This window comes from Mobula birostris, chromosome 2 (genome assembly GCF_030028105.1).
Source record: "Mobula birostris isolate sMobBir1 chromosome 2, sMobBir1.hap1, whole genome shotgun sequence".
Lineage (NCBI taxonomy): Eukaryota > Metazoa > Chordata > Chondrichthyes > Myliobatiformes > Myliobatidae > Mobula > Mobula birostris.
The window spans coordinates 106,656,898-106,728,986 of record NC_092371.1 but is presented as its reverse complement, the minus strand read 5'-3'; the positions used below and the strand labels follow the sequence as shown (position 1 = coordinate 106,728,986).

At 43.9% G+C, this 72,089-nt stretch overlaps 1 protein-coding gene across 1 annotated transcript; it reads left to right on the top strand.

The window, feature by feature from the left end:
- The first annotated feature begins 24,564 nt into the window (after window positions 1–24,564).
- LOC140210804 (uncharacterized) lies at window positions 24,565–48,579 on the top strand. Its single transcript, XM_072280076.1, is given in 4 exon segments — window positions 24,565–26,738; window positions 46,610–46,705; window positions 46,765–46,915; window positions 46,918–48,579. Coding segments are annotated over 4 exon segments (3,414 nt in total). The 5' UTR covers window positions 24,565–25,007; the 3' UTR covers window positions 48,354–48,579.
- The last annotated feature ends 23,510 nt before the right edge of the window (window positions 48,580–72,089 follow it).

Below are 72,089 nucleotides of genomic sequence, written 5' to 3'. Positions count from 1 at the left end.
TTGTCCGATGATTTCACCGCTTTCCAAATGTGCTGTTATCACATCTTTGTTAACTGACTCTAGCAGTTTCCCCACCACCGATGTTAGGCTAACCGGTCTATAATTCCTTGCTTTCTTTCTCCCTCCTTTTTTAAAAAGTGGGGTCACATTAGCCACCCTCCAATCCTCAGGAACTAGTCCACAATCTAAAGAGTTTTGAAAAATTATCATTAATGCATCCACTATTTCTTGGGCTACTTCCTTAAGCACTCTGGGATGCAGACCATCTGGCCCTGGGGATTTATCTGCTTTTAATCCCTTCAATTTACCTAACACCACTTCCCTACTAACATGTATTTCCCTCAGTTCCTCCATCTCACTGGACCCTCTGTCCCCTACTATTTCTGGAAGATTATTTATGTCCTCCTTAGTGAAGACAGAACCAAAGTAATTATTCAATTGGTCTGCCATATCCTTGCTCCCCATAATCAATTCACCTGTTTCTGTCTGTAGGGGACCTACATTTGTCTTAACCAATCTTTTTCTTTTCACATATCTATAAAAGCTTTTACAGTCAGTTTTTATGTTCCTTGCCAGTTTTCTCTCATAATCTTTTTTCCCCTTCCTAATTAAGCCCTTTGTCCTCCTCTGCTGAACTCTGAATTTCTCCCAGTCCTCAGGTGAGCCACTTTTTCTGGCTAATTTGTATGCTTCTTCTTTGGAATTGATACTATCCCTAATTTCTCTTGGCAGCCGTGGGTGCACTACCTTCCTTGATTTATTCTTTTGCCAAACTGGGATGAACAATTGTTGTAGTTCATCCATGTGATCTTTAAATGCTTGCCATTGCATATCCACTGTCAACCCTTTAAGTGTCATTTGCCAGTCTATCTTAGCTAATTCACGTCTCATACCTTCAAAGCTACCCTTCTTTAAGTTCAGAACCTTTGTTTCTGAATTAACTATGTCACTCTCCATCTTAATGAAGAAATCCACCATATTATGGTCACTCTTACCCAAGGGGCCTCTCATGACAAGATTGCTAATTAACCCTTCCTCAGTGCTCAATACCCAGTCTAGAATAGCCTGCTCTTTAGTTGGTTCTTCGACACGTTGGTTCAAAAAACCATACCGCATACATTCCAAGAAATCCTCTTCCTCAGCACCTTTACCAATTTGGTTCACCCAATCTACATGTAGATTGAAGTCACCCATTATAACTGCTGTTCCTTTATTGCACACATTTCTAATTTCCTGTTTAATACCATCCCCAACCTCACTACTACTGTTAGGTGGCCTGTACACAACTCCCACCAGTGTTTTCTGCCCCTTAGTGTTATGCAGCTCTACCCATATCGATTCCACATCCTCCCGGCTAATGTCCTTCCTTTCTATTGCGTTAATCTCCTCTCTAACCAGCAACACCATCCCACCTCCTTTTCTTTCATGTCTATCCCTCCTGAATATTGAATATCCCCGAATGTTGAGCTCCCATCCTTGGTCACTCTGGAGCCATGTCTCTGTGATCCCAACTATATCATATTCATTAATAACAACCTGCACTTTTAATTCATCCACCTTGTTACAAATGCTCCTTGCATTGACACACAAAGCCTTCAGGCGCGCTTTTACAACTCTCTTAGCCCTTATACAATTATGTTGAAAAGTGGCCCTTTTTGGTGCTTGCCCTGGATTTGTCGGCCTGCCACTTTTACTTTTCACCTTACTACTTTTTGCTTCTACCCTCATTTTACACCCCTCTGTCTCTCTGCATTGGTTCCCATCCCTCTTCCTCAGCAGGCCTTTGTCCTGAAAGCAGGGTCAAAGGTCGAGCAACCAATCCAACATTCCCCAGTACTTTATTCAAAAGTCCAGGTACAACACTTTTCCCATTATTTTCAGTAACACCTACCTCACCAATTTTTATCTCATTAACAACTTTTAGAACACTGTCTAATACGTGACTGAGAATTCTCAATTTCCACTGGTACCAAGGTTAACCCCTTATTCACCGAACCAAAACCATCTGACACAAAAGAACTGCATTCCTTTCCAACCAAGTCAGATACCTCAGACCTTAACTGAGTTTCAACACAATGTTCAGTACCCTGTGAATCCACGGGTACTTCAACAACCTGAACACAGGCAATCAGGACAGCTGCCTCTTTTGGGCTTTCATCACTTGTCCCAGTTTCAAATTCAAGGACACCCCGAACCTCCCAGCTACTCTCTGGGTAACTCTTATCTGGAGTAAACTCAACCTCGTGGGTTAAAACAACTACGTCTGCTTTCTTAGCAGACCCGCGCAGGGTGGTAGCATCCTCTTCATCTAGGTATGCCCTCACTTCATAGGGGACACAATTTTTAAATTCATCAAACAAAAAAAGCTCTTCCAAGCTGTTAAAATCATCAGGGTCTGACACTAAACATCTCAGCTGCCATATCTTCCTCTCAAACTGTCTCTGTTGTTCTGTCTCTTCTCTCTGTTTGTCTGCCTCTCTAGCCTCGAGCTGTTTCAGTTGCAACTCATGCTCCATTTTTTAATTTTTCCAACTGAAGCTGCTCAGCCTCAGTAAGTACTTTACCTTCAGCAAACATTTTCAACACATCCTCAATAAATTGCTTTGTCAAAATATAATATTAAACAATGTTTCTTTGAATTTCTACCTTAGTCATACCCTTCTTTACCTCAATTCTCAATTTTTTAGCAATGTTCCACACATCATCCTTTTTAGCTATCTTCAAAGTCACCAGGTCTGGCGATCTCAGAAATTCCCTAACATCCATTTCTGTTGTTTCTCCACATACCCAAATCAAAAGGGATTTTCCCCAATCAAATCAAACAGACCCCCCCCCCAACCAATTTGTTCATATCGCGGACGAACCCCCAATTTTGTCAGGTACCCCATGACGGGGTAAAGAACCAGCAGAAATAGAAAACACTTTGGAGTCCAGTATTGCTACTAACTAATGGTATTTATTAGTAACTACACAATACAGTAATATAAATGCAGATAAATCAAACAGGTTAGCAATGATTATATATAAGTGTTGAAATATATGAAAATCAAGCTTCTTCAAGTCTAGGGGTAAATAGATACAGTCTTATGATGACGAGTAAAGTTCAGTTCAGTTCGTGGTATTGATTTGAGTAGTGATGGAGAGAGAGAGAGGGAGAGATTTGAGTCTTCAGGTGAGCTGACGCCGTTGATCTTCCTGTTGTCCTCTGAAATCCTTTAGAAGTCACCGACTCTGACCACAACAAAGGGGACCGTTCTTCTATGGTGGAATCATCAATCCAGATGAGGGTTGGTCACACAAACAACTCCCCACCGGTCACTCCCTTTTCACACTGCGAGAGCCACCGATCGATTCGCCTGTCTCGTGGTCCGGATCGGGGTCTCTTTAAATTTACTTTGTTTATGTTATGATTTGGACCGTTGACTTCCTGTTTCCCTTTGGTTCCCTGTTTTCCCATGTCCCTCGGCCTTGGTGATTAGAGGCAACTTACTCTCGGCTGAACCGGTAGTTTATAGTCTCCAGCTTTCAGCTGTTCGGCGTGAGAGCGTTTGCAAAGTCACCAAGGTACGGCGTGCCGATGTCATCTGGCCGGAGCAAGCCTAGTCTCCGCCCGAAGCGAGTGCCGGTAATTTGCCTTTCCTCACTGGAGCTGCCTTGTCAAGTTACCTCGCCAAAGCGAGCCTGCAAAGTTTCCTCACCGTGGTGGGTCCGTCAGTTAACCCACTGGAGGGAATCAAGAACCGTTGTCTACTGTTCCCAGGCCAAGTCGAGAGCTCACCACTATCCGGAGGGTCCAAGTCAAGTCCTGGCTCCGGGGGCATCCAAGTCCCGAGTCAAGTCCCAGCCCTGGCGGCATCCAAGTTCCGAGTCAAGTCCTGGCCCTGGCGGCATCCAAGTTCCGAGTCAAGTCCTGGCCCTGGCGGCATCCAAGTTCTGAGTCAAGTCCTGGCCCTGGCGGTCTGTGATTCCTGTTCTACCCTCCCTGTCTGAATCCCTTCTCTGCCCCTCTCGCCTCTAGCCCTCATCTGCAGCCCTCGCCTGCACCTTGGTCTAGTTCTATCGCCAGAGCTGGATAGGTACCACCTGGTGTTCTTTCGTGTTGGTCTTGTCCTCGCCTCCGTGGGGTAAGTCTGGCCGTCTTGCTGTTGCCCTGTGGGGGGTTATGTCTTGTCGTGTCTTGTCCTTGCCTCCGTGGGGTAAGTCAGGCCCTCTTGCAATTGCCCCGTGGGGGGACATGAGTCCCGGCCATATGTCCTGTACCCAAGGAAGGGTCCTGGCTCTCTGTTCTGCGTGTGAGTCCCGGCCCTATGTCCTGTACCCAAGGAGGGGTCCCAACTCTGTGTTCTGTGTATGTGTCCATTGTTCCATGTACCTGCTCTCCCAAGACCGAGGCTCTATTTTTCCATGTTCCTCCTCTCCCTAGCCCATGTCATGTCCATGCCTGGTTCTGGGGTCTGAGCCCGGGGAAAGACCCAGGTCCTGGGTCCTTGTCCAGTCTCTGGTTTGGAGTCCATATCGTAGCCGCTAGTTCTGGGATCCAATTCCGAGTCCTAGCCCAGACCCTAGTCCCAGCCTAGTCGTAGTCCTGAGTCCTTGTCCAGTTCGCTATTCCTGCTTCTGCTTTGCTCTCCTGGTATCAAACAATAAACTCAATTTAATTAACCTCACAAGATGTGTCTTGCATTTGGGTCCACCCTTGCTCCCAATGCCCCACCATTGTGACAGCCTGATCGATCCTCCAAAACCCACTTTTTCTGTGGGCACAACAAAGCTCATTCTGTGTCTGTCCGTTTATCATCTGATTTTCTATTTATCTCACCGTGCCAAATACTAGCAAACATTTCCTCCCCCCTCTCTCTATAAGAATACAGAAGCTGAAATCAGTGTCCTTGTAAAAATGTAAATATGCTGCGGAAAACCCAGAACATCATCTAAAGCTGTCTTCATCTCTCTCTCTCTCTTAAAAACAAGATGTCAGTGTTAAATAACTATCTCTGTCTCTTTACAAAAGCACAGTTCATAGGGGTAATTCAGGACCCCATCACAGCCGTTTAACACTCTGCGAGGTAGCTGACATGGGGGCATCCTTATCACGTGCCCCAGCCACTGCAGCTGACACTGGGTGATCATGGCCTCAATACTTCTGCAGTTGGTCTTTACAAGTATCTCAGTGTGAGGCACCCACTCACGCCAGGTAATTCCCAGGATGCGCTGAAGGCAGCTTATACGGAAGCTCTCCAAGGACTTGATGTGATGGCTGTAGATTACCCAAGCTTCACAGTTTTAAAGGAGAGTGGTGACACAGACCGCTTGGTATACGGTGACATTGATTTGCTTGGAACCTAATGTTTAGTATGGGTCACCCTGCTCTATGACAGGCACCATTAAGCTGGAGTCATGGACATTGGCTCTTGAAGACCTGAGTTTCAGAGGACAATTGTCCTTGGACGGTTGGTAAATGAGTGGTGATGTTACAGAGATGTATAAAATCTTAGGGGTCCGAGGTAGGGTCAAAGAGTGCAGTCTTTTTGCCAGGGTGAGGGAGTCAAGAACTGGAGGAAATCAGGTTAAGATAGGTGAGAAGAGATTTCATATGAAATTGAGGGGCAACTTTTCATCCAGAGGATGTGCAGAATATGATACGAGCTGCCAGTGGTAGTGGCTCAGGCAAGTACATTAACGACATTAAAAAAGTACTTGGATAGGTACTTGGAAAGAAAAAAATTTGAGGGATGTGGGCCAAATATACAGAAATAGGACAAGCTTTGATGGGAACCTTGGTTGTCGTGGACCAGTTGGGCAAAGAGCTTGATTCCCTGATGTGTGAATCAGACCCTAAACCATGTTGACTTGATATGGATGACATTAAACTTTCCTAAATGACTTGTTACTTCTTCATAGATCATAGATTCGAGCCCCTTGCCAACAACAGATGTGAATTTAACAGGACTATAGTTACCTACATTTTGTCTCCAACTCTTCAACAATGGAGTCACGTTTGGGGTTTTCCATCCCTGGGACCTTCATGGAAAATAGTGAGTTTTGCCAAGCTTCTTCACTTTCTCTCAGCTACTTCCTTTAAAAACTTCAAGTTCAGGTGCATGTACAGCTCCACAGGTTGATAGGATGGTAAATAAAGTGTATTGTATGCTTGCCTTTATTACTTAAACAACTGAGTTCAAGAGTGAAGAAGTTATATTGCAGCTTTATAAATTTCTAGTGAGGCTGCACCTGAAATATTAATATAATTCTGGTCACGCTATTGCAGCAAGCGTATGGAATCTTTGGAGAGGATGCAGAAAGTTTTACTGGGATTTTGTCTGGATCGGAGGACATGTGCTTTAAGGAGATGTGAGAGAAACCTGGGTATTTTCTCTGGAGAGATAGAGACTGAGAGGTGTCCGGATAAGATGAGAGACATGGGCAAAGTAGACAGCCAATATCTTTTCACTGTCATGGTCTGGTCCATTAAGTCCGCATTCCGGTTCACGGTCCGGTCCATCGACCCTTGCTCCAGGTTTTCCTGTCTACCCCGTTTCTGTTCCTGTTGAGCACTAATTGAGGCAGCTGATTCTCGTTGGGGCTGGCTGCATAAATACCTCCAGAGACCAGGGTGTGGTGGCTGGATTGTTTTCGTCCTTACTCCTTTTATCCCTTCCCCTGCCGTATGTTTCCTCACCTGAAGCCTTGCCTTGCCTTGCCGGAAACTCTCGCCTCACCTAAAGTTCTTGTCTCACCTTGCATTGCCTGAAGCCTTGCCTTGTCTTGCCGGTAACTCTCGCCTCGTCTCGCCTGAAGTCTTGTTTTGGAGCCACCCTGTACCTAGCTCCCTTCCTGTCCCTTGCCTCCGCCGGGTAAGTCAAGCCGTCTTGCCGTTACCCTGCGGTTGGTTCTGTCCCTTGCCTCTGTCGGGTAAGCCGGGCCATCTTGCCGTTACCCTATGGTTGGTTCTGTCCCTTGCCTCTGTCGGGTAAGCCAGGGGTCTTGCTGTTACCCTGTGGTGGGTTCTGTCCCTTCCTGTCCCATGCCTCCATCGGGTGGAGATCCGCGCCCTGACCAGGTGATCCACGCCCTGCTCAGGAGTACCGTGCCCTGCCCAGGAGGAGCTTCAAGACCCCAAGCCTCTAGCCAAGCCTCGCCTCTAGTCTCTAGCCGAGCCTCGCCTCTAGTCTCTAGCCGAGCCTCGCCTCTAGTCTCTAGCCTCGCCTCGCCTCTAGTCTCTAGCCTCGCCTCGCCTCTAGTCTCTAGCCGAGCCTCGCCTCAAGTCTCTAGCCGAGCCTCGCCCCAGGCCAAGCTTCAAGACCCCAAGCCTCAAGTCTCTGGTCTCAAGCCTCGCCTCAAGTCTGAAGATTCCAGCCTCGTCCTGCCTGCCAGCCAAGTCACGTCCTTGCCTAGTTCTGGGGTCCGAGCCAGAGGCAAGACCCAGGTTCTGGGTCCTTGTCCAGTCTCTGGCTCGGAGTCCAAGCCCGGGCTCCTAGCTCTCTTCTCCAGTCCTGTTCCAGGTTCCCGTATTTCGTGTCCATGTCCTAGTCCTCACCCTGTATCCTAGTCCTGTCCCTAGTACTTCAGTGTCTGTGTCTTGCACTTGGGTCCAGTTGGGTCCATTCCCAGCCAATGCCTTATGCCATTCTCAGGTCAGAATATTTAATATCACAGGGTACACATTTAAGATGAGAGTGGGTAAGTTCAAATGAGATGTGCAGGACAATTTTTTTTTACACAGGGAGTGGTAGGTGCCTCGAATGTGCTGCCAGGATCGGTGCTGGAGGTAAATATGATACAGGCATTGAAGATGAGCAGAGAAAGGAGGGCTAAGGACATTGTGTTGGCAGAAGAGATTGATTTAGTTTAGCATTTAATTGCAATTTGTGGGTGGAGGACCTGTTCCTGTGGTATTCCATGTTCAATGGACACAAATGATGTAGAGACAGATTGAAGGATCGAGACTTCATATTCATTGTGAAATAGGTTCATTCCAGAGTCTTGTAACAGCAGGTTAGAAGCTGTCCTTGAGCCTGGTGGTGTGTGCTCTGAATCCATTTATCTTCTGCCCAACTGAAGAGGGGAGAAGAGCAAATAACAGAATGGAAAGGAAGTCCTTGTCTGATATAACTTCACAAATTACCACACCTCCCACTCGTCTGTATTGAACCTCATTTACCTCAGCCTACTTACCTCACTGATCAAGATTGTCTTGTCATAGTTGAGACTTTATTTTCTTGTATTAGTTTTAAAATTTGATGGAAAAGGCTAGGATGACCTCAAGGTTAGGATTCTAATTGGAGCAGGGATAAACTGGGAGGGAATTAGACAGGATCTAGCAGAGGTTGACTATGTGAGCCTGTTTGAAAGGAAAGGCATGATTGGCAAATGGGAGGAGTTTATGAGTGGGACAGCAATTGTCCAGGGCAGCATATTCCTGTTAGGGTGGAAAGTAACCTGGCAAGTTTCTAGAGCCTTGACTAGTGAGAGATATTGAGGTTCTGGTCAAGAAAAAAATAATGTGTATTAAATTTATGAAAGTTTGATCAAACAAATTGCTTGCTGAGCATAAAATGATTAAGGATATTCCCCTAGTTTCCCTCTTAAGAGAACATACGTGATGGACCTGACAGGTGTCAAGGAAAACCCAAAGAGGTTCTATAGCCTTAACACGAGTTAAACAGTGGCAGGGTCAGAGTGGGTCCTCTTAGAGATCAGTAGGACTGCTAGAACCATAGAACCATAGAAACTACAGCACAGAAACAGGCCTTTTGGCCCTTCTTGGCTGTGCCGAACCATTTTCTGCCTAGTCCCACTGACCTGCACACGGACCATATCCCTCCATAAACCTCCCATCCATGTATCTTCCCAATTCATTCTTAAATGTTAAAAAAGAAGCCGCATTTACCATCTCGTCTGGCAGCCCATTCCATACTCCCACCACTCTCTGTGTGAAGAAGCCCCCACTAATGTTCCCTTTAAATTTTTCCCCCCTCACCCTTAACCCATGTCCTCTGGTTTTTTTTCTCCCCTTGCCTCAGTGGAAAAAGCCTGCTTGCATTCACTCTATCAATACCCATCATAATTTTATATACCTCTATCAAATCTCCCCTCATTCTTCTATGCTCCAGGGAATAAAGTCCTAACCTATTCAACCTTTCTCTGTAACTGAGTTTCTCAAGTCCCGGCAACATCCTTGTAAACCTTCTCTGCACTCTTTCAACCTTATTTGTATCCTTCCTGTAATTTGGTGACCAAAACTGAACACAATACTCCAGATTCGGCCTCACCAATGCCTTATACAACCTCATCATAACATTCCAGCTCTTATACTCAATACTTTGATTAATAAAGGCCAATGTACCAAAAGCTCTCTTTATGACCCTATCTACCTGTGACGCCACTTTTAGGGAATTTTGTATCTGTATTCCCAGATCCCTCTGTTCCACTGCACTCCTCAGTGCCTTACCATTAACCCTGTATGTTCTACCTTGGTTTGTCCTTCCAACATGCAATACCTCACGCTTGTCTGTATTAATGCTGATGACTTCAGCTGCAGAAGATGGGTGAAATGTTTAACCAACATATGTCTTTGGTGTTTACTGTGGAGAAAATATTGTAAGAAAACAATTGGAGATGTTTTGGAGGCCCTTCACATAATCATGGAGGAGGTATATGCAGCCTTCAGCACATTAAGGTGGATGAATCCCCAGAGCCTAATTGAGGTATTTCCCTGTTCTTTGTGGGAGCCTAGAGAGGAAATAATTGAGGATCTTGCAGAGATATTTGCTTCATATTTAGTCACTGGTGAAATTCCTGAAGACTGGAATGTGGATATTGTTATTTTGTTGTTTAAAAAGTGTAGCAAGGACAAGCCGGGAAAGTACAGCCTGACATCAGTATTGGGGAAGTTACCTGAGGGAATTTTGAGGAATAGGACTGAGCACTGTTTGGGTAGATAGTCTGATTAGGAGGAGTCAGTATGGCTTAGTACATGGGAAATTGTGGCTGAATCAAAACAGAGTGAGAGTAGGTCAGTGGATGTTGTCTATTTGTAGGTTGGTCTGGAAGGCTAGGTCCCATGGAATCCATGAAGAACCAGCTAAGTGGATTCCAAATTTGCTCAGAGGTAGGAAACAGAGTTTGGTGGTTGATGATTGATTCTGGGAGGGGAAGCTGTTAACTCGCGGTGTGCCACAGGGGTCAGTGTTGGGACGTGTGATAGTCAAGCTAGGCCAGGATTGTATTAGGAATGGTAGGGCACCAGGGTCTGTAATGAAACAGAGGGACTTAAGAGTTCAAGAGAATGTATTCCAGAATGTATTCCAGGGTAGGGCCTGTATTATGAATGATAGGGCACAAGGGTGTGTAATGGAACTGAGATACAAAACATAATTCATTGAAAATTGCATCACAAATAGACAGAATGGTGAAAAAGTATTTAGCATAGTGGCTTTCAACAGTCAGGGCACTGAGTATCGGAGTTGGGACATTATATAGCAGTTGTATAAGTCATTGATGAGGCTACTCTTGGAACATAGTGCTGAGTTTTGGTCAGCCTGTTTTTGGAAAGATATGGTTGATCTGGTGCAGAAATGATTCACGAGGATGTTGACAGGAATAGAGGACATGAGTAATAGGGAGATGTTGGTCAAGTGCAATCTTTTTGCTTGGAACATACTGCAGGAGAATGAGGGGTGACCATAGAGAGATATTTAAAATTTTAATAGTTCGCAGATGGACTGGAGATTCTGTGGCCCAAAAAAAGAGAGGCAAGGATGGTGTGTTGGCTCCCGGGTGCTAGGGTTCAGTGTGTCTCAGAACAGCTGCAGAAGGTTCCCAAGGGGGAGGGAGAGCAGCCAGGGCTCGAGCAGCACACTGGCAGGAATGAAATAAGTAAATAGGGGGAATTGGTCCCATGCAATGAGTGTGTGAGTTAGGGAAGAATCTGAAGAGCAGGACCAGCAAGGTAGCAACCTCTGGATTACCCTCAGTAACACGTGCTAGTTATTCATGAATAGAATGATAGCACAGATGAATGAGTGGCCGAGGGAGTGATGCAAGAGGCAGAGTTTCAGTTTTCTGGATCATTAGGATCTCTTCTGGGGAAGGTGTTGTAATGATTCTTCTCATTTTAAAAATCTTTTTATTAATACATAATCTTCTACAGCTATAAAATGATACAAGACTTCAACAAATTGATATATATATATATACAGCTAATAAAGCTGAAGAAAAAAACTTATCAAAAAAGAATATGATAATGAAAAAAAATTTTATTTAAGAGAAGAAAGAATAAAGAAAACTCCAAACAACTAAAAGAAGAAAAATTCCACTAACTACAAGAGAAAGAAAAAAGAAAAAAGAAAAAAAAAAAGAGAAAAAAAGAAAAAAAAACATTAGGAACCGACTCCCGGAGCAATACATCTTACAATCATCTACATATATAAAGAAGAAAAATCACCAACCGCCAATTCACATTTATATAAAAAAAGACTGGAAGGAAACCATATAAATTAATTCAAATTAAATAATAATGTTTGGCAAAAGAGCACATCTTTTCTGAAAATCGAATTGAGGATCAAAAGTTCTACTTCTATTTTTTTCCGAACTAAGACATGATATTACTTGAGAAAACCTTTGAATTAATGTAGAGACAGAGGTATCTTTCCATTTCAATAAAATAACCCTTCTTGCCAACAATGTGACAAGTGCAATTACATGTTGCTCTAAAGATGAAATACCCTGGATATGCGTTGACTTTGGCTGACATGGGTTTTCCACGTTCTGCAATTATTTAAAGTGGACTCCCGATTAGTGCTTATTGGGGGGGGGGGGCAGTATTCCTAGTTTTGAGAATGTTTCATCTCACAGTGTCACTCGGTTAAGGCACTGATGTTCATTTGGAAGTCCTATGTTTTCATCTCCACATTGGACTCTGTCATTCCTTCATGCCTGCATTATTATTGTTAGCGCTCACCGTGACAAAAGGACGCCATGATATAATTGACTCAGTGGAGGAGGACACCAGTCAGCTGAAGGTGAGGCTGCCATCTGTTCTAGTCCATGTACCAAGTAATCTCAAGCTTCTCCAGTCTATGTCCAAGGTTGAGAAGGGGAATCTGTTATTCCTCCACACCTAGGTACAATTATTACCAATGCTCACCGTGGGAGGTATGAATGACACAAAAAGGATGGGCTACACCTGAAACCAAGGAAAGAAGTTGGGGTCCATTACTGAGGATGAGGTTTTGGGGTACTTGAAAGGACATGATAAAATAGGCCAAAAGGGAAATCTTGCCTGACAAAACAGTTGGAATTCTTTGAGGAAATAATAGGCAGGATAGACAAAGGAGAGTCAGTGGATGTTGTGCACTTGGATGTTCAGAAGGCCTTTCATACAGTGCCACACATGAGGTTGCTAAATAAGCCAAGGTTATAATAGATAAGATACTAGCATGGGTAGAGCATTGCCTGATTGGCAGGAGGCAAAGTGAGGGCAGAAAGTGATCCTGTTCGGATTGACTTTTGGTGACTAGTGGTGTTCCACAGGGGTCTGTATAGGGATGGTTCTTGGAAAGCTGAAAGTTCTGAGGTACCTGGAAAAGATGGTATACACCCCGTGGTTCTGTAAAAGACTGAAGAGATTGTGGAGGAATTAGGAATGATCTTTCAAGAATCAATTGATTCTGGCATTGTTCTGGAGGAATGGAAAATTGCCAATGTCATGCCACTCTTTAAGAAAGGAAAGAGGCAGAAGAACTTATAGGCCAGTTAGCGTGACCTCAGTGGTTGGGATGATCTTGGGGTCGATTGTTAAGGATGTACTTTCGGGATACTTAGAGGCACATGATAAAATAGACTGTGGTCAACATGGTTTCCTCAAGGGAACATCTTGCCTGGCAAATCTATTGGTAATAACAAGCATGATAAACAAAGGAGGATCGATGGATGTTGTGCACTGGGATTTTCAGGAGGTCTGTGACAAGGTGCCATACATTAAGCTGCTTAGCAACTTGAGAGTCCATGGTTATTACAAGAAAGATACTAGCATGGATAGAGCATTGGCTGATTGGCAGGAGGCAAAGAGTGGGAAGAAAGGGAGCCTTTTCTGGTTGGCTGCTGGTGTTCCACAAGGGTCTGCTTCTTTTTACATTCTCTGTCAGTAATCTGGATGACAGAAATGATGGCTTTCTGGCAGAGTTTGAGGACAATACAAACATAGATAGAGGAAGTAGAAAGGCCATAGGAGGATTATATAGATTAGGACAGAATTTCTCATCCCTTTTGACCTGAAGGAACCCTTGAAATAATCTCAGGGAACCCCGGCATAAAAATTATTATATCTACAGTTTACGGTATGTTGACATGATCGGTAAGTTGTTATAATAATCCAAAAATAATTGTCAATGCTCTTTTGAGTAGAGAATGAATTTTAGCCAACCTTTCTTGAAATTAATCTTTGTTTCCCTTTCATGAATTTTTAAAACTCCTAAGGCAAAAATAATAAATTCCTGCTAAAGAACTGGCTTAACTCAAAATGGGATATAATTTTTCTAAAGGTAGATTTAATTTAAATAAAGGTTGTAAATTGATTTTAATTAAAAGCTTTACTATTTGTTTTGAGATTCCAACAGCCGTTTAAAATAATCAGCACTTTTACGTGACCTATGGCTGTGATTAGTACTTAAGTGTCTTCTCAATTTTACTGGAGCCATTGCTGCATTGGTAAATTGTTCACATAGTTTAGGTACAACAGACTAGGACAACTTGGATCACCAGTCCATGTAAAGCCCATTGATAAGTAGTTTTCATTGTAAAGGCAGGCTGTATAAGAAGAATGGCATAGTAAATAACTAAATGGGAAAACCACAAAAAGAACAAAAGCTTCACTGTACAATTCACTTCTAACCTACACAATCCACCTTTTGCGATGTTTACAACAACAAGCAAAGCGGCACACCAGCAGCTGAGATACAGCACGTAAAAATTCCTTCCTTAGAATGAAAATTTCCCTCAATTTTCTACTACACTGGCAGAGTTTGTTCACTCCTATAAGTCAGTTGGTGGCATGTAAGGGGAAGTCAGGAGAGGTAATTTGAGAAGGAGATGCTGATTCACAGCCCAAGTTGTGTGTCCATTCAATGCACGGAAAACACACTTCATGCTCCTCATCATCCTACCATTCTCCCCTCCGTGCAATACAGCATTCACCATCAGCCTGCCGTCCTCCCCTCCGTGCAATACTGCGCCCGAGTATCAGCGGCTTCCCCTATCTCATGTCAAAAACTGAGAATGGACTCAATCAGATAAACACGGTTCCACTGCACCCTACCACACTGGGCTGAGAACCCTCTAATGGGGCTGCTCAGTCCCTGCCCACCACTGGGAACGCTAGCATTGCGCATTGTGAGAAGTTCAAAATACAATGTTTATGTTTTTCAGTCATGACCTCTCGCAGAACCCCTAGCGACCTCTCACAAAACCCTGGTTGAGAAACCCTGGATTGGGATAATGGGCAAATATGAGGCAGATGAAATAGAGTGTCCAGAAGTTTATGGTCATGCATTTTGATAGAGAAAAATAAAAGCATAAACTGCTTTCTAAATGGAGAGACAATTCAAAAACCTGTGGTGTAAAGGGATTTGAGGGTCTTTGTGCAGCATTTCCTACAGGTTGAGTCAGTAGAGAGGAAGTAAATGCAATATTAGCATTCATTTCGAAAGAACTAGAATATATAAGCATGGATGCAATGATGAGGCTTTATAAATCACTGGTAGGGCCTCACTTGGAGTATTGTAAGCAGGTTTGGACCCCAGGACTTGCCCCAGCAGGTTCAAGAGCAGTTACTATCCTTCAACCATCAGGCTCTTGAACAAAAGAGGATAACTACACAGACCTGCCCATCTATTGAGATATTCCCAATACCAATGATCTCACTTACTCTCGTTATTTATTTTTATTTGCTTTTGAACAGTTTTTCTTACAAACTGGTGGGTGCGTGGAATGCACCGCCAGCGACAGCAGTAGATGTGGATACAATAGGATCTTTTCATAGAGGTACATGGAGCTTAGAAACAGTTTCTAGAGTCGGTTGCATGGTCTGCACAACATTGTAAACCGAAGGGTCTGTAATGTGCTGTACATGTCAATGTTTCTAACAGTTACCTTCTGCACTCCGCTTCATCTTTCATGGAATCTTGTTCTAGTTGCTATTCTCAAAGCAGAGAAAATCTGCAGATGCTGGAAATCCAAGCAACACACACAAAATGCTGGAGGAACTCAGCAGGCCAGGCAGCATCTATGGAAAAGAGTACAGTCGACGTTTCGGGCCCAGACCCTTCGGCAGGACTGCAGCACCTTGTGTGTGTTACTATTCTATAGATTTTCCTGCAGAAATAAAAGAATCACAGGCTTGTATGTTTGTACTTTGAAGATAAGATTTGAACTTCGTCACCTCGTTCACACAGAAACTCCCCACTTCAGGATTCGCCGTCAGGAACCCAGCGATCAACTACGCAGGCGCGGAAGGGGAGGGGGGGTCGCCGGGGTCCGAATACTGCGCACGCGCACAGTTGACAAAAGACTCTGGCGGATCGGTGACAGGTAGGAGCTTGGTCCGGCTGGGATTTTAATCAGCGCCCGTGTCCACACCGCGACTACGGGACAATTGCTGTGATTTTCGGTCACACAGTGGCCCCACAAACTCGTAGAAATCCGGGTCCTTTCCCTCGCTCTCAACACCACGGCCCGCACCGGAATCCCGCAGAGCTTTCGGTTGATGAGCGAAGGTGCTGGCGCCAATTCCGTGGCGCATGCTCATCACCGGGTTAGTGATGGATAGGCTGGTCTCTCATTCGTGTGGTTTTCTGGGTAAAGAGGCAGCCATAGGTGACATTTCACCATTTTCCTTGTCCGTAGGCGTTTTTGGAAGCGCAGCAAATGGATCTCCCAGATACTGCCGAGCTACAGCTACTGAAATCCAAGGATTAGGAACTTATTTTCTTTAGCAATCTTTTTATCAGGTTTCAAAATTAAGCATAACAATAATGGTAATGATACAGAGAGGTCGGGATTACAATAATAACAGTTAACATGTACAAGCGCAAATTCCAAGCAGCAAATATAGTTTAGCCTCCCAGTCCCATAGTAATTAACCATGAAAAAGATATTAATAAAGAGAGAAAAAGAAACGCCCTAAACTAAAAAACAAACAATCAAGGTCCAGGTTAGGAGGATTACAAGGATAGCAAGGATTAGGAACTGGGAACATAAAATATACTTCCTGAGTTAATCTCGGAAAAAGAGTCTACAGTCAATGAAAATATAAATTAGTACTGCATAGAAAAAAAGAACAATAAAACCTCCCATCAGCTTTAATTCTTGAGAAAATCACTTTTGTTCTACCTCCTTGTGTTCTGGGCCTTTCTATCCCTGGACCATTCTCTCTGCGTACATAATGATATTAAACACCTTTGTCCTGGGTAATAAGTAATCTGTAGCTTTCACATCACAAAAGTGCTACACTCCAATGAAAAAGACTACTGCCCTCCCCTTCATATTCTTTGCCATTGCCATCAATGAGCTCAGCACTGCCAATCAACTGAGGGGGAGGAGTCAGAGTATTTCAAAAGTGTCAAGGATCACCCATGTAATATCATGTGCTCTTTGTATCATTGTGGAACATGACCAGAACTTGGAACAATGCAATGACTAAATCCAAGGGAAGGGCACCCAACTTCAGCACCTCACTGACTGGATCAAGTTGTTGGAGCTGGATTTGGATGTACTCAGGATCATTCGGCTGAAGATAATATAGATGAGACTTTTGAAGAGATGGTCACACCCAGTGTTCAGGCTTTGGACATTCGATGGTGACAGCAGGAGAGGAAAGGGGATTAGGAAGTCAGTGCAGAGTTCTCCTTTGGCTATTCCCCTCAGCAACAAGTATACCTCTTTGGATACAGCTGGGGGGGAGGAACGGTCCAAAGTGAGGAGGGGCTGTACTGGACCTGGTGCTTAGTGATTGACCAGGTGAGCAGTTAGGAAACAGAGACCACAACTCTTTAACTTTCAGGATAGCTCCAGATAAGGATAGGTATGATCCTTGCTGAAGAGTTTTAAACTGGAGTAGGGCAAATTATGAGGGCATTAGGCCAGAACTAAGAAGAGTTAATTGGGAACACCTGTTTTCTGGCTAGTCCACATCAGACATGTGGAGGGTGTTTAAAGATCAATTGCACAGATTACAGGAAAGGTATGTTGCTGTTAGATGGAAGGATGGTGATTGCAAGGTGAAAGAACCTGGATGTCCAGAGAGGTGAAGAACTTAGTCAAGAAGAAAAAGGAAAACTATGTAAATCATCTCAAGTTCAGATAAAACAAAGCACGTGAGGGGTATGAAGAAGCCAGAATTAGGAAAGCCAGGGAGGGGCATGAAAAGTCCTTGGCAAGTGGGATTAAGGTGAATCCCAAGGCATTCTATACATACAACACGCATAAACGGATAACTAGGGCGAGGGCAGCACCACTCAAGGATAAAGGGAGGAAGATTTGCTTGGATATGGAGAATGTGAGTGAGGTACTTAATGATTACTTTGCTTCAGTATTTACCAGGGAAAAGGATATGAAGGACCAGGAGATCATTGCTGAATGCATTAATATGTTAGGGCATATAGAGATCAAGGGGGAGGAAGTGTTGGACCTCCTAATGAGTATTAAGGTGGATAAATCCCAGGGCCTGGTGGAATTCACCTCAAGCTATTGAAGGAGGCAGAGACAACATTGCTGAGGTCTTGAGTATCTTTGTGCCCTCTCTCGGCACAGGGAAGGTCCCGGAGGAATGTCGAGTCGCTAATTTACTTCTGTTTCAGAAAGGAACAAGGGAAAATTCTGGGAACTATAGATCGGTGAGTCTCAGGTCAGTTCTAAGGAAGATGCTAGAGAAAATTCTTAGGGATAGGATATATGAGCATTTGGAAACCCATGGCCTAATTGTGGAGAGCCAGCATGGGTTTGTGCGTGGCATTCGTTCCTTACCAACTTGATTGAGTTTTTTTGACAAGGTAACGAGACAGTAGGGCAATGGATGTTGTCTACCTCGATTTTAGTAAGGCATTTGACAAACTCCTTCCTGGGAGGCTAATCCAGAAGATTAAGATGCATGGGGTCCTCAGCGAATTGGCTGTTTGGATTCAGAACTGGCTTGGCATAGAAGAGGGTAGAGGTTGAAGGTACTTATTCGAGCTGGAGGTTTGTAATTAGTGGTGGACCTCTGCTGTTTGTGATGTATAGATATGACCTTGATGATAATGTAGGTGTGTGGGTTAATAAGTTTATGGATGATAACAATACTGATGGAGTTGTGGATAGTGTGGAAGACTGGCAAAGAATACAGTTCGATACAGATCAGTTGCAGATATGGGCTGAGAAATGGCTGTTGGAATTTCCCCCAGATAAGTGTGAGGTGTTGCACCTAGGTACAGCAAATGCAGGGAGAAAGTGCACAATTGTATTTTATAAATAGAATAACATAAGGAAAAAAAAACAAACAAAAAACAGACAAAATACTCACCGCCCCCCCCCCCCCACCCACAACCCTGGTATGGTAAAAATTTCTTCCTCGTTCACAATTGAAAAATAGCAATAGAAAGTGGCCACTTGCTTTTATTAGTCGAGGCTTTGCTTTCAAGTCAAGAAGTTATGTTGCAACTCTGGTTAGGCCTCACCTGATGTATTCCAAACAGTCTGGTCACCCCCATTATAGGATGGATTTGGAGAGGGGGCAGAAGAGGTTTACCAGGATACTCCCTGGTTTAGAGGACATGTGTTAACATGAGAAGCTGGACAAACTTGGATTTGTTTTGGAGTGACAGAGGCTGAGGGGCGATCTGATAAGATTATAAGAGGCATAGATAGAGTAGACAGGGGGTATCTTTTTCCCAGAGTTAAAATGTCCAGAAATACCAGAGGGCATGCACTGAAGGTGAGAGGGGATAGGTTCAAAGGGGATCTGTGAGTAGTAGATTTTTTCACTCAGAGAGTGGTGGATGCCAGGAATATGCTGCTTGGTATGGTGGTAGAGACAAATACACTGGAGGTTTTTAAGAGATGCTTAGATGGATGTAAGGAAGATGGAGGGATATGGACATGGTGTAGGTAGGAGGGATTAGTATTTGGGTGTTTTTGATTTTCTTTTTAGCTGGTTTGGCACAACATTGTGGGCCAAGGGGCTTAGAAACTATAGAAACCATAGAAAAACTACAGCACAGAAACAGGCCTTTTGGCCCTTCTTGGCTGTGCCAAACCACTTTCTGCCTAGTCCCACTAACCTGCACACGGACCATATCCCTCCATACACCTTCTATCCATGTATCTGTCCAATTTATTGTTAAATGTTAAAAAAGAACCCGCATTTACCACCTCGCCTGGCAGCCTATTCCATACTCCCACCACTCTCTGTGTGAAGAAGCCCCGCCTTAATGTTCCCTTTAAACTTTTCCCACCTCACCCTTAACCCATGTCCTCTGGTTTTTTTCTCCCCTTGCCTCAGTGGAAAAAGCCTGCTTGCATTCACTCTATCTATACCCATCATAATTTTATATACCTCTATCAAATCTTCTCTTATTCTTCTACGCTCCAGGGAATAAAGTCCTAACCTATTCAACCTTTCTCTGTAACTGAGTTTCTCAAGTCCCAACAACATCCTTGTAAACCTTCTCTGCACTCTTTCAACCTTAGTTATATCCTTCCTGTAATTTGGTGACCAAAACTGAACACCATACTCCAGATTCGGCCTCACCAATGCCTTATACAACCTCATCATAACATTCCAGCTCATATACTCAATACTTTGATTAATAAAGGCCAATGTACCAAAAGCTCTCTTTATGACCCTATCTACCTGTGACACCACTTTTAGGGAATTTTGTATCTGTATTCCCAGATCCCTCTGTTCTGCTGCACTCCTCAGTGCCTTACCATTAACCCTGTATGTTCTACCTTGGTTTTTCTTTCTAACGTGCAATACCTCACACTTATCTGTATTAAACTCCATCTGCCATTTTTCAGCCCATTTTTCCAGCTGGTCCAAGTCCCTCTGCAGGCTCTGAAAACCTTCCTCACTGTCTACTACACCTCCAATCTTTGTATCATCAGCAAATTTGCCGATCCAATTTACCACATTATCATCCAGATCATTGATATAGATGACAAATAACAATGGACCCAGCCCTGATCCCTGTGGCACACCACTAGTCACAGGCCTCCACTCGGAGAAGCAATTCTCTACTACCACTCTTAGGCTTCTTCCATTGAGCCAATGTCTAATCCAATTTACCACCTCTCCATGTATACCTAGCGACTGAATATTCCTAACTAACCTCCCATGCGGGACCTTGTCAAAGGCCTTACTGAAGTCCATGTAGGCAATATCCACTGCCTTCCCTTCATCCACTTTCCTGGTAACCTCCTCGAAAAACTCCAATAGATTGGTCAAACATGACCTACCACGCACAAAGCAATGTTGACTCTCCCTAATAAGTCCCTGTCTATCCAAATGCTTGTAGATTCTGTCTCTTAGTACTCCCTCCAATAACTTACCTACTACCGACGTTAAACTTACCGGCCTATAATTTCCCGGATTACTTTTCGATCCTTTTTTAAACAATGGAACAACACGAGCCACTCTGCAATCCTCCAGCACCTCACCTGTAGACAACGACATTTTAAATATTTCTGCCAGGGCCCCTGCAATTTCAACACTAGTCTCCTTCAAGGTCCAAGGGAACACCCTGTCAGGTCCCGGGGATTTATCCACTTTAATTTTCCTCAAGACAGCAAGCACCTCCTCCTTTTCAATCTGTACAGTTTCCATGATCTCACTACTTGTTTCCCTTAATTCCATAGACATCATGCCAGATTCCTTAGTAAATACAGATGCAAAAAACCTATTTAAGATCTCCCCCATTTCCTTTGGTTCTGCACATAGCCGACCACTCTGATCTTCAAGGGGACCAATTTTATCCCTTACAATCCTTTTGCTCTTAGTATACCTGTAAAAGCTCTTTGGATTATCCTTCACTTTGACTGCCAAGGCAACCTCATGTCTTCTTTTAGCCCTCCTGATTTCTTTCTTAAGTATTTTCTTGCACTTCTTATACTCCTCAAACACCTTATTTACTCCCTGTTTCCTATACATGTCATACAACTCCCTCTTCTTCTTTATCAGAGTTGCAATATCCCTTGAGAACCAAGGTTCATTATTCCTATTCACTTTGTCTTTAATCCTGACAGGAACGTACAAACTCTGCCCTCTCAAAATTTCTCCTTTGAAGGCTTCCCACCTACCGATCACATCTTTGCCAGAGAACAACCTGTCCCAATCCACGCTTTTCAGATCCCTTCTCATTTCTTCAAATTTGGCCTTCTTCCAGTTCAGAACCTCAACCCTAGGACCAGATCTATCCTTGTCCATGATCAAGTTGAAATTAATGGTGTTATGATCACTGGAACCAAAGTGCTCCCCTACACAGACTTCCGTCACTTGTCCTAACTCGTTTTCTAACAAGCGATCCAATATTGCATCCCCTCTAGTTGGTCCCTCTATATATTGATTTAGAAAACTTTCCTGAACACATTTTACAAACTCTAAACCATCTAGACCCCTAACAGTATGGGAGTCCCAATCAATATATGGAAAATTAAAATCCCCTACCTCCACAACTTTATGTTTCCTGCAGTTGCCTGTTATCTCTCTGCAGATTTGCTCTTCCAATTCTCGTTGACTATTGGGTGGTCTGTAATACAATCCCACTAATGTGGCCACACCTTTCCTGTTTCTCAGCTCCACCCATAAGGACTCAGTAAACAAGCCCTCTTTCTTTCTTTCTTTTTAAATCTTTTTATTGAATAAGTATACAAAAAGGTAAGCCATAAAGGCACTAATACACTGTTAGAATATAATAAAATTACAGGAGATACTAATACAAAAAAAAATGATACAAACAATGTAATTTAAACATGACATACTAAGGTAACATAATAGTATACTAATTTTTATATATATATACCAATAGAGAAAAGGAAAAAAAAAACCCCAAAAAAACCACCGTGCAACTAACTAAAAGCAAAGCAAAGCAATGGGCTAACTTGGAACCAAGCAGAGTTAAAAAACTTAAAATCACGTCCTCAATCCTGACCTCCATTAAAAACAGTAAAAAAAACAAGAAGAGTATATAAATATGGAGCAAAAAAAGAGGAGAAAAAAAAATTACATTAAATGAAAATATTGAATGAAAGATCTCCAGGTTGTTCAAATTTAAGTGAGGAATCATAAAGATTGCTTCTAATTTTCTCCAAATTCAAGCATAATATCGTCTGAGAAAACCAAAAAAAGGTAGTTGGAGCATTAAGCTCTTTCCAATGTTGTAAGATACATCTTTTCGCCATTAAAGTAAGAAATGCAATCATTCTACGGGCTGAAGGAGAAAGATTACTGGAATTTTAGGTAGTCCAAAGATAGCAGTAATAGGGTGAGGAGAGATATCTATATTCAATACCTTGGAGATAATATTAAAAATGTCTCTCCAAAAAGTTTCCAGAGTAGGACAAGACCAAAACATATGAGTTAAAGAGGCTATCTGCCCCGGACATCTATCACAAAAAGGATTAATATGAGAATAAAAGCAAGCTAATTTATCTTTGGACATATGTGCTCTATGAACAACTTTAATTTGAATTAGGGAATGTTTAGCACAGATAGAGGAAGTATTGACTAATTGTAAAATCTGCCCCCAGTCATCCACAGAAATAATAGAACCCAATTCTTGTTCCCAATCTGACCTAATCTTATCAAATGAAGCTTTCCTAAATTTCATAATAATATTATAAATCATAGCCGATGCACCTTTCTGACATGGATTAAGGTTAATTATAGTATCTAAAATGTATGTAGGAGGAAGCATTGGAAAAGAAGAAAGTATAGTACTTAGGAAATTTCTAACTTGTAGATATCTGAAAAAATGTATTCTTGATAAATTATATTTATTAGATAATTGTTCAAAAGACATAAGGGAACCATCTAAAAATAAATCCAAAAACTGTGAAATACCCTTAATCTTCCAAATTTGAAAAGCACGATCCGTAAAAGAGGGAGGAAAAAATGTTACCTAAAATAGGAATCGCTAGCCCAAATTGGTTAAGATCAAAAAATTTTCTGAATTGAAACCAAATACGTAAGGTATATTTAACTATCGGGTTAGATACCTGTTTGAGGCGTTTCAAATCAAAAGGAAGAGTGGAACCTAAAATAGAGCCAAGTGTATAGCCCTGAACAGATTGTAATTCCAATGCTACCCATTTAAGAATGGATAGTATATCCTGGTCAAGTAACCAAAATTTCATATGTCGAATATTAATTGCCCAATAATAAAATCTAAAGTTGGGTAATGCTAAACCTCCATCTCTCTTAGCTTTCTGTAAATGTATTTTACCCAGTCTCGGGTTTTTATTTTGCCAAATAAATGAAGAAATTTTTGAGTCAACTTTATCAAAAAAAGATTTTGGAACAAAGATTGGTAATGCCTGAAATATATATAGAAATTTTGGCAAAAAAAATCTCAACTGCATTAATACGACCAATCAAAGTTAAATATAAAGGAAACCATTTAGATGAAAGTTGAATAATATGGTCAAATAAGGGTAAAAAGTTAATCTTAAATAAATCTTTGTATTTACAAGTAATTTTAATCCCAAGATATGAAAAATAATTATTAATCAATTTAAATGGAAAGTTATGATATAAGGGAAGTTGTTTATTAATCGGGAAAAGTTCACTCTTACTAAGATTTAATTTATAACCTGAAAAGAGACTAAATTGTGCTAATAACTCTAAAACAGCAGGGATGGATTTTTGAGGATTAGAAATATATAAAAGTAAGTCATCAGCATAGAGTGATATTTTATGGGACTTTAAGCCCCGAGTTATCCCAGTAATATTTGGAGATTCTCAAATGGCAATTGCAAGAGATTCTAGTGCAATATCAAATAATAAAGGACTAAGAGGACAACCCTGTCGAGTGCCTCAAAAAAGAGGGAATAAAGGTGAGTTTAGAGAGTTACAAGCCCTCTAATCTGTCCTGCCTGAACACTGCTGTAATATTTTCCCTAACAAGCAATGCTACTCCCCCACCTTTCATTCCTCTGCCTCGATCACATCTGAAACATCGGAACCCTGGAATATTAAGCTGCCAGTCCTGCCCCTCCTGTAGCCAAGTTTCACTAATTGCTATAACGTCATAATTCCACATGTCAATCCACGGCTTGTTCTGGTGCTGTGCTGTTCCATGTCCTGATGGAGAGAGACAGGCTGAGCCAAAGTCGGTCAGAAATGGCCCATCCTAGTACACACAAGGAAACAGTCAGAGAACTTGATGGTCAGTCCAAATACCCATTTAGAAGATGAGGGGTGGTTTCCCCAACTTGGGTTGAACTGTGATGTCAGAGCTCAGCATAGAGACTAAAATTATCGCATCTGAAATGCTGTCCTTGACTCATTGATGTGTTTTGTGAATCTTTTCACAGTTTAGAAATGGCAGGGAAGTTGTGAATGGGTATCTCAAACTCAACTACACATCAGTTTTCCTGTCTCTGCAGATATTTCAGGAGCGGCCAGATATTTCCTTTGTAACACCAATTATCTCTTGTTGATCCTTGGAGGTGAAGAATTATCTCATCCCTGCTGGAAATGTGCTTTGTGACTGAAGTGAACCTTTCGTTGTAACTCCGTGAAATCCAATGAAACCAGACGTGCTGAGGACACACCAGCATTTGTTCACTTGAGATCTGGTCTTCAACTGCATTGATTGTATGAGGGATTCACTACATCCTGAATTGCTGAATTGTCAGAGAACTGATAGAGAAACTGCGGGAAGAGATTCACACACCTATCCCACCTGCTCAGATTGTGGCAAGGGATTCACTGAGTCATCTGACGTACAGACACTGCAGTCAGTTCACACTGGGAGATGCCATTCACCTGCTCAGAATGTGGGAAAGGATTTCGTTGGCCATTTCAACTGAAGGTGCATCGGCGAGTTCACACGGGGGAGAGGCCGTTCACCTGCTCAGACTGTGGGAACGGATTCACTCGGTCATCTGACCTACTGGCACACCAATTAATTCACACTGGGGAGAGGCCGTTCACCTGCTCAGACTGTGGAAAGGGATTCACTTGGTTATCTCAAGTGAAGATACACCAGCGAGTTCATACTGGGGAGAGGCCATTCACTTGTACTGAATGTGGGGAGGGTTTCACTCACTCATCCCACCTACAGAGACACTGGCGAGTTCACACGGGGGAAAGGCCGTATGTCTGCTCTGAATGTGGGAAGGGATTCACTCACTCATCCCACCTACAGAGGCACCAGCAAGTTCACACAGGAGAGAGGTCGTACGTCTGCTCTGAATGTGGGAAGGGATTCATTCAAACATCTCACCTACTGGCACATCAGTTAGTTCACACTGGGAAGAGACCGTTCACCTGCTCAGACTGTGGGAAGGGATTCACTCGATCATCTGACCTACTGGCACACCAGCGAGTTCACACTGGAGAGAGGCCATTCACCTGTTCAGACTGTGGGAAGGCATTTCCACGGTCTTTCCAACTGAAGATACATCAGCGAGTTCACACTGGGGAGAGGCCGTTCACCTGCTCAGACTGTGGGAAGGGATTCACTCAGTCATCTGACCTATCGGCACACCAGCGAGTTCACACTGGGGAGAGGCCATTTACCTGCTCAGACTGTGGGAAGGGATTCTCTCGATCATCTGACCTACAGAGACACCAGCGAGTTCACACAGGAGAGAGGCCGTATGTCTGCTCTGAATGTGGGAAGGGATTCACTCGATCATCTCACCTACTGGCACATCAGTCAGTTCACACTGGGAAGAGACCATTCACCTGCTCAGACTGTGGGAAGGGATTCACTCAGTCATCTGACCTACTGGCACACCAGTCAGTTCACACTGGGGAGAGGCCATTCAACTGCTCAGACTGTGGGAAAGGATTCACTCGATCATCTGACCTACTGGCACACCAGCGAGTTCACACTGGAGAGAAGCCATTCACCTGTTCAGACTGTGGGAAGGCATTTCCACGGTCTTTCCAACTGAAGGTGCATCAGCGAGTTCACACTGGGGAGAGGCCGTTCACCTGCTCAGACTGTGGGAAGGGATTCACTCGGTCATCTGACTTACAGACACACCATTCAGTTCACACTGGGGCAAGGCCATTCGTTTGCTCAGACTGTGGGAAGGGATTCACTTACTCATCCAACCTACAGAGACACCAGCGAGTTCACACAGGAGAAAAGCCATACGTCTGCTCTGAATGTGGGAAGGGATTCACTCAGAAATCTCACCTATTGGCACATCAGTCAGTTCACACTGGGGAGAGGCCATTCACCTGCTCAGACTGTGGGAAGGGATTCTCTCGATCATCTGACCTACAGAGACACCAGCGAGTTCACAGTTGAAAGAAGGTGTTCACCAATTCAGTCTGTGGGAAGGAATTCCCTCAGTCATCTGACCTACAGGCACACCAGTCAGGTGACCTGATGAAAGGCTCTGCACCTGTCTGTGGGAAGGGTTTACTTGATAGTCCAGCCGACAGACACACCAAGTCAGTTCAGACTGGGGTGATGTCATTCACCTTTTCAGACTGTGGGAAGGGATTCACTTCATCATCTTATCTGATGGTACATCAGTAAGTTCACACTGGGTAGAGGCCACTCACCTGCTCAGGTTGAGGACAGAGATTCACTCAGTCATATGACTTGCTGGACACACGAGTCAGTTCACACTGGGGAGATCCTGTTCACTTGCGAAGGTTGTGGGAAGGGAGTCACTTCTTGATCTCAACTGAGGGTACATCAGCGAGTTCACACTGGGGAGAAAACACTCACCTGCTCGGATGTGGGAAGGGATTTACACTCAGTCATTTGAACTGAAGCTACATCAGTGAGTTCACACAGGAGAGATTTACTCAGTTAACCAACCTTGTGGCGCATTACCAAATTCACACTGGGGAAAACGTATAACCTGTGTGCTGGATATAATTCATTACAGTTGCTGAATCCAGAGGTTCAAAAGAAACTGTTGGTGTTGAACTCAGTAATTATTGCTGCTGCTCAACACACCCAGTTCTACACCCTGGCCACTGGGCATTTGAGGAGCTTCTTCTGCTTATGTTCACCTTTACTGGGATTGAAATTTAGTGTTCTGGATCTGTGACAAATAAATCAGTTCTCTTTTAAAATCTGTCTCAGGTTCCTAGTGAGTCTACAACACACCCTGTGTACCGTAGGGAGTCAATTCAGCCCTCTTGGTCCCTGCCAGTGTTCCTGTTCTACAGAAGTCCTTTTAAATCCATCCCTGCTCTTCACTTCTCTCTCTCCCTCTGGCGATGGGTTCCAAACCGTCACCAGTCTGTGGGTAAAGAGGTTTCCCCTGAAATTCCTGCATGACTTTCTGCAGACTGAAGAAGAAGATGAGCTGAGTGCAGTTATGTCTGACACGTTCTTTATCCCTCAACTCTCCGGGCTGAGGGACAATGACATTCCTGCTTATTTAACATTATGGGACATTATCACTGCTTCTTAAGGGCTGTGTGTCAGAATATACCACTATCTTCAAAAATTTAAAAGCAGACTGGAGAACCATTCTTTGGATGTGCAATGGAGCAGGGTCAGAATTCAGAGAGGGGTGAGACTGGGCAGAGTTTGGGGCTCTGTTCAGTGGAAGGAGTAAGAGCAGATGATGAGCAGGAATACAGAGAAGGGGGGCAGGGTAATGAATGGCAGAGTAGCAACATTCAGAAGCTGATTGACCCAAAAATTAAGTTGATTTTGACTGTTGACAGACACGCCATGTCTGTTGACATTGAGTATATTGTTTGTGAAAGTTTGCCGTGTTAAATTCTTAAGGAATTGCTGCTGGAACAGCTTGAACTCCGGATCATTTAGGAGGCTGAGGAGTTGATAGATCAGACTAAGGGAAGTAGTCATACCCAAGATACAGGACACAGGTAACTGTGTGACCACAGGAGTGGGAGAGGGGATAGCTAGCCGGCGCAAAGTACCTCTGTGGCTCTTTCCTCAACAACAGATATACCACTTTGTATACAGTTGGGGGCATGATTTAGCAGAAGGAAGCCACAGCAGTGAGGTCTCTGGATCCGTGACTCAGAAGGGAAGTAGAGGACAAGAGATGAGCTGTTTTGATCTGGGATTGGTTGGTTAGTGGAACAGAAGGGGTTCTGCGGACAAGAATTAGATTCCCGGATGGCATGTTGCCTCCCAGGTGCCAGGATCAGGGACATCTCAGATTGAGTCCATGGTATTTTTAAGTGGGTGGGGTGGACCTGAGGTCATGGTCCACGTTGTTACCAATGACATGGGTAGGAGGGATGACGTGGTCCTGCAAAGTAAGTTAAGGGCATTAGGTGCTAAGTTAAAGGACAGGACCTCCAGGGTTGTGATCTCAGGAGTGCTGCCCGTGCTCTGTGCTAGAGAGACAACAAGTGGGAAGATCATACAGTTTAACATGTGGCGAAGGAGTTGGTGCAGGAGGGAAGGCTTCAAATTTTTCGATCAGTGGGCTCTCTTCCATGGAAGAATTGGCCCATACAGAAGAGACAGTTTGCACCTGAACTGGAATGGGACTACTATCCTAGCAGGATTGTGCTGCACAGTGATTTGGGGGGTGGATGGGCAGGTGGGGTTAAACTACAGTTGCAGGGGTTGGGAACCAGAGTCCCAGAACAGTTAGTGGAGAGATTGTGGAGACAGATGTTAAGTCTTCAGGTAGAGTCAGAAAGCAAAAGGTTCAACGTGGTGTAAATAATGTCCTGAGCTGTGTATATTGCAGTGCAAGAAGTATTGTGGGAAAGGCAAATGAACTTAGGGCATGGACCAACACATGGAATTATGATATTGTAGCCATTAGTGAGACTTGGTTACAGGAGGGGCAGGATTGACAGCTCAATGTTCTGGAGTTCCAATGTTTCAAATATGTCAGATCAGGAAGGATCAATGGAGGAGGGATGGTATTACTAGTCAGGGAAAATGTCATGGTAATGCTCAGTCAGGCCAGACTGGTGAGCTCGTCTAGTGAGGTTTTATGGGTAGACCTGAGGAATGAGAAAGGTATGAACATGTTAAGTGGATAATATTATTGACCTCCCAACAGTCCACAGGATTTAGAGAAGCAACTGTGTGGAGAGATCACAGACCATTGCGAGAAACATACGGTTGTGATGGTACGTGATTGTAACCTGTATATTGACTGGGACTCCCAGATTGTAAAAGCACTGGATGGGAAAGAGTTCCTCAAATGTGTTCAGGAGAGTTTCCTTAATCAGTTAATAGAAGTCGCAAATGGAGTGAGTGTGCAATGCTAGGTCTATTGTGGAATGAGTCTGAGCAGGTGACAGGAGTTTGTGGAGGCGAACACTTTGCATCTCGTGATCATAATGTCATTAGTTTCAAGATAATTATGGAAAAGGATAGGTCTGATCCTCGAGTTAAGATTCTACATTGGAGATTGTATCAGATAAGATCTGGCAAATATGGATCGGGACAAGTTGTTTTCTGGCAAAAGTGTATTTAGTAGGTGGGGGGACCTTCAAAAGTGAAATTTTGAGAATACAAATTTTGTCAGAATAAAAAGCAAGGATAACAGGTTTAGGGAACCATGGTTTTTAAGAGATATTGAGGTCCTGGTTAAGAAAAGGAAAGAGGTGCATTGCAGGTACAGGCAGGCAGGTACAAATAAGGTACTCGAAGTGTGTATGAAATGCAAGAGAACATTTAAGGAGGAAATCCAAGGGCTAAAAGAAGACATGAGGTTGCTGTAGGCAGAAAGGTGAAGGTGGATCCCGAAGGGATGTCGTGCACAGTGAAGAAGACTATCAAAGCTTTCATTGGGGTCTGGACCAATTGGAAAATGGGCTGAAAATAGCTGATGGGGGAATTTAATACAGACAAAGGTGAGGTGTTGCACTTTGGGAGGACCACGCAGTGAATGGAGGGCATTGAGGAGTTAAGTAGAACAAAGGGATCCATAATCCCTTGAAAGTGGCAGAACAGGTAGATAGGGTTGTAAAGAAAGCTTTTGGCACATTGGCTTTCATGAATCAATGCAGTGTACACAGGAGTTGGGATGGTATGTTGAAATGTTATAAGATCTTGCAGAGGCCTAATTTGGAGAATTGTGTGCAGTTTTGGTCACCAACCTACTGGAAAGGTGTAAATAAGATCGAAAGTGGAGAGAACATTTTCTATAATGTTGCTGGGACTTGAGTATTTGATTTAAAGAGAAAGATTGAATAGGTTAGGACTTTATTTTCTAGAATGTAGAAGACTGGGTGAGAGAGATACAATATTATGTGGAGAATAGATCAGGAAAATGCAAACAGGCTTTTTCCGCTGATGTTGGGCGAGACTAGAATTAGAGATCAGAGGTTATGGCTGAAAGGTGAAATGTGTAAGGGGAACAGGAGGGGAACTTATTCACTCAGAGGGTGGTGAGAATGTGGAACGATTCTCCTGCTTAGAGCATGGGAAGGGATTGAATTGTTCATTTATCCTGCAGACACACTGGTGGGTTCACAGTGGGGAAAGGATGATGGACCCACTAAAATGGATTCCAACTTGCTGACCAGTCTACAGGTGTCCACCAGCAATTTGGCGACACTCCCAAATCCCACACTGTTGCCAGTCTATTCAAGAAGTCACTACTGTTCACATGGGAGTCTCTCTCTTAGATAACCTTCTAAAGATATTCATCTTCCATTCAGTCATCAAACCCTCCTTGCAGTGCCAAATGTTACAAGGAAGCAGGTTCACAGGTTTGGTAAATGAGACAGAGAACACTGATTATGAAAGAGCACATTAACCATTTATATACAGTAAAGCATTCAACCAAACATTTAAGTTGCCCTGTGTTACAGAATCTACAACACTAAACATTCAGTAACACTTCAAACTCAGCTGGTACTTCATTAAGTCTCTGCAGATTGCGCAAGTACAAAACTAAACATTCAACTGATACTTAGCTATGTATGCACTGAGCCGTCATAACTTCTGCATACGTTCCCAACGGTTCTTCAGCACTGTCACAACCTCAATTTGAAGAGTAGACCCTGGAGACAAAGGAAAGCCCATGAATCTCTTGCACATGCTATTTTTATATCCCTTATACCAGACACCGGTGCCATGGCACACAAGGCAACTAATAGGATGGAGCTGCTGTACCCTTCGACTGGTCCAATCAATGACCGGCATGGCGGAAGCAGCTTTCGGCCGGCAAGTACAATAACCCTTCACATTACAGTCTGTCATAGGGAACCTTGGTGTCCCAATACATCACATCCACCACCCTACCTTCTGCAATTCTGTCACTCTTTGAAAAAGTCCATCAGGCTCTGAAGCATGACCTGCCCCTCACAAAGACATACTGACTATAGCTAATCTGGTCTCTAGGAATCGTCTCTAATGGTTTGTCCACATTGATGCAGGCCTCACTGGTCTATAATTCCTATCATTATCCCGGTTACCCTTCTTGAACAAAGGAATAACATTTGCCATCTTCTAATCTGATGGTGCTCCTCCTGTGGCCAGTGAGGAAGCAAAGATCATCGTCAATGACAAAGCATTCTCTTCCTCACTTTCTGGAGTCAGCTGAGCTATATCCCAGCTGGCCCCAGGACTTACCTATCCTAATTTGTTCACAAGTTCCAACACTACCATTTTCTTAACCTTGATATGTTCCAGTGTATTAGCCAGTTCCACCCTGATCTTATGGTCCCTCTCACTGGTGAATTCTGAAGCAAAGTATGTAGTAAGGATATCCCCTACTGCCTCCATCAACAGGGGCATTTCCCATTTTATCCCTGATGTGTCCTCCCCTCACTCTAGTCATCATCTTGTATTTTGTATGTGTAGAACATTTTGGAATTTACCCTAATCCTACCTGCCAGGGTCTCATGTTCTCTTCTAGCACCTGTAAGTACATTCCTACGCTCCTCCTTGGCTGCTTCATTACTCAAGAGCTCTGTCTGAACTTTGGTTCCTAATTATTAAGTATGCTTACTTCTTGTTCTTGATTACCATTCTTTCTATAAGACATAGGAATAGAATTAGAATTAGGACATTTTGGCTCATCAAGTCGGCTCTGCCATTCTATCATGGCTGACTTATTATCCCCCTCAACCCCATTGCCCAGCCTTCTCCCTGTAAATTTTGACACGTTTACTAATCAAGGACTTCCCAACCTCTGCTTTGTCCATGCCCAATGACTTGGCCTGCACAGCCATCTGTGACAATGAATTCTACAGTTTCACTCCCCTCTGGCTAAAGAAATGCATCTTCATTTCTGTTCTCAAGGGACGTCCTCATATTCCGAGGCTGTATTCACTGGTTTGAGACTCCCCCACTACAAGAAACATCCTCTCTATATCCAAGCAACACACATCAAAGTTGCTGGTGAACACAGCAGGCCAGGCAGCATCTCTAGGAAGAGGTGCAGTCGACGTTTCAGGCCGAAACCCTTCGTCAGGACTAACTGAAGGAAGAGTGAGTAAGGGATTTGGAAGTTGGAGGGGGAGGGGGAGATCCAAAATGATAGGAGAAGACAGGAGGGGGAGGGATAGAGCCAAGAGCTGGACAGGTGATAGGCAAAAGGAGATACAAGAGGATCATGGGACAGGAGGTCCGGGAAGAAAGACAAGGGGGGGGGGACCCAGAGGATGGGCAAGAGGTATATTCAGAGGGACAGAGGGAGAAAAAGGAGAGTGAGAGAAAGAATGTGTGCATAAAAATAAGTAACAGATGGGGTACGAGGGGGAGGTGGGGCCTTAGCGGAAGTTAGAGAAGTCGATGTTCATACCATCAGGTTGGAGGCTACCCAGACGGACTATAAGGTGTTGTTCCTCCAACCTGAGTGTGGCTTCATCTTTACAGTAGAGGAGGCCGTGGATAGACATGTCAGAATGGGAATGGGATGTGGAATTAAAATGCGTGGCCACTGGGAGATCCTGCTTTCTCTGGCGGACAGAGCGTAGATGTTCAGCAAAGCGGTCTCCCAGTCTGCGTCGGGTCTCGCCAATATATAAAAGGCCACATTGGGAGCACCGGACGCAGTATATCACCCCAGTCGACTCACAGGTGAAGTGTTGCCTCACCTGGAAGGACAGTTTGGGGCCCTGAATGGTGGTAAGGGAGGAAGTGTAAGGGCATGTGTAGCACTTGTTCTGCTTACATGGATAAGTGCCAGGAGGGAGATCAGTGGGGAGGGATGGGGGGGACGAATGGACAAGGGAGTTGCGTAGGGAGCGATCCCTGCGGAATGCAGGGGGGGGAGGGAAAGATGTGCTTAGTGGTGGGATCCCGTTGGAGGTGGCGGAAGTTACGGAGAATAATATGTTGGACCCGGAGGCTGGTGGGGTGGTAGGTGAGGACTAGGGGAACCCTATTCCTAGTGGGGTGGCGGGAGGATGGAGTGAGAGCAGATGTACATGAAATGGGGGAGATGCGTTTAAGAGCAGAGTTGATAGTGGAGGAAGGGAAGCCCCTTTCTTTAAAAAAGGAAGACATCTCCCTCGTCCTAGAATGAAAAGCCTCATCCTGAGAGCAGATGCGGTGGAGACGGAGGAATTGCGAGAAGGGGATGGCGTTTTTGCAAGAGACAGGGTGAGAAGAGGAATAGTCCAGATATCTGTGAGAGTCAGTAGGCTTATAGTAGACATCAGTGGATAAGCTGTCTCCAGAGACAGAGACAGAAAGATCTAGAAAGGGGAGGGAGGTGTCGGAAATGGACCAGGTAAACTTGAGGGCAGGGTGAAAGTTGGAGGCAAAGTTAATAAAGTCAATGAGTTCTGCATGCGTGCAGGAAGCAGCGCCAATGCAGTCGTTGATGTAGCGAAGGAAAAGTGGGGGACAGTTGCCAGAATAGGCACGGAACATAGATTGTTCCATAAACCCAACAAAAAGGCAGGCATAGCTAGGACCCATATGGGTGCCCATAGCTACACCTTTAGTTTGGAGGAAGTGGGAGGAGCCGAAGGAGAAATTATTAAGAGTAAGGACTAATTCCGCTAGACGGAGCAGAGTGGTGGTAGAGGGGAACTGATTAGGTCTGGAATCCAAAAAGAAGCGTAGAGCTTTGAGACCTTCCTGATGGGGGATGGAAGTATATAAGGACTGGACATCCATGGTGAAAATAAAGTGGTGGGGGCCAGGGAACTTAAAATCATCGAAAAGTTTAAGAGCGTGAGAAGTGTCACGAACATAGGTCGGAAGGGATTGAACAAGGGGTGATAAAACTGTGTCGAGTTATGCAGGAACGAGTTCGGTGGGGCAGGAGCAAGCTGAGACAATAGGTCGGCCAGGACAGGCAGGTTTGTGGATCTTGGGTAGGAGGTAGAAACGGGAAGTGCGGGGTGTGGGAACTATAAGGTTGGTAGCAGTGGATGGGAGATCCCCTGAGCGGATAAAGTCGGTGATGGTGTGGGAGACAATGGCCTGGTGCTCCTTAGTGGGGTCACGATCGAGGGGTAAATAAGAGGAGGTATCCGCGAGTTGTCGCTGTGCCTCGGCAAGATAGAGATCAGTACGCCAGACTACAACAGCACCCCCCTTATCGGCTGGTTTAATAATAAGGTTAGGATTAGTGCGGAGGGAGTGGAGAGCAGAGCGTTCCGAAGGAGTGAGGTTGAAATGGGGACAAGGTGCGGTGAAGTCGAGACAGTTGATGTCCCGTCGACAGTTAGCGATAAAGAGATCCAGAGCAGGCAGAAGACCAGAGCGGGGTGTCCATGAAGAAGAGGAGGGTTGAAGACTGGAGAAGGGGTCATCGGTGGGGGTGGAAGAGTCCTTGCCGAAGAAGTAGGCTCGGAGACGGAGACGGCGGAAGAAAGGTTCCGTATCATGGCGAACACGGAACTCGCTGAGGTGTGGGCGAACGGGGACAAAGGTGAGGCCCTTACTGAGGACAGAGCGTTCTGCCTCTGACAGTTGAAGGTCGGAGGGGATGGTAAAGACCCAGCATGGATGAGAGCTGGGATCAGAGGGGGGTGGGGGAGGCTGGGGGTGTCAGTGGAGAGGGGAAGGTTGGGGTGAGAGGAAGGTGGAGCCTCTGAGGGCCCAGGAGTTGACGGTGGGATCTGAGGAAGACGGGGCTGCAGAGTAGTGGTGGGGGAAGGGGAGACGGGAGTCACAACAGCAGCACATAAAGACCCGGCCTGGAGTTCAAGGCTGGAATCTTGAGAGCTGGGATCAGAGGGGGGAGGGAGGAGGCTGAGAGTGTCAATGGAGAGGGGAGGGTTGGGGTGAGAGGAAGATGGAGCCTCTGAGGACCCAGGAGCTGACGGTGGGATCTGAAGGAGACGGGATTGCAGAGTGGTGGTGGGGGAAGGGGAGATGGGAGTCACAACAGCAGCACATAAAGACCTGGCCTGGAGTTCAAGGCTGGAGTCGCAGTGGTGGTTGCACAATCGCTGTGAAGGTGTCCATGGTTGTTGCTGGAGTCCGGGTTTTGAATATGCCCTGAGGTGTTGGAGACGGCGAGATCAGTGGCAGGGGCTGCAATCTGAAGTTCATGCCTGCTAGTTTCAGGGCCAGCAGGCTCTGGAGTCCGTAGATGTAGGATCTTGCGATCTTTGCCTAACATGACAAAGTCAAAAAAACGGCGATTGCAGGCGTGAATCCGACGGAGGATGAAATAACGGGTAGGACAATTACAGACGGTGAAGAAAGTGTCCCGAAGGTGTGGAAGGGTCTGGGATTGGGACACCAAGTACCTCCTCATGGCGGAGAGAGTCGCCTTCAGAGCTTGACGGGAGAAGTGGCGGGAGGCAGAGTCAATAAAATGTGAGTACCTGGGATCCTTAGAAGGTCCAAATTGAGAGGCTTGGAAACGAATCCTAAAGCCAACTGGAGTAAGTTGGCGACGGAGGCACGTTCCAAGAAAGGATATATGGCTGTGATAGTGAGTCTGAGTCAAAGTGTGGTCGAAAAGTAGAAGAGCCAAAGAAATTACAGATGGGGAGCAGTGAGAGATGGTTTCACTGAACTCCCGTTGAAGGGAGGATCTAAACTTCTTCGGTGTAGGCATCACCGGAAGAGGCTTCGCAGTAGTGAATTTAAACGCAAACAGGAATTCTGCAGATGCTGGAAATTCAAGCAACACACATCAAAGTTACTGGTGAACGCAGCAGGCCAGGCAGCATCTGTAGGAAGAGGTGCAGTCGACGTTTCAGGCCGAGACCCTTCTATATCCAATCTATCTAGGCCTTTGAATATTTGATATGTTTCAATGAGATCTCCATCATTCTCTTAAACTCCAGTGAGTACCAGTGCTCCTCACAAATTAAATCTTTTCATTTCTGGGATTATTCTCATAAATTTTCGTTGCACCCTCTCCAATGCCAACACATCCTTTCTTAGATAAGGGGCCCAAAACTGCAACCAATGCCCTATAAAAAAAAACCCTTTATATTCCTGTCTGGAAATTAATGCTAACATTACATTTGCCTTCCTTACTATCGACTCCACCTACATGTTAACCTTCAGGGAATACTGTACCCCTGATTTCTGAATTAGCTCCCTGTTCATAAAATAGTCTACACCTTTATTCATTCTACCAATGTGCATGCCCATACCCTTCCCAACACTGTATTCCACTTGCTACTTCTTTGCCCTTTCTCTCAATCTGTCCAAGTCCTATTGCAGACTCTTCCTTAACACTACCTGCTCCTCCACCTCTCTTTGTAACATCCGCAAACTTAGCCACAAAGCCATCAATTTTATCATTCATATGATTGACATATAACGTGTAATGTTCAATCAGGTTTGTGCGTTTGGCAAGTGACACCGAAAGCAAATAGGTACTGTATATTAATCATTTATTTACAACAGCAAAAATTCAACCAAACATTCATGTTGCTCAAGTTACAGACACTACAAAGCCGAATAATCAACATACACATGCACATTTGGCAAGCATACTTTGTTAAAAGTGCATGTACAGCATACCTTCCCAATGGTCGTGCCTTAAACAAATGAAGAAGAGAGCAAGCCCCTTCTATGTGCTGTTTTATATACCCAGGATGTTTGAAACTGGACACCAGGCAGCCATCCAAAGGAAAAAACAGCTGCAACTTCTAAACTGACCAATCACAACAGAAGCAACTTTTGACAATCAGAATAAGGCATGTCCCCAGAGGACAACATGAAAAGTCCCAACACTAACCTCTTACAGAATACCAATAGACCCAACAACCAACCAGAAAAAAAATCCTTTATACTACACTTTGCATCCTGCCAGTCAGCCAATCTTCTATCCATGCTTGGATCTTCCCTGTAATACCATGAGCTCTTATTTTAACGGTCTCACATGGAGCACCTTGTCAAAGGCCTCAAAATCCATGATCTTTTTTGTCTATCCTGTCAGTTATTTCCTCAAAGGAATCCAAAAGATTTGTCATGCAATTTTCCAGTCCTCCAGAACCATTCTGGAATACAGTGACTCTTGATAGATCACTATAATGCTTCCACAATCTCTTTAGCTAACTTCACACTAATGTTTGCTATATTACATGCACTCTGTTTTGCTTTTATGGTGTCTTTGACTTCCCTTGTCAGCCGCATTTGCCTCATCCTCCCTTTGGAAGACTTCTTTGCCATGAATCTATCCTGCACCTTCTGAATTATTCAAAGAAACTCCAGCCATTGCTGCTCTGCCATCATCCCTGCTAGTGTCCCCTTCCAATCAACTTTGGCCAGCTACTCTTCTCATTCCTCTGTAATTCCATTTACCCACACAAACTGCTGCAAACATACTGTGATTAGTGCTGCCAAAGGTTTCCTATAAGCTCCATAATCAAATCTAGTTCATTATACATCACTGAATCCAGAATTGCCTTTTCTGGAACTTAACATCAAGAGGCTCTAAAAAGCCATCTTGCAGGCATTTCACAAATTCCTCCTCTTGGGATCCAGCACCAAACAGATTTGTCCAACCTATGTGCATATTGAAACCCCTCATGACTATCGTACATGCCATTTCTACATGTCTTTTTATTTCCCGTTGTAATTTGTACCTAATACCTTGGCTACTGTTTGGAGGTCTGTATATAACTCCCATCAGGGTCTTTTTATCCATGTTCATTTCTTAATTCTACCCACAATGATTCTACATCTTCCCTTTTTTCCGAGGATTTGATTTCATTTTTAACCAACACAGCCACACCATCCCCTCTGCCTACCTGTCCATCCTTTCAATACAATGTACATCTTTGGATGCTAAGCTTCCAACTGTGATCTTCTTTCCTGTCCCTGTGCCCGTTCATTGCTGAGTGAGGGATGCATCATCTTCAATTATAGATTGATTTATTGCACACTGAGAAATTAATGTGATGGATGCATTACATTTTCTTTAAATTGGTGGAAAACAAACTGGTATGTCTCCTGAGGGTGAGAGATGGGAGAGACAGTATCAATATAAGGCTGAGACGGAAGTTCTTGTATCGAAGCATGTGGCACCTGGAATTGTGAAGATGGAGCCTCCCATCAGGCAGACGGAAGTAAATGTCTCCCATCTAGAGGAGGGAACCAATCAGGAGCTGGAGTCCAACCGAGAGTGTGGAACTCTGTGTGAGAGCCTCTGTCCCTTTAGGCCATGAGATCAAATGGGATCCTAGTGACTTCCAGAGCAGTGGGTTATGTCAGCAGATGACATCTTTTTTGCATTATATGCAGAGTTTGTCTTCTTTTGCACATTGGTCGTCAGTCTGCTTATGTATAGCTTTTCTTAAATTCTGTTGTATTTCTTTATTTTCCTGTGATACTAGCAAGGGATGAATCTCAAGGTCACATATGTTGACATATATATACTTCGATAATAAACTTACTTTGATTTTGACTTCCTACAGAATCCACCTTGCAGATGGATTCATCGACTTTGCCTGTATCTTCCACCCTGTACTTAAATTCACTTGCTCTATCTTGGACACCCCTCTCCCCTTTCTTGATCTCTGGAGACAGACTGACTACTGATATCTTTTATAAACCTTCTGACTCTCACAGTTACCTTGACTAAACCTCTTCCCACCCTGTTGCTTGTAAAAATGTTATTCCTTTTACACAGTTCCTCCATTTGTTCCCATGATGAAACTGGCACTCAACGTCAGTAAGACGGAAGAGCTGATTGTGGACTTCTGGAAGGGGAAGATGAAGGAACACATACCAATCCTCATAGAGGGATCAGAATTGGAGAGAGTGAACAGTTTCAAGTTCCTGGGCATCAAGGCTTTGAGGATCTAACCTGGCTCCAACATATTGATGCAGTTATAAAGAAGGCAAGACAGTAGCTATACTTCATTAGGAGTTTGAAGAGATTTGGTATGTCAACAAATACACTCAAAAACTTCTGACTTCTATAGATGTACCATCGGGGGCATTCTGACAGGCTGCATCACTGTCTGATATGGGTGGGGGGGGGCATGGCTACTGCACAGGACTGAAAAAGCTGCAGAGGATTGTAAATTTAGCCGTCTCCATCTTGGGTACTGGCCTACAAAGTACCCAGGACATCTTCAAGGAGCGGTGTCTCAGAAAGGCAGTGTCCATTATTAAGGACCTCCAGCACCCAGTGCATGCCCTTTTCTCACTGTTGTCATCGGGTAGGAGGTACAGAAGCCTGAAGGCACACACTCAGCGATTCAGGAACAGCTTCTTCCCCTCTACCATCCAATTTCTGAATGGGCATTGAACACTCAGACACGACCTCACTTTTTTTAATAGATAGTATTTCTGTTTTCTGCACAACTTTTAATCTATTGAATATATGTATAGATTATTTATTTATTATTATTATTATTTTTTCCTTCTATATTATCCAGTGCATCAGGACTGGAGAAAAAAAGATGAGGAGTCAGAGTCCTCCAGTCCTGATGAAGGGTCTTGGCCCAAATATCGACTGTACTGTTTTCTATAGATACTGAGTTCCTCCAGCAGTTCTTGAGAGTTGTTAAGGATAGTCAGCATGCCTTTGTGCATGGTAGGTCATGTCTAACCAATCTTATAGAGATTTGAGGAAGTTACCAGGAAAGTTGATGAAGCTAAGGCAGTGGCTGTTGTCTCCATGAGTTTTAGTAAGGCATTTGACAAGGTCCCACATGGGAGGTTGGTCAAGAAGGTTCAGTCGCTTGGCATTCAAGATGAGGTAGTAAACTGGATTAGACATTGGCTTTGTGGGAGAAGCCAGAGAGTGGTAGTAGCTGGAGGCCTGTGACTAGTGGTGTGCTGCAGGGATTGGTGCTGGGTCGACTGTTGATTGTCATCTATATCGGTAATCTGGATGATAATGTGCTCAAATGGATCAGCAAATTTGCAGATGACCCAAATATAGGGGGTGTAGTGGACAGCGAGGAAGACTATCAGAGCTTGCAGCGGGATCCAGACCACCTGGAAAAATGGCAGATGGAATTTAGTGCAGATATGTGCGATGTGTTGCACTTTGGTAGGACCAGCAAGGGTTTGCTTTACACAGTGAAGGATAGAGCACTGAGGAGTGCAGTAGAACAAAGGGATGTGGGAATACAAGTCCTTAATTCCTTGAAAGTGGTGTCACCAATAGATAGGGTCATAAAGAAAATTTTTGGCACATTGGCCATCATAAATCAATATACTGAGTCCAGAAGATGGGATGTTAGGTTGAAGTTGTATAAGATGTTGGTGAGGCCTAATTTGGTGTAGTGTGTACAGTTTTGATCACCTACCTACAGGAAAGAAGTAAATTAGGTTGAAAGAGTATAGAGAAAATTTACAAGGATGTTGCTGGGACTGGAGAACCAGAATTATAAGTAGAGATGGAATAGGTTAGGACTTTATTCCTCGGAATGTAGAAGATGGAGATGAGATTTGTGGAGGAAATCAAAATTATGAGGGGTATAGATAGGATAAATGCAACCAGTTTTTTTTCACTGAAGTTTGGTGTGATGACAACTAGAGGTCATGGGTTAAGGGTGAAAGGTGTAAGGTTTAAGGGGAACATGAGGGATAACATCGTCACTCAGAGATTTGTGAGAGTGTGGAATGAGCTTCCAGCACGTTGTGCATGGAAGCTCAATTTCAAAGTCTTAGAGAAGTTCGGATAGGTACATGAATAGTATGGGTATGGAGGGCTATGGTCCCAGTGTAGGTCCATGGGACTAGGTTTGGCATGGACTAGATGGGCCAAAGGGCCTGTTTCTGTGCTTTATGTCTCTGTGACTAATGGAGAGAGACAAACAGCCAAGTCAGATTGATGAAGGGTAGCAATGACCAGTTCTGATGCAGACAGTAAGAAAGAGAATGTGATATTGTCCAGATGCCTCAACTGTGCTCAGTTAGAAGATGAAGATTTGTTCCTCCAAATTGTGTTGAGCCTCACTGTATCACAGTGATATTGGAGGTCATGAAAAAGAGTAAAATTATCTTAGCTCAATTACTGTCTTTCACCCATTGACGTCCTTTGCGACCTTTCTACAGGGTAGAAAAGGTAAAGGATTTGTGTATGGGAATCTCAAACACAGCAGCACATCAGTTCCGCTGTGTCTATCAGCTCACCAGCACTTGAATGCCACAGATCCTTGAAGTGTGGAGGAGAAGATGCCTGAGAAGGCAGCACCCCAGTCATAGCAAGCATAATCTGAATATGTGGGCGCTTCAGTGATCTGACTTGATAAGCTGCCAGAGTTGATGGTGGTGAGATGTCATTCACTGCCTCTCACTTTTGAAGGGATTCACTAAACCACTGCAACTGCAGATACATCAGGAAGGTGACACCAGGAAGAGGCCAGTCACCTACTCTGTGATTCATCCAAGCATCCAATCTGATGAAACACTGGAGGATTCATGCTGCAGAGAGCCTGTTTATCTATTCCAAATATGGAAAGGGATTTACTAAGTTACCTGAGCTACTGAAACTGCAGCCATTTCATGTGAGAGACCATTCATCTATTCCAAGTGTGGGAAGGGTTTCATTCAGTTAACCTGTCTTGTGAGGCTTCAGCAAGTTCACAATAAGTAGAGGCCACACTTCTATCCTGAGTGAGCAGAGAGATTTACTCAGTCATCCTGCCTGCTGAAACACCAGCAACTTTACATCAGAGAGGAAGTTCATATAAACTCTATGTTAAAAATTTATCCTTCACATCTTTAGCCTCCTGAAATAATTTGTAAGTTCACAACCGAATGTTAAACATAGAAACATAGAAAACCTGCAGCACAATACAGGCCCTTCGGCCCACAAAGCTGTGCCGAACATGTCCCTACCTTAGAACTACCCATAGCCCTCTATTTCTGCTGGATAATCCTCAATCGCAACTACTCAGGCCCTTCAAGCAATTTCAGAATGTGAGATTCTGCTCATCACACCTGGGACTAAACTCTGGTCACTGAGCATTGGACGGGTTTGCATTGTTGATGTCAGCCTTAAATTAAACTGGTGTTTAATAATGTGGATCTGTGACATATAAATCAGCATTGCAGTATTTCAAATCCAATGTCTCAGATGCTTAGCATCTCTCTCACCCGCCCAACGTACAGCAGCGAGGCCACTCAGTATAGCTAGTCACTGCCTGTGTTTCTGTTCCATGTCAGTATTTTTAAATCCATCCCTGTTGTTCAGAGTAATGACACCTGGGTGTCATTATACACCAGTCATTGAAAGTGGGCATGCAGGTACAGCAGGCGGTGAAAAAGGCGAATGGTATGCTGGCATTTATAGCGAGAGGATTTGAGTACAGGAGCAGGGAGGTACTACTGCAGTTGTACAAGGCCTTGGTGAGACCACACCTGGAGTATTGTGTGCAGTTTTGGTCCCCTAATCTGAGGAAAGACATCCTTGCCATAGAGGGAGTACAAAGAAGGTTCACCAGATTGATTCCTGGGATGGCAGGACTTTCATATGAAGAAAGACTGGATGAACTGGGCTTGTACTCGTTGGAATTTAGAAGATTGAGGGGGGATCTGATTGAAACGTATAAAATCCTGAAGGGATTGGACAGGCTAGATGCAGGAAGATTGTTCCCGATGTTGGGGAAGTCCAGAAGGAGGGGCCACAGTTTGAGGATAGAGGGGAAGCCTTTTAGGACCGAGATTAGGAAAAACTTCTTCACACAGAGAGTGGTGAATCTGTGGAATTCTCTGCCACAGGAAACAGTTGAGGCCAGTTCATTGGCTATATTTAAGAGGGAATTAGATATGGCCCTTGTGGCTACGGGGGTCAGGGGGTATGGAGGGAAGGCTGGGGCGGGGTTCTGAGTTGGATGATCAGCCATGATCATAATAAATGGCGGTGCAGGCTCGAAGGGCCGAATGGCCTACTCCTGCACCTATTTTCTATGTTTCTATGTTCACCTCTCACTCTCCCTGTGATGACAGATTAGAACTGGACACCACTCAGTGGTTTTTGAATTTTCTCCAGGACTTTCTGCAGACTGCAGAAGGAGACGAGCTCACTGAGATTTGTCCCAAATATTCCTCATCCCTCAGGACTCAGGGTAAAGGGAGAATCTCATGGGTGGTAAAACCCCTTCTTTCCTTCTCTTTTCAACATTTTGCATCATTTTTACAGATTTCGAAGGCTGGGTTGTTGCATTACAACTGCTCCCTAAAGTACAAGAGCACAATTGAAGCTAAATGTTCACTGGAGCCGAGTGAGAAACCAAAGAGGGGCGAGCCCAGGTCAAGGCTTTGGGGTTCCAGAACATGTTGGAGGCTACAGGGGGGAATCAGACCAGGACGATGTGGCTCTCGATGAAAGATCAACAACATTTTGAAACTCATTGACTGAAAAATGTGTATTTCTGCAAAATGCTGGAGGAACTCAGCAGGCCAGGCAGCATCTATGGGAGAGGAATAAACAGTCAGCATTTTGGGCCGGAACCATTCACCATGCGTACTCTGTTTATTCGTCTGCTTAGATGCTGCCTGCCCTGCTGAGTTCCTCTGGCACTTTGTGTTTGCTCTATATTTCCAGCATCTGCAGAATCTCTTGTGTTTTATATCGGCCTTTCTATTATATTGACTATATACAGTACTGTGCAAAAGTCTTAGGTAAGGGTGCTGTACTTTTGCACAGAACTGTAGTTGTCAACGTGGAGCGGAAAGCGAGATCGTGAATCCGGCAGGAACAAAGCGTGTTGGGAATGGCGAGGGTGGACGCCGCAAATGGGAGAGGAGTGCCACGAGCGGGGGCGTGAGTGCAGACACACCCATTCCTGAGACACCAAGCAAGGTCATTCGGTTCGAAACAATTGGCTTATTGATCATTACAGAATGTCTCGCTGGTGCTTCCCCCTCCCTCACCCTTTTCCCAACCATGATTCCCCTCTCCCTGCCCCCTTCCCATTCTCAGTCCACAACAGACCCACATGAGAAACGGGTTTATCATCCCTCAAGTATGTAATGAAATGTGTTCCTTTATCGCGGCTGCAGTACAGCGCAATATATAAAATTACTACAGTACTGCAGAATAGCCTTAGGCGCCCTAGCCGTATATATATGCCTAAGACTTTTGCATAGTACTGTAGTTTGTGGGAATTTGCTATGTTTAAAAGTAGCCGCTGAATGCTAATAGTACGTCCTGATGATGTCTCGGCCCAGAACATTTGACTTGTATGCTGCCTAGCCTGCTAAATTCCTCCAGCATTCAGTGCGTGTTGCTTGGATTTACAGCATCTGCAGATTTTCTCTTGACTGTATTTAATAACATTGACAGTTTTAACCGGTGCTTGCAGGCACTTTTAAAAGCACCTTGTTTACACAGAAACTCCACACTTGCGAATTCGCCCAGCGATCAAATGCGCAGGCGCAAGGGTCGCCGATCGTTTCTGAAAATCACGCATGCGCTCAGTAGACAGGAGGCGCAGGGGGATTGGTAGCAGGTAGGAGCGGGGTTCCGGGGTGGTGGAAGTGGGGGACTTATCGGCTCCGGGCGGTGGGGGTTCATCAGCACTGGTGTCCACACCGAGACTGAGGAACAATCGCTGGGAGCTCCAGACATACCGTGGTCCCGCAAATCTGGGACATTCCCAGTCCTCTCTCTCTCTCTCAGGCCCACGATCTGTACCCGGGCCCCAGAAAGCTTTCTGATGATGGAACGAAATTTGCTTGCGCCATTTCTGCGGCGCATGCCCATCGCTGAGCCCGTGACTGATAGATGGGTTTCTCGTTCGTGGGAGTTTCTGGGTACCGAGGCGGCCATGGATGACATTCATCCGCTTTCCCCGCCAGTCTGTAGGGCGTTTTGGAAGCGCAGACGGAGGAAATGGGAGCAGATGTCCCAGGAACTGCTGAGCTCCATCTATCTAAATCCAAGAATTAGGAATTCGGAACAAAAATAGAGTTCCGAGTTGATCTCGGATGTTAGGCTATCTTCCAGTCAATTAAAATGTCAGTTACTGCATGGGGAAAAAAAGAACAAAATCCTTGTTCTACTTCATCTTGTTCTGGACCTTTCTCCCTGTGAGAACGTGTTTTCTACCATTCTCTTTGGGTACATAATGATATCAAACAACTTTGTCCTGGGTAATGAGTGACCTGTAGCTTTCACATCACAGAAGAGTGGTCACATCCATTGAGAAAGACCACTGCCCTCCCACTCATATTGATTGCCTTTGCCATCAGTGAGTTCATCTCCTTCAGTCGCGGAGGGGGGGGGGGTCATTGTAATTAGAAAGTGTCTAGGATCAGCCATGTAATATCATGTGCTCCTTGTAGCATAGTGGGATGTGAACAGGATTTCAAATAATATCAATGGAGAGAGACAGACTGAGCCAAGTCACAAACTGAAAATTGGCAGAAATAGCCCATTCTGATAAAGACAGAAAAACAGAATTTGATGCTATTCTGGATGCCCGATCTGTGCCTTCAGCTTGGGTTGAACCTTGTTGTAACAGTGTGATGTCAGAGCTCACCATAGAGACTAAAATTATCTCATCTGAAATGCAGTCCTTCACCAGTTGATGACCTTTGTAAATCTTTTTACAGGTGAGAAACAGCAAAGAATTTGTGTATGGGGATCTCAAACATAACAACGCTTATTTTTTTTTCTCTCTCTGTCCAGATAGTTCCTTTTAACACCAATATATCTGTTGTTGATCCTTGGAGATGAGGAATTATCTCACCCAGCTGGAAATGTGCTTTGTCTCTGAAAAAAAGTCTGTTTTAACTCAGTGAAGTCCATTGGAACTGGGGTGCTGAGAAGACACCAGCATTTGGAGATCAGGTCTTCAGCTGCATTGATTGTATGAGGGATTCACGAAATCTGACATCTGACTTGCTGAATTGTTAGAAAATTGATCACAGGGAGATAACATTCTCCTCTCAGTGTGGGAAGGGATTCACTCACTCTGCCCACCTGCAAAGACACTAGTGAGTTTACATTTGGGAGAGGCCATTCACCTGCTCTGTGTGTGGGAGGGATCTACTCAGGCGTCCATCCTGAAGATCGTCCAACAAGTTAGCTCCATAGTGAGATGATTGATCTGTTTTGTGGAAAGTGATTCATTCTGTCATCCAAGCTGAAGATACATCAGGAATTTCACACCGGTGAGAGACCGTTCACCTGCTCAGACTGTGGGAAGAGATTCAGTCACTCAGCCACTGCAGACACACCAGTGAGTTCACAAGGGAAGGAGGCCATTCAACTGTTCCGTGTATGAGAAGTGTCATCTGATCAGCAAATTCACACTTGGGAGAGGACAGGCATGACCATCTGATATCCCAGTCAGTTCAAACTGAGGAAAAGCTGTTCACCTGGTCAGACTTAGGGAAAGGATTCATTTGGTCATCTGACATACTGGAACACCAGTCAGTTCACACTGAGAAATGCCATTCACCTGCTCAGACTGTGGGAAGGGATTCACTCAGTCATCTCAACTGAAGGTACATCAGCGAGTTCACACTGGGGAGAGGCCGTTCACCTGCTCAGATTGTGGGAAGGGATTCACTCAGTTTTCCCATCTACAGACACACCAGCGTATTCACACGGGAGAGAGGCCATTCACCTGTACCGTGTGTGAGAAGGGATTCACTCAGTCATCCCAACTACTGGCACACCAGTCAGTTCACACTGGGGAGATGCCGTTTATCTGCTTAGACTGTGGGAAGGGATTTCCTCGGTCATTTCAACTGAAGGTACATCAGCGTGTTCACACTGGGGAGAGGCCATTCACCTGCTCAGACTGTGGGAAGGGATTCACTCGGTCATCCAACCTACAAACACACCAGCGAGTTCACACAGGAGAGAGGCCATTTATTTGCTCTGTGTGTGGGAAAGGATTCACTCGGTCATCCCACCTACAGACACACCAGTTAGTTCACACTGGAGAGAGGCCGTTCTCCTGCTCAGAGTGTGGGAAGGGATTTACACAGTCATCTCAACTACTGGCACATCAGTCAGTTCACACCGGGGAGAAACCATTCATCTGCTCAGACTGTGGGAAGGGATTCACTTCGTCATCTCAACTGAAGGTACATCAGAGAATTCATACTGGGAAGAGGCCGTTTACCTGCTCTGACTGTGGGAAAGGATTCACTCAGTCATCCAGCCTACAGACACACCAGTCTGTTCACACTGGGGAGAAACCATTCACCTGCTCAGACTGTGGGAAGGGATTCACACAGTCATCCCAACTGAAGGTACATCAGCGCGTTCACACTGGGGAAAGGCCGTTCATTTGTTCAGACTGTGGGAAGGGATTCACTTCATCATCTCAACTGAAGGTACATCAGCGAGTTCACACTGGGGAGAGGCCATTCACCTGCTCAGTCTGTGGGAGGGGGTTCACTCAGTCATCTCAACTACTGGCCCATCAATCAGTTCACACTGGGGAGAAACCGTTCACCTGCTCAGACTGTGGGAAAGGATTCACTCAATCATCTGACCTACTGGCACACCAGCGAGTTCACACTGGGGAGAGGCCATTCACCTGTTCGGACTGTGGGAAAGGATTCACTCACTCATCCAACCTACAGAGACACCAGTCAATTCACACTGGGGAGAAACCGTTCACCTGCTCAGACTGTGGGAAGGGATTCACGCAGTCATCTGACCTACTGGCACACCAGCGAGTTCACACTGGGGAGAGGCCATTCACCTGCTCAGACTGTGGTAAGGGATTCACTCAGTCATATCAACTGAAGGTACATCAGCGAGTTCACACTGGGGAGAGGCCATTCACCTGCTCTGAATGTGGGAAAGGATTCACCCAGTCATCCCACCTTCTGGCGCACTACCGAACTCACTCTGGGAAAAAAGTTTAAATAAGCTGCATGCCGGATATTTAACCATCACAGTTGCTGAATGCAGAGGCAAGTTTGAAAGAGACTGTTGGTGTTGAACTCTGTAATTATTGCTGCTGCTCATCACACTCAGTTCTACACCCTGGCCACTGGGCATGCGTGGAGTCTCTTCTGTTAATGTTGACCTTTAATGGGACTGGAGCTTAATATTCTGGATCTGTGACAAATAAATCAGTTTTATTTTAAACTCTGTCTCAGGTACCCAGTGTACAGTGGGGAGTCATTTCAGCCCAGCTGGATCTGCCAGTGCTTCTGTTCCACAAAAGTCCTTTTAAATCCTTCCCTGCTGTCCACCTCTCACTCTCGCTATGGTTTGGGTTCCAAACAGTCACCGCTCTGTGGGTTTCCCTTGAATTTCCTCAGGACTTTGTCGACTGAAGATGACGACGAGCTGAGTGCAGTAATGTTTGACACATTCTTCGTCCCTCAAATCTCTGGGCTGAGGAAGAAAGATTTGTAGTTAACCTCCTTATTCCCTGCTTATTTCAGTATTATATGGTCATTTTCACTGCTTCTGAAGGGGTGGGTCTCACACAGCTGAGTTCACCACTGTCCTCTGAAGTCTGAATGCAGAATGGGCAACCATCTGTTCAATGCAGCAGGGTCAGAAACCAGAGCTAAGTCAGTACAGGGTAGAGTTTGGGGCTCTGGACAGTGGTTGGGGTAAGAACGTAATGTTGAGCAGAAAACAGAGCAGTGGGCATGGCAATGAATGGCAGAGTAGCAACATTTGGAAGCTGACAGAAAAAAATTAGGTTGATTTTGACGGTTGACACACACGTAGTGCCTGTTGACAATGAGTGTATTGCTTGTCGAAGCTTGCTGTCATAGTCATAGTCATGGTCATACTTTATTGATCCCAGGAGAAATTGGTTTTCGTTACAGTTGCACCATAAATAATTAAATAGTAATAAACCATAAATAATTAATAGTAATATGTAAATTATGCCAGGAAATAAGTCCAGGACCAGCTTATTGGTTCAGGGTGGCTGACCCTCCAAGGGAGGAGTTGTAAAGTTTGATGGCCACAGGCAGGAATGACTTCCTATGATGCTCTGTGTTGCATCTCGGTGGAATGAGTATCTGGCTGAATGTACTCCTGTGCCCAACCAGTACATTATGTAATGGATGGGAGACATTGTCCAAGATGGCATGCAACTTGGACAGCATCCTCTTTTCAGACACCACTGTTGGAGAGTCCAGTTCCATCCCCACAACATCACTGGCCTTACGAATGAGTTTGTTGATTCTGTTGGTGTCTGCTGCCCCAGCACACAACAGCAAACATGATCGCACTGGCCACCAGGGACCCGTAGAACATCCTCAGCATTGTCCAACAGACGTTAAAGGACCTCAGTCTCCTCAGGAAATAGAGACGGCTCTGACCCTTCCTGTAGACAGCCTCAGTGTTCCTTGACCAGTCCAGTTTATTGTCAATTTGTATCCCCAGGTATTTATAATCCTCCACCATGTCCACATTGACTCCCTGGATGGAAACAGGTCACTGGTGCCTTAGCCCTCCTCAGGTCTACCACCAGCTCTTTAGTCTTTTTCACATTAAGCTGCAGATAATTCTGCTCACACCATGTGACAAAGTTTCCTACCATAGCACTGTACTCAGCCTCATCTCCCTTGCTGATGCATCCAACTATGGCAGAGTCATCCGAAAACGTTTGAAGATGACAAGACTCTGTGCAGTAGTTGAAGTCCGAGGTGTAAATGGTGAAGAGAAAGGGAGACAAGACAGTCCCCTGTGGAGCCCCAGTGCTGCTGATCACTCTGTCGGACACACAGTGTTGCAAGCACACATACTGTGGTCTGCCAGTCAGGTAATCAAGAATTCATGTGTTAAACTGTCTACGGAGTTCTCATAAAAATATTGACTGGATTGGTACCATTTGGCAGAGGGGAAGCAATGCTTGTAAATACTTTGAATGGCACTGTTCTTACCCAGAAATCTCTGAGCTTCAGAATTTACTCTCACTGTGAACTGAGTGCTGCAGGTGCTGAAAGTCTAAAGTTCTGTCAAAAGGCACGCATGTGTCCAGTGCAAAAAAGGCTCCGGAACATATAATGTCTCTTTTAGATAAGCAGATGCATGATTTTCTACCAATTGAAATGGGTCCGATGTCCAGAACCAGCTGATGTCCATAGCTCAGTAGACTTAGTTGAGTAGATATAATGAGAATAGTTGAGAATGGGGCCTAAAAGAAAGAACCGGGTTCAACATCCAGTGAATTAAAATGTCAGTTTGAGCTGCACGGGATATACAAACTCCTTGTGTCACTTTTCGTTCTTGAGTAAATCACTTTTGTTGAACATCATCTGGTTCTGGATCCTTCTGTCAAGTGAGGCCATTGTTTCTTCTATTCTGTCTGAGTGTATGATGATAATCAATACCTTTGTCTTGCATAATAAGTGACCTGTAGCATTCATACCACGCAAATATCAAACATTCTTAATCTCTATTGAGAAGTCTAATCACCTGTCCTTAACATTCATTGACATTGCCGTTGCTGAGTTCAACACCGTCAGTCATCTCAGGGTCACGGTGATCAGAAAGTCTCCTGGAGCAGTTGCGCAAATGCTGTGTACTCCTGGTAGGGCAGAGGGACATACCCAGAACTGTTAAACTCTAGCAATTGACAGAGACGCATGGAGCCAAATCATAGACAGATGAAGGACAGGATTGTTGCATTATGATACAGACAGGTGGACAGTAAGGGAACGATGCTAAGTCCAGATGCTTGGACTGTGACCAGATAGAAGATAAGCATTTGTTCTCTTAACTTGTGTGGAGCCTCATTGTGATGTCAGAGCTCACCTTGGATACTAAAACCATCTCATCTGAAATGCTGTCATTCACCCATTTGTGTCTTTTGTAAACTTTTTACACAGCAGAAAATGAAAAGGATTTGTGTTCAGCAATCTCAAACACAACACCTGATCTCTTCTGGTTTGAATATTAGTTCACCACTACTTGAATACCATTGATTTTTGAATGTGGAGTTGGAGCTGCTAGATAGCATTGAGATAGATACCACACCCGGACATGTGTTCAGTGTAGGGATGAAATTTGGATGAAGCAACGTGGAGATGAACCTTGTAAGTTGTCTTTGAATTATTGAAGGAGTAAACAGATGTTTCCTTTGTAACAGCTGCTCTTTATCTGTGAGGTAATTTCCTCAGTCACCCTCAACCATCAAGTTCTTGAACTACAGGTGATAAATTCACTCAATTTCACTTGCCCCAATACTGAACTGCTCCTATAAGTTATGGATTCCCCTTCAAGGACTCACATCTTATGTTCTCAATATTTATTGCTTATTTGTTTATTATTATTTTGTCTTAACAGTCTGTTGCCTTTTCCACATTGGTTGTTGACCATCATGCTTGGTAAGGTCTTTAATTGATTCCACTGTGGTTCTTAAATTTACTGTGCATGTTTGCAAGTAAACAAATCTTGGGGTTGTATATGGTGACGTGGATGTACTTTGCTAATAAATTTACTTTGAACTTTGTAGTCACACCAGAGAGTTCACCCCGGGGAGAGGCCATTCACCTGCTCCATCTATGGAATGGATTCATTCAGCTCATCTCAGCTACTTACACATCGGAGGGTTCACACTGAGGAGAGGTTGTTCAGTTGCTCTTTATGTGTGAGGGGATTTCCTTGGTCATCCCATCTACAGACACACCACTGGAAGCCATTCACTCATTTATCCCACCTGATGATACACCAGCGACTTCACACTGGGGCTAAACCATTCACCTACTCAGACTGGGAAGGGATTCACTCAGTTATCCCACCTTGGAAGTTCAGACTGAGGGAATGCATATCTGTCCTTTGAGCAAAGAAGTTTACTCAGTCACCCCACCTGCTCAGACAGCAGGAGGTTTACACAGGAAAGGCAATTTAAATAACTCCTTGTTGAATTTTTAACCATAATATTTGATGAATCCAGTTGCAAGTTGAGTGTAAGATTCTGCAGTTATCACTGCTGTTCATCACATCTGGGGATGAACCTTGGTCACTGGGACAGGAGGTGTTTATTCTGATGACATTAGCCTTTAATTGGGCTGGAGTTCAATATGGATCTGTCATAAACAAATTTAGTTCAAGTTTAATTATAATTCATCCATATATGAAAACCCATGTATACAGCCAAACAGAAGTGTTCCTCCAGGACCAAGGTGCAAGACACATTACCGACAATCATACTCTGACAAGGCACCTAAAAGAGTGGTGAGAGTAGATATTGGACAGCTGGAAAAGGAATTTGGGGAGGTAGTAACTGGGGACAAGAAAATGGCAGATAAATTAAGTAAGTACTTTGCATCAGTCTTCACTGGAAGATACAATAGTATGTTGGAAATCTGAGAGTGTCGGGGGCAGAAGTGAGCGCAGTTGCTCTAGGGAGTTGGTGCTTATAAAACTGAATGGTCTGAAGGTAGATAAGTCACCTGGACCTGATGGACTACACATCAGGGTTCTAAAGGAGGTAGCTGAAGAGTCTGTGAAGGCATTAGTAACGATCCTTCAAGAATCAATAGATTCTGGAATGGTTCCGGAGGACTGAGAAATTGCAAATGTCACTCCACTCTTCAGAAAGGGAGAGGTAGAAGAAAGAAAATTATTGGTTGGGAAGATGTTGGAGTTGAGGGAAATGGCCCTAAAGGGAAAATCTTGCCTACCCAATCTGTTGAAATTCTTTGAAGTAATAACAAGCAGGAGAGACAAAGGAGAATCAGTGGATGATGTGTACTTGGATTTTCAGAAGGCCTTTCATAAGGTGCCACACATGAGGTTGCTAAATAAGGTAAGAGTCAAGGATATTACAGGAGAGATACGAGCATTGGGTGATTGGCAGGAGGCAAAGAGTGGGAATAATGGAATCTGTTTCTGGTTGGCTGTTGGTGAGGAGTGGGATTACACGGGGTTTGTGTTGCGTTTGTCCTTTTACGTTGTATGTCAGTGATTTGGATGACAGAATTGAAGGCTTTGCAGATGAAATGAAGATAGGTGGAGGGGCATGACGTGTTGAAGTAGGCAGGCTGCAGAAGGACAGATTAGGTGAATGGGCAAAGAGGTGGCAGATGCAGCGAAGTGTATGGTCATGCACTTTTGTAGAAGGAATAAAAGCATAGACTTTTCTAAAAAGGGTGAAAATTCAAAAATCTGAGGTGTAAAGGGTTTGGGAGTACTAGTGCAGATTTCTCTAAAGGTTAATTGGAGATGAGGAAGGCAAATGCAATGTTAGCATTAATTCTGAGAGGACTAGAATATAAAAGCATGGATGGAATGCTGAGGCTGCATAAAGCACTGGCGAGGCCTCTCTTGGAGTATTGTGAGCTGTTTTAGGCCCCTTATTTAAGAAAGGATATGCTGATACTGGAGAGCGTTCAGGGGAGATTCATGAGAATGATTTTGGAGATGAAAGGGTTATATGAGCAGCGATTGAAGGCTCTGGGCCTGTACTCACTGGAATTGAGAAGATTTTGTGGGGATCTCATTGAAATATATCTAATGTTGAAAAGGCTAGATAGAGTGGATGTGAAGAGGACGTTTCCTTTGGTGGGGATGTCTGGGACCAGAGGGCACCACCTCAAAATCGAGGGATGTCCAGTTAAAACAGATGAGGAATCGTTTTAGACAGAAAGTGGCAAATCTGGGATTTATGGTCATGGGTGGCTGTGGAGATCAGGTCATTTGGTATATTTAAAGCGGGTGTTGATAGGTTCTTGGTTAGGCAGGGTGTGATAGTTTATGGCAAGAAGGAAGGAGAATGAGGTTAAGAAAGAAACAGATCAACCATGAAGAATTACATATATATAAATAAAACCCACATTCCTGAGAGACATGTCCTGTAAGTTGATGGTGCATGGGTGTTATAGGCAAGAATAAGTAGATCTCAGCACTCTGCTTTCCATCAATCGACCACTGGATGGCAGCACTGGTGGAGGGGCCAGCTGGCATCCCAGCATGGCCACTGTGCTACACTGGCGCTGGTGTCTCCATTCCTAGACCGCTGCAACAGGCAAGACCACAGCTTAAGGCCTAGTCTTCGCTACAACTGAGGCCACGCAGCTCCCTGCCTTTTCTCTCTTCGGATAAACAAGGGAATAGGATGTGCAGCATTTTATATTACCAATGTCCAACAGGGTCTTGCGATCACAAGAGAAACATTCAAGACAATCATCTGCTTCATGCACTGACTCTGTTGCATCATCCTGCCTGTATAATACTTATTCTTCCTTGGGGTGTATCTATCCTGTACCTTCCAAATTGCCCCCAGATACTCTAGCCATCCCTGCTAGTGTCCTCTTCCAATTTGGCTAGCTCCTCTGTCATGCCTCTGTCATTTTCACTGTAATACTGATACACCTGACTTTAATGTGTCCCATTCCAATTGCTGGGTGAATTTTATCATATTATGATTACTCCTCCTAAGAGGTCCTTTTGTCAAATCAAGATTATTGCTATTTAACTGTATACAGCACATATATACCAGCAAATGAGACAAAGTTTCTCCGGACCAGGGTGTAAAGCACAGAAGTACACACAATGAAAATAGAGCACACAATAACTTAAGAAAGTAAGGATAAAATCTACAGACAAATTACACATTAATAAACAAAGCGCATAAATTAAATATTGTAAAATACAGAACAGATTAACTGGTGATATTTTGAATGCGATGTGGCAGGGAGTTCAGAAGCCTACTGGCCTGAGGGAAGGAACTTTCCCGTTCTGAAGGTTCTTGTTTTTGCGTTAGAGTCTCCTCCCTGAGCATAGAAAGTCAAAGAGGATACTGGATGGATAGATGGGATCCTTGATAATACTAAGGGCCCTGCAATCCTGATTAATGCCCCTAATGGATGGTAGGGAGACCCCTATGATCCTCTCAGCCTTTCTCACAGTCCTTTGTAGGGACTTAAGATCTGATGCTCGGCTGTTCCCGTACCAGATGGAGATGCAGCTTGTCAGGATGCTCTCAATGGTGCTCCTATAAAATTCAATTAAGAATGCTGGGGGGTGGGGTGGGGTGGGGGGAGGGGGGAACCTCACTTGCTTCAATCTCCTTAGGAAGTGGAGGCTGTGCTGTGCTTTCTTGTTCAGGGAGGTGATATTAAGGGACCAGGTGAGGTCGTCCATGGCATGAACTCCCAGGAATTTGGTGTACTTAACCCTCTCTTCAGAGAGGAATGGCTTATCTTCATCTTCCTGAAGCCCACAATGATTTCCTTGGTCTTCTCCATGTTCAAATTAGGATGCTGTGCTCACACCAACTCACCAGCTGCTCCACTTCCTCTCTGTACTTGTTGATGAGGCCAACCACTGTTGTGTCATCCACAATCTTGATAACACGGTTTGATCTGAATCCTGTGATACATTCATGCACCAGCAGTGTGAACAGCAACGGGCTGAGCACACAGCTCTGGGGGAAGTGCCATTCCTCAGTGTAATGAGACTAGAGGTGTTGCTGCCCACACAGACTGACTGTGGCTTTTCTGTTAAGAAGTCCAGGATCCAGTTGCAGAGGGAGGTGTTGAGACCCAGCAAGGACAGTTTCCCCACCAGTTTTTGGGGTATGATGGTGTTAAATGCCAAAATGAAGTCTATAAACAGCAGCCAGGCATATGAAACCCCAGTTTGCAGATGGGACAGGAAACAGCTGAAGGAAGAGGCTATGGCATCATCAGTGGATCAATTTGAAGAACAAGTGAACTGGAAAGGGTCCACTGTAGCTGGGACTAAGACTTTAATGTTCTCAATGACCAGCCGTACAAAGCATTTCTTAGTGGTTGAAGTTACCACCACTGGACGATAGTAATTTAGACAGGTTACTGTCACCTTCTTTTGCACTGGAATGATGGTTGCCACCTTGAAAACTGAGGGAACAATGGACTGTTCCAGAGAGATGTTGAATATATCTGTCAGCATCTCCGTCAGTTGGGCTGCGCAGTCTTTCAGAACCCAATCTGGTATGTTATCGGGCCCCACAGCTTTGCATGGGTTGACTCTGGCCAGGGTCTTCCTCACCTCAGCTTCAGCCAGATGGAGTGCCTGCTCCCCTGGGTTGGAAGTGTGCCTTCCTCGTCAGCACTTTGTTCTGCGCATCAAACCGGGCATAGAAGACATTCAAACAGTCAGGGAGTGATGCATCCTGGTCATGGCACGCAGGGTAGACTTTAGCTTATTTTAAGCTCCCTAATCAAATCTGGTTCATACACAACACCCAGTCCAGAATAGCTGATTCCCCGGTGGGCTCTACCACAAGCTGTTCAAAAATGCATCTTGTAGGCATCCTACAAATTCTATCTCTTGGGATCCAGCACAACCTGATTTTCCCAATCTACCTACATATTGAAGTCCCCCATGGCTATTGCAACATTGCCCTTTTTACATCCCTTTCTACCTCCCGTTGTAATTTGTAGCCCACATCCTGGCTACTGTTCAGAGGCTTGTATATAACTCCCATCAGGGTCTTTTTACCCCTACAGTTTCTTAATGCTACCCACAAGGATTCCACATTTTTCACTACTATGTCACCTCTTTCTAATGATTTGTTTCATGTTTTTACAAACAGAACCACTCCATGCCCTCTGCCTTCCTGCTTGTCCTTTTGATGCAACATGTATCAGTGGATGTTAAGCTCCCAATTACTGATCTTCTTTCAGCCGCGACTCAGTGATGCCCACAACATCACTCCTGCCAATCTGTAATTACACTACAGGCATGAGGCCTCCTGCGCTGATTCACCTGTGACTGTGCTGCTGAAATACCACAAAAGTATTTGTGATACTTCATTCCCAGGTCAGCTCAGCATCTCTTATGCATGCTTTGAAAGGGAGAATAAAACTACACCTGTGCGACTCCCTGCAGTATCTGGTGACCCTGTCATCTCTGTCTTGGAGGCTGATGTTAGGCCATTTTTCAAGTGAGTGAACCCTTACAAGGCATCAGGCCCCAATGATGTACTTGGTAGGGCACTAAAAACCCGTCCCAAGCAACCATTGTGAGTGTTCAAGGCCATCTTCAATCTCTCACTGCAGCAGTCGATGGTTCTCACCTGTTTCAAAAGAGCGACAATCATACCAGAGGCTAAGAAGAGCAGGCTGAGCTGCCTCAATGACTGTTACCCAGTGGCACTCACATCTACGGTGATGGGGTGGTTTGAGAGATTGGTTGATTATGGTCAGAATCAACTCCTCATCTCCCGCCTAAGCAAGGATATGGACCCATGGCAATTTCCCTTATCACCACAATAGCTCTACAGTGGATGGAATCTCACTGGCTCTCTACTTGGCCTTGGATCACCTGGACAATAGCAACATTTATGTCAGCTGCTGTTTACTAAGTACAACTCAGTGTTAAACACAATCATACTCTCAACAAGCTCCAAAACCTGGGCCTCTGTACCTCCCTTTGCAACTGGATCCATAACTTCCTCACAGGGAGACCACGCTCTATAGATTGGAAATACCATCTCTTCCTCGCTGACAATCAGTACCAGCACATCTCTGGAATGTGTGCTTAGCCCATTGCTCTACTCTCTCTACACTTTTCACTGTGTGGCTAGGCACAGTTCAAGTGGATCTATAAATTTGCCAATGACACTATTGTTGGCAGAAGTTCAGATGGTCATGAGGAGGTGTACAGGAGTGAGACAGATTAGCTGTGTGACTCGAGTCACAACAGCAGCTTTGGATTCACTGTCAGTAAGACCAAGGAATTGATTGTGGACTTCAGGAAGTGGAAGTCGAGGGAACACACACTAGTCCTCATCGAGGGATCAGCAGTGGAAAGGATGAACAGTTTCACGGATCTGGCGTCGACATCTTTGCAGATCTATCCTGGGCTCAACCCCATATTGATGCAATTATGAAGAGGGCACAGCAGTGGCTATATTTCATCAGCACTTTGAGGAGAATTGGGATGTCACCAAAGACTCAAACAAATTTCTACACATATCATGGAGAGCATTCTAATTGGTTGTGTCACTCTCTGGTATGGAGGGGCCACTGCACAGGATCAGAAGAAGTTGCAGAAAGTTGCAAACTCACCCATATCCATCATGGGAACTAGCCTCGTCAGCATCAGAGACATCTTCAAAATGCTATGCCTCAAAAAGGCAGCATCTATCATCAAGGATTTCAGTCACCAAGGACATTCCATTTTCTCATTGCTACCATCAAGGAAGAGGTACAAGACCCTGAAGACACACACTCGATGTTTTCGGAACAACTTCTTTACCTCCACCATCAGGTTTATGAATGCACAATCCATGTACACTACCTCACTTTTTTTTGGTCTCTTTTTGCACTATTTGGTTAATTTAATTACAATGTTTGTATATACTATATATTTATTTTAATTTATAGTTTTATTAAGTATTGCACTGTACTGCTGCCATGAAACAAAAATTTCACAACCTATGCTGGTGATATTAAAACTGATTCTTATCATTTCTCACAATCACTTCACTATCTGCTTTGGCACTCTGGTTCCCAACTCCCTGCAACTATTGTTTAATCACTCCCTCATAGTGCAGCATGAGCAAACCTTCCCGCAAGGATATATGGCCCCCTCCAGTTCAGGTGCTAAAAGTCCTATTGATGCAGGTGCCATCTTCCCTGGCAAAGAGCCTAATAATCCAAAAATCTGAAGCCCTCCCTCCTGCACAGTCTCCTTAGCCATGTGTTAAACTGTTTAGAAAACCATAGAAAAATTACAGCACAGATACAGGCCTTTTGGCCCTTCTTGGCTGTGCCGAACATTTTCTGCCTAGAAATTCCCATTTCTGGCTTTACTAGCATGTGGCAAGGTAGCACCCTGAGCTCACGACCCTGGAAGTCCTATCTTTTAACTTAGCACCTAACTCCCTGAACTCACTCTGTAGGACCTCGATATCCTTCCTACCCATGTCATTGGTACCAACATGGACCACGACCAGAGGCTGCTCATGCTCTCACTTAAAAATGTTGTGATCTCAATCCAAGATGTCCCTCATCCTGGCACCCAGGAGGCAACATAACATGCAAGAATTTCGTTCTCGTCCACAGAATCTCCTTTCTGTCCCCCTAATCACTGAATCCTCTATCACTTCAGCTCACCTCCTCTTACCCTTCTGAGCAACGGAATCTGTTTCAGTGTCAAAGACCTATCTGATAAGGCTTTCCTCTGCTAGGTCATCCCACCTAAACAGTATCTAAAGCAGTATTCTTATTATTGAGGGGAACAGCCACAGGGACACTCTGCACTGGCTGCCCAGACCCTTTGCCCCTGCTGACAGTCACCCAGTTACCTGTGTCCTGCACCTTCAGTGTAACTACCTCCCTGTATCACTTGACAATTAATCCCTCTGCCTCCTGAATGATCCAGAGTTCATTCAACTCCAGCTCCAGTTCCCTAACTGTTAGGAGCTGCAGCTGGATGAACTTCCTGCAGGTGTAGTTGTAAGGGACACTGGAGGTCTCCCTGTCTTCCCACATCTTGCAAGAGGAGCATTGTGCTATCCTGCCTGGCATTCCCACTGCTCTAACTATGCAATAAGAAAAAAGAAACTTCCCTAAAATCTACCTACAGACTGTGCCTCTCCTCGCCAAAAGCCTCTATGAGTTCAAAATATATTTGTTCAAATTTCAGCTAAATTCATAGTTGTGTAATGCCCTCATTCATATTTTTACTGTTATGCTGTATGTGTTTCATTTAGCGGTTCTGTAAGAGCAGTCTGTTCTGTTTTCAGCTTGTTTGGGTTTTTGTTGAGGATAAGAGATGAGGAGGTTTCTCCGTGAAGGATGCTAAGGTTGGGCTTGGGGCTTTTGTTTGAGATTAGATGAAGAGGAAGAAGCAGGAGAGAAAAGGTCGTAGGGTTCAACCCAGATCGGGACCGTGATTCAATGAAGCCAGGGGCGAGATCAATTGAGGATTGGTGACTATGGAGAAACCGTGAGCTCCGACTTGTGCACATTTGACCGTTTCATTAAAATGGGCCCTTTTTTTGTTCTTTTCTTTACTAACCCTATAGTCAAATTAAGTGTAACTCTTGCTTAGGCGAATGGCTTAATATAGGGGATGCTAGCGCTCCCCCCCCCCACCCCCGCCCCGGCCAAACTTAAGAAATCTCGTCTGGGTGGATGCTGCGCAATGTGTCTCCTGTTACAAATCAGTACCACAAAATAAAAAAAACAGTACACAATATACGATTAAATGATTGAGCTTTATAATTCTTAATTTGATGATAAGGTTAGTAAAGAAAAAGGGCCCATTCTCATGAAACAGTCTAATACACAATGTTGGAGTTCACTGACAAGGCTGTTCGTCCACCATCGACCTTCTCCGATCGTCGCTGACCTTCGGACCCTCGCTCCAAATCCACTCTATCCGGTGGTCTACCAACTCTCTCCATTCACGTCTTCTCTCCTCATCTCTCCCCAGCAAAAGACCGTGACTTCCCAGCTCCCAGACGCACAAGAAAGAACAACATCCCGCTCATTGGCTAACATGCCCTGTTATCTCTAGTCATAACTCAAACATTGCTGCTCCAGAGAAACCATTACCTTAGCAGTGGAACGTTACAGAGAAGCCATTGCATTAGCAGAGAAACCTTACAGCGTGTTACATAAGATTCATAAATATAATCTTTTAATCGTATGCAGTGTACTGTCTGGTATTTCATGGCACTAATTTGTAACAGGGTAGCAAGTTACAGAGCATCCACACAAACAGGGTTCTGGGATGGGAAAGCACCTCAACCTCACGAGTTTGGCGGGGCTGGAAATTGTCATCCCTGGACTTATGCAGCCAAGGAAACCAGTGGGTTTCACTAGCGAAAGCCACAGCTTAATAGAAAATTTCTGCACTCAAATAAAAGGGTTACAGCACCTGGGAACTTAACAAAAACTGCTGAACCATGCAGATCTTTGATTTTGTACTGAAGGGACTGGTCAGGATATCTGACCTGTTGCATCCATGGGCAAAATGGATAGGATATTATACAGCAACTCACACAAAGTGCTGCAGGATCTCAGCAGGCCAGCCAGCAGCTAGGAAAAGTACAGTCGACATTTCGGGCCATTGATTGTACTGGATGAGAATCATCTCCAGAAACTAATTTGTTTCACTGATGATTCACCTCTTTTTACAAGGAGCTACACAACCGTGGAGAGAGTGAAATCTTTAGTGGGTATTCTTTAGGGCAGAGATGTCGGTGGCATAGATAATCTCAAATATCCAGCAATACATTGCACAAAGTTACACTGAGCCCCACAGAAAGCCAAGTCTCAGTTCCTATTATCCTTTAATGGTCTATTCGCTCTGCAACATTTCATTAAACAGCCGGAAAACAAGATTTCTTCAGAGTGAATTTCCAAAGGGTGTCTGTGCCAAAATAATAATGCTATTTTTATTTTGATACTAATTTTCATTCAGTTCTTTAAAAATTTATATCAGTTTTATTCAGCTGCTGTTTAACCTAAGCATTCATGATGAATTAATATCTAGGTATTTCTAGGCCAACTGCACTTTCTAGTTTCCACAAAACAATAGATTTAGCAGCATGTAACTATTTCAAAATTACATAGAGAGCATGGTGATTCTCAGAGCATATCATCAGTCACACATACAAACTCTATTTCATTGCATTCTGTTCTCTCTCAGGGCTTCACCAATTCTCCTGCTACCACCTACACTGGGATATTTTACAACAGCTCCAACCAGCAAGTCTTTGGGAAAACAAAGAATTATTTTGGCAAAGATCAACTAATAACAAACACAGAAGAGTCAGAGCCATACAGAACAGATACAGGCCCATGTTCAAAGCCACAAGAAATTCTGCAAATAAATATAAATCTCAGAGTTAACATAATTTTCTAACTTGGTATTTAAATATAAACAATATTTTAAAACATTACTTCTGCAGGGGAATTTAATAGATTTCACCTTATCTTCAAACAATTGAAAATTTATAAGAAAACATAACTGATGTTGATTGTCTCAGTCAGTCAGCATCTTTGAACAGATATCCATGTAAGCAACTGTTGTGGAAACAACAGGATTAAGTTGAAAAGGATCGATGAGAAGAGTAGTCTTGGCTCAAGATTGACTTCACAGAAGCCTCCAGTTTTAAATGAAGCAAACTGAAGTGACAAGCAACTTGTGTCTTACATCAGATTACTAAAATTGTCAGCTCCCTCAAACACACAATAAAGCAGTACCGTCAATGTTCAAGGTTCCAAGTAAATTTATTATCAAAGTACATATATGTCACCAGATACAACCCTGAGATTTGTTTTCACAGTAAATATAAGAAACACAACAGAATCAGTGAAAGACCTCTCCCAACAGGACAGACAAACAACCAAAGTGCAAAAGACAACAAATTTCAAATACAAAAGAATAAATAGATAGATAGATGGATAGATAAGCAATAAATATCAAGAACATTAGATGAAGAGTTTTCAACAATGAGTCCATTGGTTGTGGGAACATATTAATGATGAGGCAAGTGAAGTTGAGTGAAGTTATCCTCTTTGGTTCAAGAGCCTAATGGTTGAGAGGTCATAACTATTCCTGAACCTGATGGTGTGGGTCCTTGATGATGGATGCTGCTTTCCTGGGACAGCACTCTGTGCAGATTTGCTCAATGGTGAGGAGTGCGTTACCCATGATGGACTGGACCATATCCACTACTATTTTTCACTCAAGGGCATTTGTGTTTGCATACCAGGCTGAGATGCAACCAGCCAATATACTGTCCACAACACGTTTATAGAAATTGATCAAAGCTTTAGATATCATGCCCAATCTTAGCAAACTTCTAAGGAATTAGAGGCACTGTCCTGCTTTCTTTGTAATGACACCTACATGCTGGGCCCAGGACAAGTCCTTTAAAATTATAACACTAATCCTCTGAAATGATTTATAGTTGATGACCCTCTCCTCCTCTGTTCACTCAATGAGAATTGTTTCTTGGACCAGCAGTTTCTTCCTCTTGAAATCAATAATCAGCTCCTTGGTCTTGCTGACATTGAATGAGAGGATGTTGTTGTGGCACCACTCAGCCTAATCTCCCTCCTTTATCGAATAAACTTTTCTCAGGCTTCCAGCTGGGTACAAGTATCCATTTTAACTGACTTTTTGGTGATAACTCCACCATTTTCATCAGGGATAAATCCTAGGCACATCTAGTCTGGTGGTATATATATCTCTGTTGACTGTCCCTCCTGATTGGTTAGTCCTCAACCAGTCAAGTTTCCACTGTCCTTGCTTACAATCAAATTCCAGTTATTACTTAGAGCGAACCCTTCAGATTGTTAAAATTCTTATTCTCTAGTCTTATTTCAATGGCTTTGTTTACCATGTGGTCCCAAAAGCGCGACAATGTAGTTTTGTGCCATCGAAGTCAATCCAATGGCCATTATGAATGCAATGTTCTGCTTCTGCTGATCTCTTCGGGTAACCCAAATGGATACACCTCCTATGACCCTTGATGCAGGTTTCCACCATGTCTAGCCAATAGACACTGCAACGCATTCACAGGGAATCCAGTAAAAGCCAGCCGTCCTGAGTCCCAGGTCATCTTTGACCCATATAAGCTGAGATTTGACCTTCCTTATGGGTTTGTGTATGGTATTAATCCAGTATTTCTTCAGGATCCTGGCAATGCTTCCAGAAACCATGGAAATATAGGGAAGACAGGTGGTAGCAACAGGTTCCTCCTCGTTGTTAGCTTTCCCGGTTTTTCCATCAGCCCTTTCAAGGGCCCGATTGATTTCCTTTATCTTGTAGCCATTCTGTAGGAATGTTGTGTGTAATCATCATTAAATATGGCATTTGAGCTATGCTTAGCCTCACAGTCATAAGTGTAAAGCGAGTAGAGCAGGAGGCTAAGCACGCAGCCTTGTGGTGCACTTGTGCTGATGGAGATTGTGGAGGAGATTTTTTGCCACTCTGATCTGACTTGGGTCTGCAGATGTGGAAATCAAGGACCCAACTGCACAAGGAGGTATTGAGGCTTAGCTCTTGAAGCTTATTGATCAGTTTTGAGGGGGTTGATATTATTGGATTTAGAGCTGTAGTTGATGATGATCATCCTGATGTATGCACCTTCATTGTCCAGATGTTCCAGGGTTGAGTGAAGAGCCATGGAATCTGCTGTGGACCTACTGTGATGGTCGGCAAATTGCAGTGGATCCAAGTCACTTCTCAGGCAGTAGTTGATGTGCTTCATCACCAACCTCCCAAGGCATTTCATCATTGTGGATGTAAGTACTACTGGACGATAGTCATTGAGGCAGGTTACTACGTATTTGTTAGGCACTGGTATAATTGAAGATTTGTTTGTTTGTTATATTGACTACACAAAAGCATTTGATAAAGTGAAGCACAATAAGTTATTTGAAATATTACAGGAAACTCTAGACCTAGATTCGAAAGACCTCCGCCTAATCAGAAATCTGTACTGGGAATAAAATGCCGCTGTAAGGATAGATGGAGAAGTAAGTCAGTTTACGAAAATCAAGAGAGACGTTAGACAAGAGTGTGTTTTTTCCTCTGATTTTTTAAAATGTGTACAGTGAAACAATATTACAAAAAATAAAAGACATCTTGGGAATCAAAGTTGGCAGTGAAAACATCAACAATTTCAGATATGCAGATGACACAGTGCTAATTGCAAGTATAGAGGAAGAACTACAAAACTTAAATGATATAGTTGTTGAAGAAAGTGCAAAAATGGGTCTATCTATCAATTGCAAAAAGACAGAATGTATGGTGATATCCAAAAATAAGGAGAATCCTGTCTGCAGGCTGAAAATAAATGGGTAAGACATAAAACAAGTACAGAACTTTTGCTACTTAGGAAGCTGGGTGACATCAGATGGCAGGTGCGACATGGACATCAAAAGAAGAATAGGGATGGCAAAAGACACCTTTACAAGAACGAAGAGTATACTGACCAACACTAAACTAGGCATGACAACCTGCCTCAGAGTACTGAAATGTTACGTTTATCCAGTTATGTTATATGGATCAGAACGTTGGACAATATCTAGTAACATGACGAAACGAATTGAAGCAGCAGAGATGTGGTTTTTGAGGAGGATACAAAGAATAACATGGATGAAATGACTATCTAACGAGGATATCATGAACAGATCAAGTATAAAAAGAGAGTTAGAATGAATGGTAATTATGGGAAAGATTGAAGGGAAGAAAGCAAAAGGAAGGCAAAGACAAATGATGATGGAGACAGCAGCCAGAGAACTGGAAATGAATACCAATAAATTGATCCACTTGACCCGAAACAGTAGTGTGTGGGCCATGGCAGTCAAAGCTCAAACTGGGCATGGCACCTGATGATGATGATGATGATAACTGAAGCCTGCTTGAAGCAGATGGGTACGTCAGACTACCGAAGAGAGAGTGTAGCAGCCACTCAAACAAAACAACACTGCTTTGATATGAAGCTGGGTGTGGGGGAGGGGTTAATCCTGTACGATGCACTCTCCAGTCCAATAACAACAAGGTTCCAAAGTCAGAGAATACATTCAACCCTTTATTAAGAAACTAGCAAATCAAACAATCTTGGTGATAAAAACTAATGAAACTAACACTAGTGATATAACAAACTAAACTGTCTTAGTGTAGTCAACCTACTTAAGCTTCTTCAACGTAATTAAGTGAATTTGCGTGGACTTAAATAAGGTTAAGTGATCAACAATGAAAGTATCACCCAACTCACCCCTTAGCTATATTGACCTCCAATGATGAAGCATGAACATGTAACCAAACTCTTCACTTCTAGTACATGACTACCACAATAAACATAATAAATGCACAGTAAAAATACAATACAGATAGAGAAAATGATACATGGCTCCTACAAAGAGGTTAAAGCCACTAAAACAATAAGACGTGAAAACTTTTGGGGGGGGGGTGAATACTTTTTATAGGCACCGTATATGGGTGAATGCTCCAGCCATTGATCAGCATTGGTCTTTGGTACTCGTTCAGGTACCGCGTCTGGGCTGGATGCTTCCCGTAGGTTCACCATACCGAAGGATGCTCTCAGTCAGCCCAAGAGACTGAAATCACAGGGTCATTGGGGGCTGTGGGAGTTCATGTGGGTTCCTCCACATCACATTGGAGCCCATCCTGGTTTATGTGCTGGTCTTGAAAACGTCCTGATTCAATCTTTAATAGCACAGTCAAATTGGATTCAGAATGAGGCTTTTCTTAAAAGAGATGTACAAATGTAGTGAAATATCAAGGAGAGAAAAATCAGTTTAGAAATTAAGCAACAAATAAAGTCCTTGCCTACTGAACTTCCTTTGACTCAGGTCCTTGAGTCCATTAGTATCCTCCTAATTTTTCTCTGCACCTTCTCCACATTACTGACATCCTCACTTTAACAGGGACGACCAAGAGCTGTACACAATATTCCAGATGCAGTCTCACCAATGTCTTATACAACTACCACATAAAATCCCTGCTCCTATTCTCAGTGCGCTGCCTGATGGAGGCCACTGTGAGAAATGCCACCTTCACCACCCGTCTACCTGTCACTGCTTTCAAGGAATCATGTACTTGTCCCTACACAACACTCTCCAGGGCCTGACCATTCGGTGTACAAATCCTACTGTTTGGTTGACTTCCCAAAATGCCACACCTTGCACTTACTCCAATTGAAAGCCGTTTGCCAATCATTGGCCCATTTACACAGCTGATTCAAAAATCCCTTGTAATTATTAATAATGTTCTTTACTATATTTGACACTTCCCACTTTGTTTTTATTCACAAACTTAGCAATCATGCAATCTGCATTCACAGACAAATCAAATATATCAATAATGAATAAACATCACAGGATTCCAGTGTGAGAAGCAACTTTCAATCCCCACTCTGCTTCCACCATTGAGCCATTTATGAAACAAATTAGCTCTCTCTCCTTAGATCCCATGGGATCTAACCTTTCAGACTAGCCTGCCATGCAGGACCTTGCTAAAATCCAAACAGAGTTATCTACAATAATGTCACTCAAGAGCCCCAAAACGCATTTACTACTTCACCAACATCTTCACTCTCTCAGCATAAATTCCTTCCTCTATGCATGCATTGTCCAACACTCTGGCAATTTAAGCACTTGATTTTGATGCACATAAAAATGTCTTGGGGTTCTCATTTCAGTCACCTACTTAGGCCCTCCTAATTCCTTGTTTGTGTTCTTTTCAACTTTCTTTATATTCCTCAATGCTCTGTCCAATTTCAGAAACCTAAACCTTGTATGCTTCCTTTGCCACTTTATATGTAACACTCTGAGAAAGGTTTCACTGCTAATGTAATGGTCTTTCTGCAGAAGCAGTGTTTGGGTTATGGTTAGAGATAACTGGTGCTTTGGAATGTGAGCCGTCCAATGACGGGAGGGTGTTTTTGTGCTGTGTGCCTGACACCAGGGTGATCTGGGTCTTTTGTTTGGCGGGAGATGAAGAGAGAAGACGCTGGAGCAGAACCATGATCCGATGAATTCTGGGAGATCGAAGGAGGATTGGCGAAGGGGAAACCGTGAGCTCCAACTTGTGCACATTAGATTGTTTCATTAAAATGGGCCCTTTTCTTTTTTTTTGCTTTTTCTTCACTAACCCTGTAGTCAAATGAAGAATTATAAAGCTAAGTTGTTTAATTGTATGCAGTGTGCTGTTTGTTATTTCGTGGAACTGATTTATAACAGGGTAACAAGTCACGCAGCATCCACACAAACGGTGGGGGGGGGTGGTTTCGGGGTGGACTCGCATCTCAATCTGACCCATTTGGCAAGACCAGAGATTGTCTTTCCTCGACTTACGCAGCCAACAGAACCTGAGGGTTACATATAGAAGGTAGTACAGCACAGGGACAGGCCATTCAGCCCCACAATGTTGTGCTCAACCAGCTAAAAAGCAAATCAAAAACCCCTAAACACTAATCCCTTCTACCTACACTATGTCTATATCCCTCCACCTTTCTTACATCCATGTGCCCATCCAAATGTCTCTTAAAAGCCTCCAATGTATTTGTCTCTAACCACCATACCAGGCAGCACATTCCAGGCATCCATCATTCTGAGTAAAAAATGTACCCCTCACATCATCCTTGAACCTACCACCTCTCACCTTCAATGCATGCCCTCTGGATTTAGATATTTCAATCCCGGGAAACAGATACTCTCTATATGCCTTCATTGCCTTGTAAACCTCTATCAGATCTTGTCTTGGTGCTCCAGAGAAAACAACCCAAGTTTACCCAGCCTCTCATGATAGCACGTGCCCTCTAAACCAAGCAGCATTCTGGTTAAGCCTCTCCATCCTTCCTATAGTGGGGTGACCAGAACTGTAAGCAATACTCCAGATGTGGCCTAACCAGAGTTTTATAAAGTTGCAAAATAACCTCTTGACCTTTGAACTCAATGCCTTTTCAAATAAAAGCAAGCATTCCATAAGTCTTCTTAACTGCTTTATCGACCTGTGTAGCCACTTTCAGGGAACTATGAACTTGGATCCCAAGATGTCTCTGCTCAGCAACACTGTTAATGATCTTGTCCTTAACAGTGTACTGTTTTCTTGCATTTGCCCTGCCAAAGTGCAACACATCACTTTATCTGGATTAAACTGCATCTGCCATTTCTCAGCCCATATCTGCAATTGATCTTTCTCCTGCTGTATTCTTTGCCAGTCTTCTACACTGTCCACAACCCCATCAATCTTGGTATCATCCGCAAATTTACTAACCCATCCATCGACATTTTCATATAAGTCATGTATATACATCACAAACAGCAGAGGTCCCAGCACAGCTCCCTGCAGAACACCACTAGTTACAGACCTCCAGCTTGAATAAGTCCCTTTAACCACTACCCTCTCTCTTCTATGTGCAAGTCAGTTCTGAAGCCAAACAGTCAACTCACTGCAGACCCCATGCATCATAATCTTCCAGATTAGCCTCCCATGAGGGATTTCATGAAACACCTTCCATGTAGACAACATCCACTGATAAGACACAACCTGCCACACACAAAGCCATACTGGCTCTCCCTAATTAGGCAATGGGTATCCAATGCTCATATATCCTATCCCTAACAATCTTCTGCAGCAATTTCCTTATAACTGACATGAGAATCACTAGTCCATAGGTCCCAGGATTTTTTCTCATTCCCTTCTTAAATAGAGGTACAGCATTAGTCACAAGCCAGTGCTCCGGGACCTTGCCTGTGGCTGTAAAGGACACAAAGATACAGCAAACTCATCTCTTGCCTCCTTCAATAAACTGGGTTAAGTCCCATCTGGACCTGGGGACATCCACCCTAATACTCATTAGGAGGCCCACCACTTCCTCCTCCTTAAACTCTAAATCTACTTATATACTCAACACTGATCTCCTGGTGCTCCATGCCCTTTTCCTTGGTAAATACTGAAGCAAAGTATTCATTAAGTACCTCAGTCATATTTTCTGCATCCAGGCAAATGTTCCCCCCCTTTATCCTTGAGTGGTCCAATCCTTTCCCTAGTTACCCTCTTGCTCTTGATGTATGTATAGAATGCCTTGGGCTTCACCCTAATCCTACTCACCAAAGACTTTTGATGGCCCCTTCTGGCTTTTGTAATTCCCTCTTTAGTTCTTTTCTGGCTTCTTTATAATCCTCATGTGCTCCATTTGATCCTAACTTCTGAAACTTTACATACTTTTCCTTTTTCTCCTTGACTGAATTCATCTGGACATCCAAGGTTCTCTTAGCTTTCTATCCCCATACTAACAGGAAAATACAGTACCTTTCCCATACTCTGTGGAATTGATAATTAAACATGTCTGGTGTGGACTTTCCAAAGAAAAGGTGCTCTCGATGAACACTTTTTAGTTCCTGCCTAATGCCCTCATAATTTGCCTTACTCCAATTTAAAACTCTTCCACAAGGCCACATATTTCCTTAACCATAGCTATGCTGAAAATTAAGGAGTTGTGATCACTGTTCCCTAACTGTTCACCCACTGAAAGGTCAGTCACCTGGACAGGTTCATTACTCTATACCAGGTCCAGTACAGCCCCTTCTCTTGTTGGACCATCCACATATTGATTTAAGAAACCTTCCTGGGTATACTTAACAAATTCTGCCCCAACTAAACCTCTTACACTAAGAAGGTTCTAGTTTCTATTAGAGAAGTTGAAATTACCCCATTACAACAACTGTATTATTTTTACATGTTTCGTTAAATTGGATTATATATCTGTTCCTCAATGTTCCTGACATGTAGCTTTCACATCACAAAAGTGCCACATTCCAATAGGAAAGATTACTGCCATCCCATTTATAATCAGTGGCATTGCCACCATTGTCAATCACCTGGGGAGAGTGGATGGAGTAATTAGAAAGTGTCCAGGATTAGTCATGTAATATCATGTGCTCTTTGTAGTGTTGTGGGACATGACCAGAACTTGAAATAGAACTGATGGAGACAGACTGAGCCAAGTCACAGGTTAGTCAAAGTCATACTTTATTGATCCCGGGGGAAATTGGTTTTCGTTACAGTTGCACCATAAGTAATAAATAGTAATAGTAATATTACTATTAGTAAATAGCAAATAGTAATAGTCATAGAAATAATAAATAGTAATAGAATAGTAATAGAAAATAGTAATAAATAGTTAAATAGTAATACGTAAATTATGAAATAAGTCCAGGACCAGCCTATCGGCTCAGGGTGTCTGACCCTCCAAGGGAGGAGTTGTAAAGTTTGATGGCCACAGACAGGAATGACTTCCTATGACACTCTGTGCTGCATCTCAGAGGAATGAGTCTCTGGCTGAATGTACTCCTGTGCCCACCCAGTACATTATGTAGTGGATGGGAGACATTGACCAAGATGGCATGCAACTTAGGAAGGTGGAGGGGCCGGTAGTGCTGAGGAAACGGAGAGTCTGCAGAGAGACTTGGATAGATTGGAAGAATGGGCAGAGAAGTGGCAAATGAAGTACAATGTTGGAAAGTGTATGGTTATGCACTTTGGCAGAAAAAATAAATGGGCAGACTATTATTTAAATGGGGAAAGAATTCAAAGTTCTGAGATGCAACGGGACTTGGGAGTCCTCATACAGGATTCCCTTAAAGTTAACCTCCAGGTTGAGTCAGTAGTGAAGAAGGCGAATGCAATGTTGGCATTCATTTCTAGAGGAATAGAGTATAGGAGCAGGGATGTGATGTTGAGGCTCTACAAGGCGCTGGTGAGACCTCACTTGGAGTACTGTGGGCAGTTTTGGTCTCCTTATTTAAGAAAGGATGTGCTGACGTTGGAGACGGTACAGAGAAGATTCACTAGAATGATTCCGGGAATGAGAGGGTTAATATATGAGGAACGTTTGTGCGCTCTTGGACTGTATTCCTTGGAGTTTAGAAGAATGAGGGGAGACCTCATAGAAACACTTCAAATGTTAAAAGGCATGGACAGAGTGGATGTGGCAAAGTTGTTTCCCATGATGGGGGAGTCTAGTACGAGAGGGCATGACTTCAGGATTGAAGGGCGCCCTTTCCGAACAGAAATGTGAAGAAATTTTTTTAGTCAGAGGGTGGTGAATCTATGGAATTTGTTACCACGGGCAGCAGTGGAGGCCAAGTCATTGAGTGTATTTAAGGCAGAGATTGATAGGTATCTGAGTAGCCAGGGCA